Raw genomic sequence first — 72,089 nt, forward strand, 5'->3', positions numbered from 1 at the left:
CGACAAGCTTATAGGTCTACTCATCCTCTTCCTCGTCTGAGGAGATACGCAATTCTACGTCTTAATAAATTGGTACATATCCAAGAGTTGATTGCCGAAACATGTAAGTTACAGCTATTAGTATTATCAATGTGCCCGCGTACCGATCTTCAGCAGATTTAGTTATACATTATGTCAGAATTCTTTAGTCTTAAACAGACTTTCTGATTTCATTTTGATCGCCACGTCACGTTCCTCTGTTCTGTGTCATGTGAAATATGAAATTTTGTATTTTGAATAATCTTTTTGATATGAATTTAGTGTTCTGTATAATAGTAGCATACTTTCTGATGAATTTAATATCTGATCTTTTGATTGAGGTTTTGTAATAGATAGCAAGGGAATAAGAAGAGGTTGAAGTAGGGAAAGTTAAGAAGAGGATGGCAAAGTTTATAAAGAGGGGGAAAAGAGAAGAAGAAGATGAGTAGATGAAAAACAAGTTAAAAAGTTGTGGTTAGTCAGGTTATTTGTATGAACAATAGAGATTATTTATGAAAATGAGATAACAACTGATTTTATTTTCATATGTGTAAAATCTGAAAGTTTTTCAAGTGTTTTAATATGAATTATATCTTTTTGACCGAGAAGAATATAATCGATGTTTTACTGAAAGTTATATCGCCCATGCACTCTGTGTTTTGTTATTCAAGTTCAGCCTTTTGCAGGCACGCCGAAACTTTTTCTCTTTGATAAAACACTCAACTTTGTTACAAATCGCATGTGGATTCATCATTGTTAAGGTTGTTTTTTTTCTTTCCCTCTTTGTAATGATGTGTTTGATTATGGGCCCTCCCTTCATTCATTTCTGATTTCATCTCAATTTTTTTTTTCACTTGCCAGAATGTTTTAGTCTAAATCAGATTTTTTAGATAAGTTTCATTGCCATACTATGTTCCTCTGTTCTGTGTTATGTGAAATAAGATTTTTTTTTTTAGTTTGAATAATTTTATTGATACGAAACCAGTGTTTTATATAATACATTGCAATAGTATATTTTTTATGAATGTATACTGATTATTTTTTTTGGAATAGAGAGTAATGGGTATTTTGATTTTTAATGATGAAAAATAATAATATGTGATTATGATAAGGATAATTTCAGGGAATAAGAAGAGGTTGAAGGAATGAACGTGAAGATGAGGATGGTAAAGTTTATAAGGAGGGGTAAAAGAGAAGATGGAGGAAAAGAAGATGAGTAGATGGAAAGAAAGTTGATTTTTTTTTTAAGTAAGATTATTCATTAAACAAAAGAGATTGTTTATTTAAATAAGAACAGAGATGTGAATAATTGTATTTTTTGTTGTTGTTGACGATAAAGGTCAATTTTATTGTGCAATAGCTAATATTTCTAATGTATGTTTGTATATTTGAATGTATTCATGATGATCCTTGTAAAATGTCCGCAATTCAGCCTCCTGGCTGCAAGAGATGTTATTTAATAAATACCTTTCAATCAATCATTTTTCTTTAGGGAAAGTGAGGAGGAAAAGGCACTAGCTCCGGGCATGAGATTAGCACTGCAGCAGGAGTACTATTCTCCTCACAGTGGGGCAAATAACATAGGTTGGTAAAAGAAAACGTCTACTTCTACTCCTATACTTCAAGCCAATCGGGCTGCACGCCTATAGCGGCTTACACTTTATTAATGTATTGCCTAGAAGAGAAAGTGTGACAAGAGGTTCACTTTTACTCAACCATTATTTCATTCGTAGCACGTGGAATTGCATAACTTGTATACGACTTTGTCTAGCCTACACACATAAAATTACATAACGGTAAAGGAAATACTTTTGACCAATTGTCCCATCTGAACTTCCTATCATAAGCTACCGTTTTTGTGGAATTAATGAGCACTGTTGACCACACGATTGTTACGTATCTTTACATTTGATTTCGAATGGCAACCGCATCTGCCTCTGGGGAGATTTTGTAAACATGTTTAGGCCTACAGGCAGGTTGACGTTATAAACATCCTCTCAGTTGAAGTTGAGATGGGGAAGTGATGAGGTCTAGTCCTTTTATACTGGTATTAGTATTTGCTTAATACTTACACTGGGTAAATAATACTCACATCAGAACTTTTCATTTCCAACTGACACGCAAGACGCGTGCATGTCACACGTACGCATTTATATAGATACTCAAATTCCATCGCAGAATAAATGTTTATCCATATCACCACAATAATACAATAGGACATGATTATCACGCAACAAAACCCTTACAAAGTAAAACTGACAAAAAGAAATATTTTTGTCCTTCGATACAAATGTAAAACATTATGGTATTCATGGCTGCATAAATTAAAAGAAATGATCAGTCAGATAAATTACTGTACGGTTTGAGACTGGGGCACAAAAGTTCGACTTTTAACCCTGTCTGCATACCAGTGGCTTTGGACAGCGTGTAATACTATGGCATTCTCTGTGCCAATCAGCACTCGAAGCACATAAGGGTTACTCAAACCAGTAGATGGAACTACAATGTAATTATTGCAAGTTGTGAGGCAATGACATGTGGAAAATTATTTGCATATTCATATTATTATTGACTACAATAATTAAGAACAATTTGGTGAAAACTTGGCGAGTCCTTCTACATAATTTCAAATGCTTTATTCGATTATTTTAATGAAATTTTGTTGTGCTCTTGGAACTCTCCTTTTAAGATGAACTGGTTCTAACTGGTCTGTATAATGTATAGTCTTTTAGCCAAAAAAAAAAGAGGACCCGTCCTCCATGCCCCCCCCCCCCCCCCCAATGACACACATGCAACACTTCAGTGAAAGCGTGCAATATATCTTCTATTTTTACGTTGAATTTGCCGGAAAAAAATTCAAATGAACTTGTTCAACAACATTACTATCTATTACAATTACCAGTACAGACAGACAGACACACACACCCGTTATTTCACTCAACATAATGTATAATCATTACACATGTGGCTACTATAGAAAATGAAGAGTAGTTAAATCACTGTTTATGTTTCACTTAAATTGCATAACCCATTCATATACAGGGGCGGATCCAGGAATTCCGTAAAGAGGGGGCGCGTTTACAAAATTAAAGGGGGGCGCACGCACCCCTCCCCCATTTGTTTTCTTTTTACATGTATTTCTTTTGTTTCAACAAAAAAATAAGGGGGGGGGGGGGCGTGCGCCGGTTGCGGTCCTCCCTGGATCCGCCACGGATATATGTATTGACAATAAAAAGTTTGACTCAATTTCATCTACTCCCCTCCAGACAGAAACTCGACAATAGTTTGGATGTTTGTTCGTTGTTGTTGGTTTTTTTTTGTATGTTCGTTTGTTTCTTGTTTGGTTGGTTGGTTGGCTGGTTTTATTGCTGATTTTCAAATGACACATAACACAAGAATACATGCATTTTCAGCATAACATTACTCGATACATATAAGGTTATATAGCATGTAGCTGTATTACAACGTTATTCAAAAGGAGATCGTAAAGACAACAGTGATCATAATTAGCTGCATAATGATTGGATATTCATTCAGAATATATTTCATTTCAATAGCCAGGATTTATGAGAAAAAATAAATGGGAGGTTTAGGGTAATGGACCTTCAAATGATAGCAATTGTGAGAAAAGAACAGAAAAGCATGCAGAAGATTGCGATCACAGGCAACCTGCTTGACATGGATCAAGGCCTCAGAGAAAAAAAAAATCGAAATGAAGTTTTACTACGTAATATCTAATTTTTCAGGGACGTATCTACAGAATAAAGTGGTATCTACAGAATAAAGTGTTATAATCGACTACAAGGTTTTGTTTTTTGTTTTTTTTTGTAAAAGAGAGCGGGGAAAGGCAAGAAGAATTGGTTCTGTTTTTATCTAAATTTGATCATAATTTATTCTTTTAAAGGGGCAAGTGTAGAAAGTTCATATAAAGGATAAACAAGCATTACTATTGAAGGCCTGTACTGTAGTGAGGTGTGCTGAGTGTCTTGTGAAGAGATGGCATCAGCCGAATAGCCTTTTTATGCAGTCCCTGAGACTAAGTCACAAAGGTTCTAGAAATTTGTAATTTATCCAATATTTAATACTATATATGACTGTGCATCACAAAACAAACAAAAGATCTCAACCCTTGATTTTACGCGAGGACTCAACAAAGGTAAAATGGGTTAACCATGTCAATTTTGAGTTTTCCATATTTTCAGAAAGAGCTATTCTTCTTCTATACATTATTCTAGAGTTTGAGATGATACATTGAATGGGAAAGTGAGTTTTCAGCAGTTTCGTTTCAACTCTTTTTTTTTTGTATAGTATAGTGTGATCAGGTTTTTCTTAGAGGCCCCTTTTCATTTCTTAAAAATCCTTTGCACAGTCTTCACTTTCAACTCTAATAACTTTTGAAAGGGAGATGCTACTGCTTTGAAAGCTGGCATAACATGGACAAAATGTGTTAGTATAGAGCATGTTCAATTTCAGCTTAATTTGATATCTTAATTGTTGCTACAGTGGTTTACATCATGCTCGTTGTCCCATTCATGGCACAGGTAGCATAGCTTTAAAGTAAAGATTAAGCGCGTGAATAGACCCTGTACTTCAGAGCCTCTTTTTCTCAGTTCAAACTTTTCTAAAGTGTGGGCTTTCTTTCCAATATTTATATAGGTTAGGAGAATTTAGTTGAATTGCATTATAGAGTGTGCTCTTTAAGAATACGCCCTTACCTAATAATCCATGTCTGGCGACTTTTTGTTGGTTTTGTGGTGCAGGGTCACATAAAGTTTTCATATACGCAATGATAATGCCGAAAGCAATAACATCATATCAGTTGAAAAATATGTTTGTATACATTTCTCTTTCGATTGACATGGACTTAAAGAATAGTGCAGTGTAACTTGCTATCATCACTTTGATTTACAATGTATCAGCGCCGACAGTTTGCAGCCACGTAATTGAGGTACAATGTAATTGCTATAATACCAAATTACAGGATATTACAGGCTTGTGATTTTCTCTATTATGAGAAATTTACATTCCCCAGTCTTGTTGTCATTTTTTAACCCAGATACTTCAATAAGAAAACCACTGTTTCGATCTGGGCTGATTGGTTTCTCAATGTCTTTCTGATTGACCGCTGAGTATCGGCGACCAACTCTTTCGAACAAGATGAATCGGTCCCTGGCAAAGACTCTCTGGTACGCAATGGCAAGGCCACAGACGGTCGCGGAGGTAAGGAAGACTCCCACGTTCCCGTAATACGCCATTTGGTAGGAGCCAGTCTTGTCAACACTTTCACCTGAAAGATTCAGCAAGTGGACAAAGTAAGCACTAAATTCACCATAAAATAGCTTGAACAGAAATTTAGAAGTGGAATTCACGCACTTTGCAGAAATCAGTGCACATTTATGTATTGTATAACTGTCCGCCTTGACTATATGCCTTTCATGCATTTCACCATCATACCAGTATCATTTTCAAGTGTGCTTGAATAACCTTTGTATTGTATTGTCTAGTGTGCTCTTGGACCATTTCAGGTGTAGGCTTTTGTCAAGGCCCTCTCGCTGCATTTGGTACGTGGAAAATATGTATCACAAATACCACCTTGGTCTGTAAAAGGTAGTCACCGCTTACCGAATACTGCCCCTAGTGTTCCACCCACGCCGAGGGATACCGCCAACAATGTCCAGACATGGAGGCGGTACTCGTCCCTGAAGATCTGCTCACCAAGAGAATGAGACAGGGAGTTGATTGAAGCTAGTACGATCATCCCTTGCACTGTTGGACAGATACAGATTTTTATAGAGTCAGAGTATACAAATATTAATTTATGTTTATGAGTGCAATTGACAGAATATTTCATGAGGTGAAAGATGAAAATGATCAATTTTTCATTCAATGAAATTCTTAATCATTCATGTCAGTCTGTTCATCTGTATATGTGCATGTGTGGGTATGTATGTGGAAGGAGGTTAGTACCTCCTCGGTATAGTTCATATTGTATCTTAATCTGTCTGCCCGTCCGTCTGTTTGTGATTGTTGTTGCATGCTTCTGGGCTTCATTGTGGTCTCCTCTGCCAAATCTTTTTCAATGATTTTGAGATTGGCCAAGTTCAATTCAATTTCAATTTTATCTTCGTATTTCTCGATGGAAAGTACATAGAATACAATAGAATACATTAATACCGAATGCTCAGATCGGATACATAAAAAATAGTACATTTATGAGGAAAAGAATTACACGTATATGATTTTTTTTTAAAACCATGATTATCGTATATTGTTTTTACGCAGTTCCAACTGTTCCACGATTAGTATAGTATATATTATATCACGGATTTACGTATCGCAGCAATCTTTCAATTGACTTGCATACATAATACAACATTAATTATATTTTCGCTCAATAAATCAGCAACAGGTGCTGGAAATGAAATGTTGTAACTAATTTTAGCAGAGCGTTGTCTTTAAGAAAGTTTCGGAAAGGAACTGAAACATGTTGATCCTTTGAAGCAAAAACAGCCCCTTTGTTTTTAGGTATTATACGATTTCCTTACGTTTAACCTTAGATAGGTATACATCTCTCCATCTATGAGGTTCCCACAATCATATAAGCCACTTTGTTTGCTCATTGTATCGTTAAAAAAGAGAAAATTTAGTCACTGACTTTATCCGTTCGCTAATAAATTATGGCTCGACTACCAAGCATAATCTTGGAAACAAACAGGCTGAATATCACTGTGCGCAAGTCCGGCCCTGTTTATTACTAATCCTACCCGTGTAGACAGTGGTAGATCCAGGCGCGCGTCCCCTTCCATTTTTTGTTAAAACAAAAGAAAACAAATAAAAAGAAATAATGGGGGGGGGGTGCTCCCCCTTTGATTTTGTAAAGGCGCCACACTTTTACAGAATTCTTGGATCCACCCCTGTTAAAGCTTGTAATGTTCTATAGCATGTATACAGTATTTATACCAAAACTGGCCAATTATTATCTAATCTTCACCTGCTGCCTGAAAGAAAATGTACGACTTCGAAGGCGCGATCTGTGCCATCACGAACATGAGAATGGCGCCAACACAGTTTGCCGCCATGAGAATGAAGATCTTGGGGATCGGCAGACGATCGGTGATCACGCCCAGTGCGATCTTCCCGACAATCTCTGTTGAACCCATAGTTACCATGACCATAGCTGCCGTCTTCTTCGAGAATCCCGACGAAATTGTCATGTTGACCTATGACGTCAACAGTGATGTACTCATGAAAATATTCACATGAAAAATTCAATGCAGGTTAAAGGGATTGTATAGTGTTGGTTGAGGTGAGGATTCAGCGTTTAACTTTTTGTGAGACACTTTGAAACCACTCTGTGAAATCTTAAATAGCATACAGTACTAAGAGGAATTCAAAGATTATTTGATGAAAATTGGTTTTGAAATGGCTGAAAACAAAGTAAAGCAAATAAATCTGCATGAGAGGTGGAACCCACCTTTTGTTAGGATCGCTTTATTTTGGCTATCTCAGCTATTTCAAAACCAACTTTCATCTAATAAACTTTGAATTCCTCTTAGAATCATTATGCTCTTTCAGGTTTCACGAGAAGTTTCTAATCATCGCAACAAAAAAAAAAAACAATCATCATCGAAAAACGTTGGAAACCTGGAGCAACACCTCAACCGAAACTGTACCATCCCTTTCAAGTTGATGAGGCCAGCTAAAGTAAGATAAAACAAAATGAGTGCCAATATCATCAAAATCACACAAAAATATTCAAAAACAATATATCTTTAGCGCCCTGGTTTAGTTGCATGAAGGTGGTTTCTTGACAAACTCAAAGGATTAAAACAAGAGCGAAATAGAGAAGCACCTCGCACCTGTATAGACTTATACATATGAAGTGATTTTTCCGTTTATTTATTAATTTGCACACGTATTCCTGAAATAAAAAAAAAAACAAACGACATCGTGATGGTTACTTTTACTTGTAAGAAAAGGCGATGATTTTTCGATTGTACAAGTTTCAAAATTTGGCATAATCAATCTTAAACATAATGTTCCCATGCAGTTTCAAAATTGAATTGACCAATGATTCATTCTGAAATGTCCTTCGAATATGACTGTTGTAAGTAGTCTGATGCTTCTCCACGTCGTCGGGTTCACTTAAAGTGTGGTTTGTTTGTTTTTTTTCCTGGGGTGGGGCGTTTTTTTTAAATGAATAAATTCGGTCAATCAAACATTAAAAACAAACGAATTACCCAAGGATAAAGTGCATTATAGTGTGATATTTAGAGGGAATTTAAATAAAGTTAACAATAACATTAAATGAACTTTACCTTGTATCTTACGCGGAGTTTCAGTCTACCAATACGGTGGCAAAATAATGTTCTGTTTATAGATTGAATCAGAAAACTAACTTCTTTTTTTTTGGTCGAACTCGTCACATTCACTCACACTCCCTTCAAACATATTGAAAATACTGTACCGTGCTGAAGTAGGCAAATGACATAGCAACAGCCGCGGTTACGAAGCCCAGCTGTATCAGCCACGTTTCCGGCATTCTCAGGATCCCGAGACCATGGAACCATGTGCGGGGTTTCCCAGTCTGTCCATCAGCGAAACCCTTCAAAGAGTCAGCCGACGAGTTCAAATGTCCTCTAGCTTTGTGAAGTCCTTCTGCAGTACGATCAAAATGGCGGGGTTCTCCATCAACAGCTGCAAGAATAGAACCACTGCCCTGGAGTTCAGGTTTATGACTCTGTTTGGAGCTGCACTTTTGATACAATATTTGTTTGACAGAGTTCTTGGCAGATACGTCATTTTCGTGAAACGTCCTTGAACTAATAGAGTTTTCAGGTTTGCCGCTAGAAATACATTGAACACTACTGAGAATTGTCGCCGCCCTCGGGTTAGTTCTCTGTGGAATCACATTGTCACAGTTGCTGTCCTCCTGTAGTTCTCGTTCAAATTTTAAGCCCTTGCGGGCAGAATCATCTTTAGGTCCATCTGCTACAGGACATGGTTCAGCCGAGGCAGGAGTGAACATGGGTACACAGAAACATCCAGTCACGGCAATAATTCCTGACATGACCCTCATCATTGTGCGCCAGCCGAAACAATTGATGAGAGTGTAAACGACTGGGTTGAAGACCAAGACACCTGAAAAAAAAAATCCACAGATAATGAATTTCTTCAAACGCTATATACATGCATAACAAAAGCAAGACTTCAATAGCGATAATTGTTACTAAACTCCACAGCCAAAGTATCAGTTAAGAGGTTTTCGACACCACGTTATCTCTATTGTTATGTCTCTCTTCTCCAGAGTAAAAAAATCATTCGTACATTGTTTATATAAATATATATGTATATATTATATATATATATATATATGATCTATTTCTATCCCATTGTTCCACACACCACAGAAACTGCAAAAAGCACGATGGCATGCATGAAAATGATTACGCCCACAAACAGCGCAAACGTTAACTATGACCTCAAAACAAAGTCTTCTCTATTGATGGTCAGGACACAAATTTAGAATTTTCAACAGCCTTTAAAAAACATATTCCTTTAGTTAAATGTACATCTAAGTAGGCCTACAACATTAACATAAAGTACGACGACTCAGATAACAGATCAGGCATTTTGTTTCAAAATTATAATATTATTGTAAAATACTTCTGTTTCAACGAGTGCTATTAACACTTAAATGTACTATATAAGCAGGATGCAACGGAGGTACAAGTAGTACATACAGATAATGTGTTAATTAATGTTGCCATCCAACTAGCCACCACGTTTGATCTTAGCTTTTGAGATTGGGAAAAATCTTGTTAAAATCATCCTACCTTTATATGAATTTTGTAGAGATCGTTGAATTCTTGAGAAGTACATTTTAAACTTCATCTTTTTTCGTCGGGTATGAGGGAAGAATGATTAGAAATTGTTTAAACGCTAAAAAGAAAAAAGACGTGCTATAATAGGATTGACAATACATTGCAAAGTTTTGTTTAGACACCACATTATCGAAATCATGGGAAAGCCTTTAGAGTGGTTCCGGGGAAGAAACTTGGGTAGATTATTTGTGTTACTTAAGAGCTCATTCTTTTCCGTTGTTTTGGGAGGAAATGAGGTACAGAAAATCTTTGATGTATACCACCTTTACTGAACCCTAATCATGCACACGCTGGAATATGAAACTCTGTCTTCTATTCTTTCAAACATCTAACACAAAACAAACAAATCAATTCATAGATATCAACTCCATCACTTTAACGCATTTCCTTTGCCGTTACAAACCCAAACTCACTATTCTATTATTTTTTTTTGCATCTGTTGTTCCTATAGATGCGTATTTTTTATGTAATTCTCTTGATGAAAATTCTAAATGTGTACCAAGTATTATGTCAATAAAGTCTAGACTGAACAGGACACCAAAAACATCATAAACCTTAAAACTTTTTGTCATCTAATCCTTGCTATTTTTTTCTTTACTTTGACTACATAATGCGTCTATCCCGTAGCCGAAGCCATTGAATACGTATCCTCCCAGGCCAGTAATTTTCATTCTGTGCGACGTTTTCCTTCTTTTCCTCATCAGTTTCCTCTAAAGACCGTGACGATGTTTTTAAACTCTATCATAACCCCACTCTTTGCTGAAAGCTGGCGACATTGTAAAGGGCTTTGTTAGGATATTAGTTGTTTGTTTGTTTGTTTTTGCTGTCGGTGCCTTTTATGTCTTTTCAGCGCATTTCTCTGAAGCCAACATTATCTTGTACCTCATTATTATTGCCTAGAGTATAATACCTACTAGCACCGCTTTTTAGCTTCCCCTCCATTTTTAACATCATTTAAGTTATAAATTTCATGCATATATCCTTTACAATATTATAATCATGTTGTTGTATACTTGTATACTACTTTCTTATCATAGCTAGAATATAATTATGTGTTTCATTAATTTTGTTGGATGCATTTTGTACACTCATGTTTAAAATTGAATGAACAAACTTAATGAATGAATGAAGAAATAGAGGAATACTTCGGTCAGTGTGAATTTTACCTGATGTTGCACCATATTATATTGTGCTGGTACCATGATGGAAGATACACATTTCTCTACTGTTGGGGAAAGAGGATATCATGCGCAAGTCTACTTTTAATCGACATGTTTACCGAATTCCTTATGAATTGATTAAATACCTGGGAAGAAGACTAGTCCACAGCCGCTTAGATAGACTAACTACCAGACTTCACAACCATTATTATGCCCGGCTAAACGATGATTTAAAAAAATGAAACCTACAAATACCACGTATAATACTTAGGTTTACGGTTTTTACTGACTACATTTATTAAACCTTACCGATATTAAAACCAGCTGACACAAATGCAATTGCCAATGAGCGATGTTTATTCGGAAAGTAGGTGACTGTGCAGTTGACCACACAGCATAAAATGAAGCTACATCCGAGTCCGTAGAGACAGCCGTAGGAAAAGATCATCACGGAGATACTTGGAGCAAACGAAGTCGTAATCGAGGCTACGACGCAGAGGGTAACGCCAAGGAAGACGGCCAGACGGTATCCTATTTTCGTGGTCAGCGGTGAGGTGATTAGACACGCCACCATTGATATCCCAAACGAGGATGTCCCAACATAGCCTGAAAAGATATCACAAGGTACGCTTTTGATTTGCCACATAGACATAGTGCAATACGTACAAACATGCTAAAAGAATTCATTCTTCAAGCTTTATACATGTGTATAGCTTACGTGATGATATAAATACCGGATACCGACATTATGATGTCACGCAAATAGACATTCTACCAATTTCTCTTTCTTTTAGTAAGTTCTGAAGCTTTCGGACCTATAGGCCTTCATCGGGATTTCAAAAAAGACACAAAATGACAGAGTGTGCCATATTACCTGCAATTATGTAGTAATGATATAACTTATATAACAATATGTGTACAGGTTGGCACACTATTTCTTGCATCGTTTCTCTCTCTCTCTCTCTCTCTCTCTCTCTATATATATATATATATATATATATATAATGTATTATGATATTTATTCTTATACGCTCTGAGCAGTAGGACAGACACAGAAAAACGACATGAAAATGATGATAGCTGTATTTGACATCGGTTGCTCAGTCTGTATACGGGGAAGTATATGCCTTGTTAATGCGAACGCAAGCTAATTACTGCACAAAATCCAAGACCATATTCCTCTAAATGCAGCGCATTGAAAGAAAGAAAAAGAGGTAAATCAGGATTGTTTGATAGGCCGATATAGATTACACATATAGTACTAAAGTTCGTATCTATAGTCCAAAGAATATTACCAAGAAAGAAAAACCAAAACAAAACAACGAATCTTCTGAATAATATTTCTAGTTATTCCAGTCAATGCAGACATGAAACTTTCTTTAGCTACAACCGTCAGCGGCAAAACAATTAATCACAATCACATAATAAAGTCTTCTTCGAACCTCCTAGGTGTCACGTTCACGACATTGTTTCGGAGAGAAATCATATAATGCTGACGAGCAAGGAAGTTAATATAGCTGGTATACCATCGCTGCGGGTTATCATAGAAACGACAAATACAAGCTCGCAGATCAGCGGATTTGATCGCAACGCATAAGATTTATGTAGCGTTCGTTACCCGTTTCGGTGACTCCGCTCCCGAATTCTTCAATGAGGGCAACCATCAGCAGGCCAAAGGAGTACATGAAGCCGAAGGTGACGGCGGCGAGCATGGATGCGGCGACGACAAGTACCCAACGCCACTTGGCCTTGAAAGCGGTCCTCCACGTGGTCAAACAGCCCATGGTTTCCGGTTTAATACCAGATACCGCACTGGTTGTTTTCCATACGATGCCTCTTAACGCTGACGCACCCCTACACTCGTCTGTTCGTTATCACTTGGTCCTGTATAGTTCACGTAAGAATGAGATGACGAAAAATTCATTAGATGTAGTGTTGAAACCTTTCAGGGGGGGGGGGGGAAGGAATAAAAAAAAAAAAGTCGGAAAAGAATCCAGTGAAAACAAAACAAAACAAAACAAAACAAAGGGAGGAACTTTCAGTTATCTAACATGGCATTACGCTGACATCTTTGAAACTCTTTGAATCAAAGAAAAACGTACTAATATGACAGCATTCGCCATCTGGTTGGGTTACACCACAGTGAGAAATGTAAGTTACACTGCTGAATTTTATACAATAGAATATGACTGGCTTACGATTCGAGTTATCACACATTCCGTTTTCACACGACAAGAATGTTTAATTTGAATCACGATTCTGAAGTGATGCGTCATTACATCCATGTTTCGAATTAAAAAGATGATACTAACTTTTTACAAGATAGGCCTGCTTAGAAACAACTTTATGAAATGGTAAAGAGCATATGATTCTAAGACAATTCAAACCTTATTTGATGATAATTGGTTTAGATATGGCTGAAGAATCCAAAAACAACCCTAACAAAAATGGTGTGTCCAACCTTTTCAAGGATGCTTTGTTTTGAATAAATTATGTCAGTCATTTCAAAACCAATTTCCATCAACGTTTAAATTCCTTTTAACATTATTATGGTCTTTCACATTTCATATGTTTCTCAAAAATCTGAAGAAAAAAAATCATAAAAAAACATGCAATCCTGTAGCCCCATCTCAACCATAACTGTACCATCCTTTTAAGCACTCTCGGTATTTGTGTTAAGGAAGTTAATTGAAAGAACCACATGCGTATCTGGGGATATCCAAGCATTTTAAAAAGCACAATCAAAATGTGAAAACTGGCTACAAATTGATACCGCGGGCCACCACTAGTTTTGAAATGCACAAAGTCGGAAGTGCACTCACTAATGTACATTTACCCAGTCCATTTCTGATTTTATATAAGTATCTTATATTGATTACATTATATAGAATGGGGTCCTGGGGTCAACTGTAGAAGAGTGGAGACGGTGCCATTTGTACAAAGCGATTAAGAGATAATTAAAACTTTGGTGGCAGATTTGTCCATGAGTTTTCAAGAAGGAAATTAAAAAGTGAAAATTGGACCCCAATTTGTCTCCCTCTCCCCGCCTCCACCCTCCATTAACAAACCTTACATCAACTGTAAATTGTGCAGTAACTATATTCTACACTCTTAGTACTAACTTCCCTCTATCACTTTTGGTTCTAACGGAATGAAGATTTCGGAATGACGATTGGGGGGGGGGGAGGCGGGGACCATGGACACCATGGGGGATATGGTGCCCAAAGGCACGACAACACGCGACTGGCCGCGATGCACGACGCATGACTCATGACGGACTCCGGGATGACTGCAAACGCACTTACCTCTGTAGCTAGCTAAGATGAGTTTTTTTTGTTTTTTTTAAGCCTTCTCGTCAATGTCATGCAAACGTTTTCGAGTTCACATCGCATGTTCGTGCCACGCGGTGGAGAGTACATAAAGCACACGTCAACAAAAAAAGCCAATAAAATGGTTAAGTAACAGAACAAAAATTGCCCATAAAGTAAGGCACTGGTGTAACCAGCAGTGGCCTCTGCTGAACTTTGTGCAGAGCCGTGTGTGCAAAGATCGAGCAGGAGGGTGAAAACAATGCTACCTGTGGCCTAGATTATTCACCTAAATAATATTTCATATATGTACACAGTATAAAAGCAAACAATAACTTGTCCAGGGGTCCCACACGCACACAGACACTGACACAAACGCATACACGCACATACACACGTGAATAATAGGGGAGATGCAGGACATGGCTAAACTATCCTTTGACTGCATGGCTCTACTCTCTTGGCATTTAGATAACCACTTTCGTGATTTTCTATTCCATTTCAGAGCACAATGCCACAAAACCACGAACGAAAAACATATCCGATGTGTTGGCTCAGTGAGTAGAGCGGCTGCCCTCACAATCGGGAGGTCGTGGGTTCAAACCCTGGCCGCGTCATACCAAAAGACGTTAAAAGATGGGAGTTGCTGCTACCTTGTTTGCCGTTCAATAGTTGAAAAGGTTAGAGCAACGTTGATCTGGCGCTGCTCAGTGGCTGCCGGGCCCACGATCAATTGGGCAAAATGAATTTCCATTCTTGAACAATAAAATTCGGAGTTTATATCCAAAACAATTATTATTATCAAGGGAGCTTAACGGATGTTCCCCATGCGTTTTGGAGAAAAATAAAACAAATGAAAATAAAATAACAGACATTATCTTTATTGAAACTCTCATTGAAGGCTATAGCTTGCTTAGTCAGAGTAGTGGCACTTGTGAATGTAAAAATATCTAATTTTATTTTGCTTACCATTTACATCAAATGTCTATGAAAAGAGTAGAGAAACTGACTTTAATGGAAGTTAATTTTCCCCTACAAACACAAACACAGTTGCAAGATTTTAACATTCGTTTCGACTGTCGAAATGTTCATGAAGAGGTTGTATAAATTACTTACACTTTGCCATTCGCATAGTCATATTGACCATTCAAAAACTGTTCCCGAAAAATTAGCGAAACTTCAAAATTGCATAACTTCCTTTTTTTTTCATCCGATTTCAATCAAAATTAATGTCGTAATATTGAACTCGTGATATTTTACTTATTCTTAGCAGATTTACTATTGTTTGGACAGGACATCCCCTTTAATGGATTATCTCAATGGACAAGAAGATCTAACAGAAATTAATGTCACTAAATCTTTGGGAAAAAATATATATCATGTATATATATTTATTTTTCAGTTGACTATAAAAAAATACCAAGGAATATTTTCCTGGATATTATCCCAATCATTCTCTCTCTCTTGTATCCGATTCCATGTTCGTTAGAAAAACAAAATCATTGTCCATTCCTATCTTACACGGCAATCAAATGTACCTTATTTTCCTTTGACATGTCTCAAGTTTGCCAAATTTATATTCTCCTTTTCTGGCCTTAAATGTGACCCGTAACAGGGTCGGGGAATTTCGGAAAGCGTCGAGGAATCTTCCGAACTGCCGGGTTGTAGGCTCCGGCTAGGTTGTCGACGCTTTCTGAAATACCCCGACCCTGTTACGGGTCAACTACCAATATTACCGCCAAAGATCAGTCGGCCTGATGAAGCGTCCGTGAGAGGACGTGAAACGTCGCTACTCCAAATAACAATAATGTAAGTCCAGTTGATTAGATTTACCGATAATCATAGTTCATGTGATACTTTACCTGGATGACTGAGAACATTCACAGACATATGAAAGACTTTCCTCTTTTTAAATTCCACTTGCCTACTTTGTTACTTTTAATAGCTGTCAATTGTTTAGTTATTGCTTATGAGCAGACTGCAAGCTACAAGATCTGTTTGCTAGCAGTCCTCTCCATTACCAACAATTTTGATTCGATAATATCATAAAAGTCACAGCATACATTATAATTAGTTTAGTTTACTGGTTTTTCCTTCCTTATAATCTAGTGCCCATTTTATCTAATCATAATATTATTATCTATTCAAATGTATGGTGTTGATGAAGATGGAATCCGGCTAACTGTAAAGTACCAGATTATATATTCAATATTCAAATGACCTACTAAAGGAAAAACATATTTAAAACTGTCTAAAAGTGAGCAAAGGTGAAGAATGAAGTAGAATTAAAAGATTCAAACTCTTTTCACGAAATAGTGTCTATCAGGTCTATACCTAAACATATAAAACATCCAAGCAGAAATAGGGGGAAAATAATTATATCAGGTTAGTTTTAAAAGTTTTACACTGGCTCGCAAATGAACATTCATTCTTGTGTTTTTCTTTATTGAAATCAAAACGTGAAATGATATGATATCTGCTTTTAAATTATTGTAAAATTCAAGAATGATAAGGCAGTTCTAATCATAAAAAAGGAGCAATATATTTGCTTAGTTTTAAAATAAAATGTTCCTCTTAACAAACCACTGAAGTTTATTACATACTTTCCCGCAATGATGAAAAGACTCGGTGATAAAAGTTTATGTATCTCATAGGTAACAACTTTAGTCATCGTATAAAGAAAAAGGTCTAATCAGTGCTAGAATTCAGTCATGATGTCAAATCAGGCAACCGAATCATGAAATTTATTCATAATCTGACAATTGCCGCTTTAAGCTAGAATCTCACCAACCTTATTGTGCTTCTGATACGACGCTGGTCCGGTACTCATCACATCGCAGCCCGTTTGTGATTTAACTGTGGTAATGACTGCGATGAACCCTCACCAAGAGTAGTCTTGAAAACACAAGTGCATGCAAGAAAGAAGTATATCGTGCAGCGGTATCTAGCCAGTGCAAGCTACGGCAGGTTTTAGATAACCATCATGAATGTCTATAGACGTTACGAGATACTAAATGCGTCCATCGAGAATGTCATAAAGTGCAAGCAAGATATACACACACGCACATCCGCACACACGCACGCACACACGCACATACACAACACGTTATTTAAACCACTTGCCAATAATAGTATACAGGCCCCTTGGACATCGCGATGTCATCGGTAAGTATGCTGCGTTTACACCATGTTCCCGGCGGCCATGGCAGTCACGTTTCAGGCCACCGTGGACAAAACGGGATGGACGTGAGACAGGGCGTCGTGTCAGATTTTTAAAATGTGTAAAAAAAAAAATGCCACGACAGTAAGACTGTGTCGGTGCTAATGAGAAACCTCGTATGCCGTAATAAAACGAGATGTATACGCAACAAATTACGACGGCAAGTATTATAGCCGCCCTGTATTACACGAAACTCGAAGGGAGGCGGTACGAAGCAGGACGCGATGGAAAATATTGAGAACAGTTTGTTAGCCATACCGGTCATGTTGAATAGAGCGAGCGAGGACTAGACCGAACAAGACTACCAATGGAAAGGGGATAACAGGAGAATGTCTCATCTATGGCGCATTGCGTTTCGAGCACACGCGGGGCTGCCGTGGCCGTTGGGATCATGGTGTAAACGCAACATTTCCAATACCAGAAAATGATCCCTGAGATGGTCAACCTTTCTATAATCTTCTTTTCTTAGGCACTATATACAACATTTGCTATGATAAGATAAAATTTCTCTCTGTCGTATGCACAAAACACAAACACACAACTTGAAAAGTATAATTCTCAAAGAGAACGGGATTTTCGTATACTTGATGCATACCTATAGCATGGTGTAAACGCATCATTTCCAATACCAGACAATGAGATGGTCTACCTTTCTGTAATCTTCTTTTCTTAGGCCCTGTATACAACATTTGATATCATAAGATAAAATTTCTCTCTGTCGCATGCACAAAACACACACAAACACGCAACTTGAAAAGTATAATTCTCAAAGAGAACGGGATTTTTTTAGACTTGATGCATAATACCTAAACAGTTACATAAATGTAGGGTATCGCCAGTTCGCAGAATGCTTCCGAGCCTCTGGTGAGCCCGCAGAATACGATAATTTGCGATTTAGCGGCTGGTGTATCGAGTCTGACTTGTTTCCGCAGATCATCTTAGCTGATAAAGTTTCGCGAGCGCCGCGGTACATACCATTACAAGTATCATTATTCAAATTGCAGTCATGCCAAGCCGGTGACACGTACCTCGATCTTTGTAAAATGGTAACATGAATCCCAATCAAAATGATCGACTGAGAGCATTCACGTGATCAGTCTCTCATTCAGCCTAACATGCCCGGCCAGCATAAGATTTTTACTCCTAAGCAGTAACGACCGGTACTATCTCCAAAACCACTCAGAAACATCATTGCTCAAAGGCATTTTTTCTTCTTTCAGTTGCCCTATAAAATCTAAAAACACACAATAAAAAACAAACAAACAAACGAAGTCCGCCATAACGCGGCGAGGTAATTATCGTCCATATATGAAGACTTCGGTTTCAAAAGGTACTATTACATTCATAATTTCAAGTTCTGAGAAAAACGTGATTTTGTAATTATCATATTTAGGAAGCTCAGACTGGAATGATATTTCCCCCTATTATATTGCTAGATATAGATGATACAACACTAAAACCATTCTCTAAGAAAATCCAGGTCCATTCATTTATTTTCTATGAATTAAAAATTGTTTATATTTTTTGTGGATGTAGTACCTTTTGCAACCGAAAGTGGATGTAGTACCTTTTGAAACTGAAATTTCACATGCCATAGATATATTTAGTGTGATGTTATGACATGTTTCTCGGATTTATTTTTTTTCAGCAATGGTGTTGATGTGGATGGGATACGAGGTCAAGGGGGCCTAGGTAATTGACAATGCCCTGCCCTATTTAGCATCAAGAATAACAAACCAACGTGCATCGCTTATAATGCCCCACTTCTCCCTTGCTGACTAATTATATTGAATGAATGACTGTCATTGTTCATAAGCATGGGGTGGGGGGATCCATTATGCGTGAACGGTTATAGATGGGGAGGGGTCACAATATCTCACCAGGTGATTTCTCTCTTCCCTTTTCTCCTTTTGTTTTTCTCTCACGAGCTTTATCTCATGATTTCTTATCTTTTTCCTCTATGTTTTACATTTTTGGCTATTTTTCTCCGAGTCTGTGAATTCTCCCTTCACGTGTCTAAAGAATACTGTATTCATTATCTTTTCTTCAATTTTTTTTCAATGGAACTTCTAAAGGAAAAGGTGAAAAAGCAGCATCTGAATGTGCTGTATTTTCTAAACACTGTAATTAAATTCATTACATGAATTTCATTCTTGTATGTTCTTTATCAGGTAAGAGAAATCTGATAATCTAATAGCTACATGTATTAACTAGAAAAGAATTCTGAGAGCGCAGACCTCCGCCAAGCATGCAGCTCATTTCCACCACTGATCTTGTTCTTCTATTATTTCCACCCATACTGCATTGTGTGCAGAGTCGCCCGGATCCCAATAAATAGAAGCCTTTGTTACGTCATAAGCTCTCAACTGCACGGCGCGCCTCGCCCTAATATACAAATGATGCACAGGAAAGAGTGCGTTAACGCCACGAAATATTCCTGTGCATCATTTGTTTTATAAAATGGGTCGAAAACCGCTAACAGCATTTTCATCACGTACCTTTGTGGGTCAATACCAGTCAGCTACATGTAGCACTCGCTCAAGAGTCAAGATGTCCGAAGATGTTCGTCCCAAACATTTACGCACGTCGCACTCGGAAATCCCGCACATATAATTACTGTACGTACAAGAGTATACGTACGCCACACATGTTATGCACACAAGAAAGGCCGGCCGGCAGCCCGAACTAGAAGTTGTTTGCAGGATTTACAGCGCGTATAGTAGCGCGCGACGCACTTGTAACAACCGATTGAGTGCGCACTGCTAGTGTAAACATTGTGCCGTCAGGCCGTGCATGTTAGTGAGAAATTAATGCACGCACACGTGACTCATTTCAGCGCTTCCAATTGGCTACATTCTTGAACCCATTTATAACAGAAATTATAAAATGGGTTCAAGAATGTAGCCAATAGGAAGCGCTGAAATGAGTGACGTGTGCTTTGGTTACTCAGTCCCATTGCACTGCGTGTTAAATCCTATTGCCGATCGTCTGTGCGCGCGGCGGCTCCTTGTGGCCTTTGAATTGCATGCATACGCGCTGTCAATCCTGTAAACAACTTCTAGTTCGGGCTGCTGCCGGCCGCCGGCCTTTCTTCCCTTGTGCATAACATGTGTGGCGTACGTATACTCTTATACGTACAGTACAGTAGACCAAGCGTTGTGGGACCGGACGCGTACATGGCGTCACTTTGAAGGGCAAATCCAACGATTTAGCAGGTTAATTCTCACGCCGTTTTCAAAGTATGTTGTCTAGTAGGCCTATATGAGGAGTCTATCCAAGTCTTTAAGGTGAAGGGTGCATATTCTATGTAAAATAAGTAAGTTTTCATGCGGGAACTTAAGTGTACGGAAACCCAACCCCCCATCATACTTATATGTGCGGGATTTCCGAGTGCGACGTGCGTAAATGTTTGGGACGAACATCTTCGGACGTCTTGACCCACAAAGGTACGTGAAAAACGCTGAAAAATGCTGTTAGTTTCGAATTTTCGACCCATTTTATAAAACAAATGATGCACAGGATTATTTTGTGGCGTTACCCTCGAGTGCACTATACGCCTACACTAACGCACTCTATCCTGTGCATCATTTGTATACTAGTGCACGCACTTTAGTGCGCGCATGCAAACCTCAAAATGCGCGCAGCCTGAACTCGCAAGTTCATTGACCCTACCTGCTACTAATATCAAAAATCCTTCATAAATTCCCAAAAAATTCTCGGATCACTACCAAAAGTTAATGGTTTGGTACTTGTGTCATTCTCAACATTTCCTGCAATTTTCATCCCAATCCGTTCACCACTTTTTGAATTATTTTGCGCACGGACAAACGAACGAACGAACAAACCAACAGTATTAAACGAAAACATAACCTCCCCGCTTGGCGGAGGTAAAGATCAAGACCGTCGATGAGTAATATGACCACTTATAATAAACGCACATTTGGTATTTACGATTGTGACATTGTATAAGTAAAAGGTGTCATTTACAAGAATGAATATAATTCTAGTGTTCAAGGCTGTATGTCACTATTTACTTTCAAGCCCTGGTACAGTCTTGACATCATGCACGTATAGAATAGCACAGCATATCCACAGGTAAATCACTGTCGGTAGGGATGTCAGAATTGCATGCCATTGTATACATTTAACAAAGTAACTTTGCTTTCAGACTAGTTGTCAAACACTTATCAGCTGTGAAGTTATCTATGTAAGAAATGGACTATACCTACAAAGTGTCTGTCCTTCATTCTAGGGACAATTTATGGCTCAAACTAAACACCCTATTAGCAGTAACGCACGGTACCGGTAACTAACAGTAAATGCAGTACGTGGAACTACATGAGAGTCGCGTAATTTCTCCAGTTTCCCCGCCGTTTCTCCTTTGAATTACTCGAGTGTCGACTGCTTTTAATTCACGATTCTTCTTCTGGGATGGTTTGTTTTATCAATGAGTTCTCCTTCATTTTCCTACATTGCTTGATCGCAATGTGATGAGTTTTTCAAGATATTGGTCAGATTTGCGTGGTGGTTTTAACAGAAAGCCAAAAAGCCAAAAGCCAACTTCTATCACAGATTAAAGTCAGTAGACAACGTAGACAATGGTAGAGGGTCAAGCCAATGCTGCTCTCTGATTGGTCAACTTCCCGATGATGTCATTGGAGTGGATGTAGGCTAGTACCTTTAGTAACCCAACTAAATGGATGTACACGTAGTACCTTTTGAAACCGAACTGATTTTTAAATGTAATTTTTAAACACTTTCTGGTTAAAAATTCAGCTTTTCGTTAGTAAAGGTATAAAGAGGTTATCAAGACCAAAAAGTGGATTTTGATGGAAAATGGATGTAGTACCTTTTGCAACTGAGCTCTTCATATGTGGTTTCGCAGTCGGAAGCTGGTGCACACGGCCTAAAACAAAATAATGATAACAAAAAATATTGTTAAACACACTTCATGCATAAAATTAAGTTGCATTATTTTATGAAGTGACAACCATCCATGTAACCGTTATTCATAATTATATACATGTATTAAAAAAGTAAATTACTAAGTCGAGTAGAGTGGTAGGAGGCTGCTACAGTTTCAACTTAAGCCTATACAAGCTGGAGGACTAGGCTTTTGTGAAATCAGACAGCTGTGCAGCTTGTCATTACAATTTCTATACAGATGTGAATGATCCACGTCGGAAAGTAACAGATCATTCAAAATAAAAAAAGAAAAAGGTTGAGGTTTATTCTTTTGTATAGGAGGAAAGGTGTTGAAAGCTTTAAAAACACAAAAAGCAACAATGTACATAAATACTGCAAAAATCGATAAGTGCCATAGTAACCATAAGACTTCGGTTTAAAAGGAGCATAGGCGTTTCAAAAAGAATTTACACTGCCTCTTCGTAGTGACAACATTTCAAAGGAATATAAAGAAGGCAGATTTTGTATTCAAGAGGTGAAACATTTTTTAAACACATTGGCACACCTTGCTTTCACGTCACAACTTGAGACTTTTTGGCCCGAATTCACGAAGGTGGTACAATTTTTGTTTGTTTAAACCATGGACAAAGACCGTAGTTTTGTATGGGACGAAAAGTGTCGCATGGCCTGTTTCGTTACGAAATCAGTAATTTCGTGACGAAACTAGAAATGTCGCTACAGCGACTGGTTATACCCCCGCCAAACAACATTTCATAAGCTTTGGTCAAAACAACATTTCATAAGCTTTGGTCAAAAAACTGAGGAAGTAGTTAAATCCGCAAGATCTTTCCTTGATCTTCTGCCATTAATATGCCGTTGCCATGGCAACGTACTTTCGGGTACTGTCGAAAAATGCGTCTTGCACATCTACAACCAAAGGCACACATCTGTACCAAGTTTCATGGAAATTGGGTAAAAACTGAGGAAGTAGTTTGCAACACAAAATTTTCCATCATTTTGGCTCAAAATATGTGAGCTGTTACCATGGCAACATACTTTTTGTCACTGTCAAGAAATGTGTCATGCTGACCTATATCCTAAGACAAACATTCAATATGAATTCCATGAGAATTGGAAGAACACTGATGAAGCAGTTTTGCCATGAAGCATTTTGCCCTATATTTTACCAATAACATGCCGTTACCATGGCAACGCACTTTTTTCCACTGCGGAAATATGTGTCTTGCACATTAACATATTCAGATGAACATCTGTACCTAATTTCATAAAAATTGATCAAAAACTGTGGGAGGAGGATTTGTACCCATTTTTGCCCATAATATGCCGTTACCATGGCAACGTACTTTTGGGTACTGTCAAAAAATACGTCTTGCACATCTACAACCCAAGGCACACATCTGTGCCAAGTTTTCTGGGAATCGGTTGAAAACTGAGGAAGTAGTTCGCGACGCAAGATTTGCAACGGACCGACCGCCCGACCGCCCGACCGCCCGACCGCCCGACCGACCGCCCGACCGCCCGACCGTCCGCTGATTCCTACATACCCCCTTCAAACTTCGTTTGGCGGGGGTATAATGACTGATTTCGTAATGAAATGGGCCATGCGACACTTGGCGCCCCATACATAACTAGTACGGTCTTTGTCTATGCTTTAAACCATGGACAAAAATTGTACCACCTTCGTGAATTCGGGCCATAGAATTTAGTCAACCTATATGGTGCATCTCTCTATGATGTGTTTGTTGTGTAATGTGTTGTAAATCATGAATTATTCTTAATCATTTGACTATACCGAAGTAAATGAAAGAAATATATCAGAAAGATATAGGTATGGGAAGGGAAGAGGAGACTTCAAAGTCTTATAATTCGTTTCTGACTTACTTCTGAACTAAGATCTACACAGCTTTAATACTACTACAATTACTATTATTTATAGTGCGCTTTTCCCACAAGGCCCAAAGCGCTTACAATCAATTCAAAACATGTACGACAGTATGTATAGTTGGATAAATGTTATATATACAGCTACGAACTAGTTGCTACTGAAAAGATGTGTTTTCAAGGCTTTTTTGAACACACTGACTGATGGAGACTGTCTAACGGTAAGTGGTAAATTGTTCCAGTGCTTTGAAGCAGACACAGTAAATGTCCTATCACCGGCTAAGATGCGAGTAACAGAGTATGTGAGACGAAGCGGATCACTAGATGACCTCAAATTTCTAGTAGGTGTATATAAAGTCAAACAGGCGTCTAAATATTTCGGAGCTTGATCGTTAAGGATTTTATAAACAAACAAAACTAATTTGAAAATTATCCGTTGCTTCAAAGAAAGCCAGTGCAACGACTTCAGAAGTGGCTGAGATGGGTAGTCCCTAGAAACCTGAAACACTAATCGGGCTGCCAAATTTTGAAGTCGCTGCACACGATCCAGTTGAGTTGAAGGAATGGAAGAGAGAAGCCAGTTACAATAATCTATACGGGATAGAACTAAAGAACGCACTGCGTTATGACATGCAGATTGATCAATAAATCTCCTAATCCTAGCAATATTTCTTAAATAAAACGTAACAGTACTACAAATTTGAGAAATATGTTGAGACATTGACATTCAACGATAAAAAATAACACCAAGATTTCTTATTGTTTCTGAGGGGCTAATTAGTGTGCAACCAACATTGAGCTGAATGTTTGAAAGACCGCGCAGATTGGGGGCTGAAGCTGCTACAAAAAACTCAGTCTTCGAATCATTCAGTTTCAACTTATTTGCTACCATCCATTTCTTAATATCTCAAATACACATTTGAAGTTTAGTGATGGCATTAAAAGAAGCTCCTGGAGTCTTCGGGTCATAAGAAATATATAACTGTATATCATCAGCATAAAGATGGTAATTAACATCATAATGTTGGGCTATCTCGCCAACTGGAAGAGTATAAATTGAGTATCCTATGGGTCCTACTATTGATCCCTGGGGAAATCCAAACTCTAACACAGTGGGGTTTGACAAATTACCGGCAATGTCAACTTGAGAAGACCATCCCAAAAGGTATGACTGAAACCAACACAAAACTGTTGACCTAACACCTGTTCGTTTATATAAACGGGAAAGAAAAATTTGATGATCAATCGTGTCAAATGCGGCTGACAGATCTAAAAGAACAGCAAAAACAACCTTGTTTGAATCAATGGCAAACATATTATCATTTTTCACTTTTACTAAAGCTGACTCAGTACTGTGCCGAGACCTGTAAGCAGTTTGAAAAGAATCAAAAAGATTGTTAGACTCAATGACTGTGATGAACTAACTGTTTACAAACTGCTTTCTCATTAAGTTTACCTAGAAATGTTAAATTTGACACTGGTCTATAATTCTTAAGTTCGTTTTGGTCCAGGCTGGGTTTCTTCAAAAGTGGTTTTACTATTGCCGACTGTGCTCCTTTGGGAAAAACACCTGTGGAAAGAGATTGATTGACTACGTTTGTAAGCATTGGTAATACATGATTGAGGTTCTCTTTCAGGAGCCATGTTGGAATGGGATCAAGTTGACAAGATTTAGTAGCAGATGACATAATGATTCTGGATAAATCTGATTGTGTAAGCAACTGAAAATTCTCAAAAAGAGGAATATTTACGTTTACAGTATCACAAAACTGGTTTACAGTGATTCTGTTGCACGCATCTACTTCATCTCTAATTTTTCATGAGATGGTTGACTGGCAAGTCTGCTTCTTTTCACACACACAAAAAAAAAGTTGTATTATAAACTCGATTATAATTTGATAATTAACACGCAAATTACAGATTTTCCCATTTGTTCATTTTTTACAAGCTGACTGCCTAAACTTTTCATTAAAAATCCCTGTGATTACTCACAAGCATGCAAAATTTGTTTGCATTTTACACGTGAACAAACCTACTACCAAGTATTTATTTATCTAAGAAGGACGTCTGTTTTTGCTGCACCATGCCATCAAAATGGTGATTCTTGTTTAGAGGAAGAAACAAAATCTGACTAATATAAAAGTAGTACGTACATAGGAATAATGTTATAATTATGCAGAACAAACACACACAAAAAAAATCAGTGTATCATTGACAGAAGGAACACCGGAATACTGATATTAACGATGCTTAGATTTTGTTGCTAACATTCCTGCAGTGCAACAATATACTGGCCCAGAGTCGTCTAAAAATATTTGCTCACAATTCCAGAGAAATTGCAAGGTCGAGCATATTATTTTTAAAGGACAATGATTTAATTGTACTATCAGTGATTGATCTACAGTGAATGTGATGACAGGTACGCCAACTTAAACAGGCTTAAATAAAATGTATTCGAATCTCATTCTTTTTTTTCATAAGATATCTGATGTGCACGCGCTGAAGTTTCGAAGTACAGACAGCCTCTACTCAGAGTTAGGTCATTGATAGTGAGTTGACATTAACCTCAAGGTAGTTAACTATCTTTCCCATCAAAATCAGGAAATTGATATAGATGAACTGAATGTGTACTTTTATATGGTTGATCATGGAATGTGTCCGGTTGGTGTTCGAACGTTCGGACGTTAAAAAAAAACGAACAAGGAAAACGTGCATTTCCTCACATCCTCGTTAAATGACAGAGTACTTTACTGACAACTAATTGTACTTTCAGTCACCAACGGTGAAACCAAATTGGGGTGGGCTAGGAGAGGGGAGAGGGCAAAGGGAAAAATCATGTTTTCTGTCTTTAAATTTGCAAGCTTAACCCATTCTTCCCTTTAAAAAAAATCACTTGGTTTGCGAAACAAGAATTACATATCAAGAGTACAAAATTTTATTGTTTTATTTTCGTTTTCTTCAAAGAAGACATTAAGGAAATATTGTCCAAAGACTTGATTATTATGTAGTCGGATTAGATACAGTTGCTAAGAGTAACAATGTCACTGGTTACTAAGTAATGTCAAGACAACAGAATTCATAGCATCAGGAGTAAAGGGAACAATCTACATTAGGTAGGAATAGATATGTCAGAACTGTTTAACACCTGGATTACTCAGGGGTATAAACTTAACTATACCTCTCTAAACTTTTACGGTTCGGTTTTTTTTTCATAGATTTATTTCTGTAATGATTGTTTCGACAAGGCAAATACAAATGTAATATAAAGATTGATCCTCCTGCTGGAACCATTAACTGATCGACTAAAGCATAATTGTTTCACCTGACGTTCATTTTTATTTAACTAGTGTAGAAATGGAGAAAAGTAATCTGAGTTCACCTTGAGACGCCCTCGGGAGCGAAGCGACCAAGTAAGGAGCGATGTGGAAGCTTAAGCATTTTTAAGCTGTGAATCAAGTGGTCTGTTAGTAAGTATAATAATGATTGTGTTTCTGATGATTAATTGTAAAAAAAAAAAGTGTTTGAAGTGGTAGAAAATGTTTTTTTTTTCGCGACGTGTGAAAAAAGAACAGTTTGTCAGGGGTGTGAGCATGAGGTTAGGGACAGGAGATATTTATTTCCTGAACATTTGCTGAAAGCGATTTTGCTTGCGGTGCCAGCCTTGAGTCATGCATGTTTATCAAAAACGAATGGTGAGAGGAAGCATAAGGATTATTAGGGGCTTCACTTTGAAGCACAGTCTTCAAAAAATGGATGACACACTGTCGTGGCTGAAGTCATTATCGCCCAACGTTTTGAAGGCATGGACTGTGTTACATTATGATTCAAGGAAACTGGTTGGTCCATCTTCTCTTTGAGACATCTTCATATTTTCCATCTCGGTCGCCCCAACTTAACCCCTTCCACACTGAATTCTGCAATCCCCTTAGGCTTAATACACAGAACACCAGATCCCCGCATTGAACGGGTTAAGACATGACCAAGAAGACGTCTGTTTTTGTTTTTGTTTTTTTTTTGTTTTTGTTTTTTTTGTTTGTTTGTTTGGTTTTTTTTTTTTTTTGGGGGGGGGGACCAACTGCAGAACATCTCTCAATAATACCAATTGAGTATACGAATATAAGAACGACTCAAGTCCATGGAAGACCATTTCGAGTAAACTTTAAAAAAATTCATATTTTTTTATTTGTCCAATAATAATTCTATTTAACTGTGATGGGAAGGCAACATTTTATACAAATTAGAACATGTATTATTATGACAATTAACATTTTCATTAATTGTGGAGAGGCCATTTTGTGTGATGGACTTGGGTCGTTCTTTGATTCATATACATGATATTCTGCTATAGAGATGAGAGAAGGACGAGAGAGGGCGCTATAATATGAATGTAAGAATGACCCAAGTCCTTCATTCTTACATTCATATAAGATTTAATTTATTTATTTCTGGCACTTCCGGGGGTAATTAGGATTTATCATTTATACACAAGATGAGTCCATGCATAAGCTACAATGTCCCATGTCAAACTGAATTTGGCCAAAAATTGGACTTGGGTCGTTCTTATATTCAGGTCTTCAATTGTGTTTTTGGTATGTCCTCCACTGATGGAGCAAATACAACAGGCGATGCAGTAAATAGATCAAACATTCATCAGGTGAATGAAGATGTAAGTGTCTGAGGAATAACATTCGGATAAGTCGACGTCGAGTGAAAATATCAGTCGAATTTCGGCTGTGTCGAAGTAAAACAGCATGAATTTGCTATTGAAAATAGGATATGACCTGAATTGCACTAGATTTCATTTATAGATGTAGTGTGTTTCGTTAATCCAAGCTTTTATTATTTTAACCAGATATAAATGTAATAGGGAGTTAATCCAAATTCTACATATTCGCATAACTGTTGAACAGATCGTACGATTTCGATAAAAATTTCTACTGATATATTTGATCATTATTGCAGCAATCACTGAATCTGATTGTAATAAGTATATTTATAGTAAGACCCCTCTTTGAATGTTATTTTGTCACTGATGATGTGGAATAATAGTGGTTTCACCTTTGGCATGTAGTTCTTTTTGTTTGTTATCTTGTTGGTTTTCTGCTCCGATTCCTCACATGCACGCAAGCATGCACGCAATCACACGCAGACATATGATACGTTCACACTCTTGCACCTACACACACACTCTCTCTCTCTCTCTCAAGCAAACATAAAGGCTACTGATGTACAGCACGCTTCCCACGGTGTCAGCAGGAAGTTCATTTACCCAATGTCAAGGTGTACTTCTGTGGTCTACAAATTGACTACAGCCGTTCATGGCGAAAGGTTCCAAGCTGTCTGTTGCGTACAATAATATTATGTGATTAGACTTACATCTCCTTGATAACTTTGGAACAAATGCCATCGAAGTTTTCCTGATTCTACAACACACATTAAGTATGCACCAACAAAGTAAAATGGCACCCTTCTTACCCGCTCATTAATAATGCGATTGACGAATCCACATTTTTTTTCCCACTGCGTCACGTATTGAAAGTGATTTCAAGAAAATCTAGACTTTGCTTATTTCGTTCAGAAAGCACCGGGAATCCATGGCAAATGCCAGTGACAAATCAAAGGAATGCGTACTTTTTGTTTTTAAAGAAAATGATATTTTGGGGAATTCTCTTTATATCTATTTCGATACAATGACTTCACAAAATGTTACATAGTCGTCTCATTCGTCAATGGCAGCACCGACATTTTAAAGATCCGTGTATTTTCAGAGCATTGTCCGATTTCCCTTAAATCGGACGAATTATTGCATTTACTCAATCCATACGTATATTATTTTGGTTCCATTCATTGAATAAACTTTCAATAATTCAATGTCTATAATTTTGTATCATTGTTTGCATTTGTATTCAGTGGTTAAATGACACTTCACTTGCGTGTATAAACGGATTATCCTATTTTGAAATTATTTTGTATTATATGTCTATGAAAAAATAATAGAAATGAAATGAAACTTATTAACCTTACATATTTCGAAAGAACTGATACTGCCGTTTCTATTGAAAAGTGCAACACTGAGATTTGAAAGAGTTTTAGGTCAAGGAAACTCTGGACTCTGGACGTTTTTTAAAGTCTTGCATTTTCAGAAAGGGCAAAATTTATCCTTCCTGGTGATGTAATTGGAATGGATGGGTAAAAGTGACTTTTTAGGACAGACTCAAGAAGTCGAATATAACACTGTTCGACATTCATGTCATTTTTCTCCTGTTTTCAATTTCACTTTTATTTTTCCACTTCTAGAAGCGAAAATCAATGTTCACATCAAAATATAAACAACAGTTCTCCAAAGTAGATAATTACGTGATACGTGTACGTGAATTTTTATTTTATTTGTATCTCGAGGCATAAAGGAAGAAGAAATGGTTATCGAAAAGCAACTCGCTTGACTTGACAATGGCAATGAGGTATGTTACACTTTTCGCTTACATAAGTTGAAGGATGAACTTCCGAGTACATTATTGTATTTCCAATACCATTTGACCGAGGAGGACAACACAAGGGAATAAAACAAGACAGAAACAAATCTAAAGGTCAAAGAGGTGATACCTGAAAAGGTAAACTTTCAGAAATGAGAAGTAAAAGTGAAGTGTTGGAGTTATAACACAAGAAAAAAATCACTATACCTAATAATTTGTATTAAAGACATGATAATTCCACAATGAATTAATAACTATTGAGGTATGAAATTGATCCTTGAGTAAAATCTGTAGTTCGAGTAAATCATTGCGAGATATATTTTTTTACATTGTTTGAATCAAATCTAAAAAAATTGTTGAGAAGAACTTCGTCTAAGATCGTTAGACAATGAATCCCACACATCAGGTCTATTATCTTTTTTTTTTTTTTTTTTTTTCGTCATGTAAGTTTAAATTTTCCACTCTACCCACACGCATACACACACACATCCACCAATGTGATTGAGGAAATATAAATACCACTCAACGGAGTTACATTGGTCTCTCCAAAGAATTTGCCTTTGAAAAAACTTACTTTTAACGTATTACTTTTCGGTAAGATGTCAATTTATGAAAAAAAACCCACCTACTTTGCCATCACACATGATTGCATGCTTTTAAATCTAACAAATGAAAATTGATCAATGGCAGCAATACTTTGTGCAGTAAACCTACATAAGGATTCCGTGTTTGACATTAATCATTCACGGACGTATCAACCTTGCTTGTTTTACCCTTTTCTGAGCTTAAGAGGTGTTTCTTTTTCAGTCATCAGGTTAACCTGATTACTTGTCACACGACGACTTATAAAATCTTTAGATTTATGTATTTTTTAGAAGGATTCCTTCCAATTTTTTTCTTGCCAGGTCAGTTCAATTCTTTCAAAGCTCAGTAACGCGCTTAGTACTTTCGTGCACATTATCATAAGTATCCATATGGCTCAAGCATGACAATGTGCAATGTAGTATTTGCAGCCTTCATCTTCCTGAACAGGACTCTCTTTTTTTTATCTGGTTGTCCCCATATAATCGAATCTGACCACAGAGCAAAGCTCCGAAACATAATCATCACTCACTCTGAGACCATACACTGACTTTAACTTAACCTTTTTCAGTAAATGTATAGTAAAAAAAAAAAAAAAAAAAAAAAAAACCACAACAACAAACAAACAAATGAACTCGGCAGTGAAACAACAATAATACGTTAGGAATAATTTGTGAGTTGTGAGGTGATGACATCATTAACCTGGTAATTCAGATTTAAAGGGATGGCACAGGTTTGGTTGAGATGGGGCAACAGATTTCCAACGGTTTTTTGTTTTTTTATTTTTTTGTTTTTTTTATGTTTTGAGATAATGAGAAATAAGAAAAAAGGTGACATTATAAGAGGCATTTAAAGGTTACGTGATGAAAATTGGCTGTGAAATGGATGAGATATCCAAAGAGGATCGCTGCGTTCTACTTTGTTTTTGGATATCTCAGCAATTTCAAAACCAATATTCATTGAATAAATTCAGAATTCCTCTAATTAGAATATTATACTCTCTTCCACATTACATAAAATGGTTTCTAAGTATCTCACAAAAAGATGAATCCTCATCTCAACCAATACTATACCATCGCTTTAAACCATGGGATTAATCTGTGAAATTTTCACACCCCCCCCCCCCCCCAAAAAAAAATGCAAATCATTAAACAACTTTTATTACATGTGTCATGTTTCTCTTCGACTGATATAAGCTGAGAATGAAATAACGTAAGTTAGTCCGATCAGTAAGTCTTTGCGTTATATTTCATTCTTCATACTTGATTCCTCATCAGCACTAACTTATCATGGCCACGTAAAATGAAGTTCAATGAACTTGTCGTATCAAATCTAAATATTAGATATTAACATGCTACACGCTGGTAATTCTCTCTATTATGAGACATTTCCATTCACCAGTCGCGCTGCCACTTTTTAACCCAGACACATCAACATGAAAACGATCAGGATTAACAGATTTATCAACGGTTTTCTGAGCGATCGCTGAATATCGGCGACCAACTCGTTCGAACAAGATGAATCGATCCGTGGCAAAGACTCTCTGGTACACAAGAGCAAGGCCAAAGAAAGCCGTGGAGGCAAGGAAGACTCCCACATTCCCGTAATACGCCATTTGGTAGGTGCCAGTCTTGTCAATACTCTCACCTGAAAGATTTCGCACATGAACAAAGGTTAGAAAAATCAAATACATGTACCATGAATGAGTAGAGTATTGCATTTCAATTGCACTTTGCAAACATAATTATCTATATACAGTACCTATTATAGACGCCCACCTTGTTGGGGTGTGAGTGTCTTTCCAATTATCCACCCTTTGCATTATAATTGATATCAATTAGCCAGTTCGTAATTCGTTCATGTAGACATTGGTACAAATGGCCATTCTTTGTTCTCAGTTAGTTAAGCACTTCGCTCGTTTTTAAGGCATGCATAATGCATAAGTTTGCCCGATGCAACAATTGTTTTATGGAATTTGTATTCAAACAAAGAATGAACTTGCGCTTATACCAGGTAATAAGAATAGTACGTGTAGTTGACATTTTAGCAGGCGTCCATTTTATTATTTTGTATTGAATGCAATAACAACCTTTTCTTCTTCTTCTTCTTCTTCTTCTTCTTTATATTGCCAAATACCAAGCTTGCTATCAGGTTGATGCACTAGCAAGCACCATTTAGACACGGATCACAAGAACAATTATAATATAGCAGATGCTTGGCTCAGTGAATTAACAAACCAAGCTACCTGTTGGTATAAACGACCCTGTTCTTCTCATGTGCGAAGTGGAATTGCGAACTGCTCTATACTACTATTATTTTGCAGGCAAGAATTATGATTATAAATATTTGTATATATAGTTTACTTTTCTTTCGGACCATCTCAGGTGGCAATGCGTGTACAACGCCACCTTCATTAGGGCGGAAGGGTCATATGGCGAGGTTTTATTCGTCAAATAAGGCTCCTTGTCGCCTGCTTTCATTTTGTGCTATATATAGAAACCACTCTATGAAATGGTAAAGAGCAATCAAAAGTTTATTTGATAAGAGAGATATCTAAGAACAAAGTAAAACAAAGCGATACTAATAAAAGTCGTGGCCTGTCACTTTTATTAAGATCGCTTTTTTTGACATCTCGGCCATTTTAAGACCAAATTTCACCAAATAAACGTTAAATACTTTTTGAAATTACATATTCCTTAACATTTTATACGAGGTTTTTCATTATCACACACACACACACACACACACACACACACACACACACACATAAATATTGGTGGAAAAATGAGCAAAGAAAATGGGATTCCATCGGGATTCGAACCCGAGACCTACTACCCCGGCACTCTACCGACTGAGCTATTGAAAGCCTAAGGTCAGTGTTCGTCCCAAAAAACCCTAAGTTCTCAAACCTGACGTTAGGTGTTGACCAAAATTATACGATCCCTTTAGCAAAGTAGCCTCCTTTTCAGCTTTCCAATTACAACTTGAATATTGGTTTCTTTGATCTACAAGGTGAAGGTAATCGTCGTTTACCGAAAACAGCTCCTAGTGTTCCACCAACGCCGAAGGATATCGTCATCCCTGCCCAGAAATGGAGGCGGTACTCGTCCCTGAAGATCTGCTCACCAAGAGAATGTGATAGGGAGTCGACAGAAGCTAGTACGAATAAACCCTGCACTGTTACAAAGATAAATAGATACATAGATAGGTGTATAAAGGATAGATTAGAAAGGAAAGATTATTAGGTAGATTAAAAGAAAGAGGGAGTCAGAGATCGAGGGAAAGAGACAAAGTGGGAATAATAATTATTCTTTAGATCTCAGTCCGTTCTTCTCTATGTGTTTGTAGTTGCATTTGTCTGTCTGTGGGGTTGTATTATGTGTGTTTCGTGCCTCTTTTGGGGTCTTGTGAATCAGATTTCATAAAGTCAGACTACTGATGATAGTTCATGATTTTTTTTTTATACATTTACGTATCGCATAGTTGTTGTTTGTTCCTTTTTTTTTTGCACGCATATACGTATATAATTACATGTGATCCTGCACCACAAAACCAACAAAAAGTCGCAAGACATAGAATTTTAGTTAGGGACAGATTCTGAAAGAGTAGACTTGAAGCTTTGAAATGACGTATAAATCAATTCAAATGGACTCACCTAACCAGTCTAACCATTGCACATACTCTAGAAAAGTGTATACTGAAAATAGGGGCTCTCAAGTAAAAGGTATATTCCATCGCTTAATCCTCAAATTCCTCGCTCTTTGTATTGAATGGGACAAGACACACAATGTAAAACTCCATAAAAACAATGGATGGATTGTAAGATTATGCTGATAAACTCTATCAACACATTCTACCCATGACTAACTCCAACTTTCAAAGCAATGGGATCATCTTTCAAATGTCATTAGAGCTGAAAGTGAATAGTGTGAAACCAAGGAAACCTCTTTTGTGAAACAAGGGTTTTGAAGAAATTAATAGGGGAATGTAAAGTCTCCCTTATCACACCACTCTGCAAAAAAGAAAAAAAGGGGAAAAAAGCGTTTAAGGACACTGCTTATATCACAATTTCCCATTCACTTTAAGTTCGCAAGCTTTCGAATAATGTAGAATTGGTCTTTAAGAAAATGTAAAAAAAAAATACAAATTCACCAGGTTGACCCATTTTCCCTTTTTTTTTTAAATCAGGGTATGTGACTTTTTGTTGGGTTTGTGATGCACGGTAACATATCATTCTGTATACAGATCATATTTTCATTCCATGATGTAATACCAGTCAAGAAAACTAATGTGCAAACAGCATCAGCAAAAGTTTACTTGTTTATCATGCTTAATGGAGTTTCAGATACAACGCAAACAAATTTGACTTAACTTGATATCAGGCACAGAATCAAACTTTCTGTTGTACTGTATTACTGTACGAATTGCATTACTTACACACCTCAATAACAACTGCAGTGTCTATATCTGTTCGTCTCTATGGATTTAAATAATATACTTCCAAACTCAAATTTATAGTTTGTGATAGCCACAAACATGTGAGAGACTGGAAATACTGACCAATCTTATTATTTGCTACGGTCTAAAAATTGAAATTGCAATTTCAACGTTCCAAATGTTTCACTTGTCGAACCTTTTTGCAAATATTGGATATAACGCTCAAATTATCACATTTAACGATCAAGATATTGCATATCATTTACAGTATACGATTTTATCTTTTAGCTTAAAATAATGACATGTTACTTCCAACATTTTGAGCGATGAAAATACCTTCGCAAAGGTTCGAGGAGTGACAACTTTTAAAATGTAAAATTACCATCTAATTGCTTAGAGTATACAAGGGTGATCGATATACTCGAATAGCGCTCAGTGTCATGCATAATTTTGAAAACAATGAACCTGACACATGTAATTTTGCAAATAGAATTACCTATTTCAATCAGGTGGATTAAAATCCTTTTCAGAGTGCATGCTGTTAATCTTCTTTCCACAACCTTGAATATGTATTTTTCAATTAAATGTCCAGGCCAAAGTGACAGTCTCTATTCAAAAGCAATACAACATTCGTTGATTCTCGGTATCGCCAATATGCAGAAAACTTCTGCGCATTTTCAAGAGCTTTGTCACAGATGCACTGTGGGATTCATCGAGAGCATTGTCGCTTCCGGTTGTCTTGCGGATTTCTCAGCTCCCATGCGATTCAATGCAACTTTCGTCTGCTTTCCTTTCGTTGCTGTTTTTTCCCCCAGTCAGAATGAAGCTTTAACAACTAAACTTTATTAAATTCCTTAATTTTACTTATCTGCGGTCACTATAGTGCCATGGTTCGCTATACTGTGAAGCTTCAATGTGGTGGTCATAATTCATGATCGAAAGCGAAGAAATCTTCAACAAAAGATACTCCCAGATCGTCACCTGAATGCCTTCGCAGCTAAAAGTGGGTGCACTTTGTCCCCTTAGCTATCCCACAATGCATCTAAAACGCTCTTCGCCCCACGGCACCTTGGTATTGGCGATACCGAGAATTCAGTGTTTTCTGCACCTGCTGCCAGAAAGAAAATGTACGGCTTTGATGGCGCGATGAGAGCCATCACGAACATGAGCAGGGCGCCGACGCAGTTTGCCGCCATGATGATAAAGAGTTTTGGAATCGGCAGACGATCGGTGATGACGCCCAGTGCGATCTTCCCGACCACCTCCGCCAAGCCCATGGTCACCACACTGCAAAAACAATGGTGTTAAATCCAACACCATGGGTGTTGATTTTAACACTTTCCCGGTATCTATATCGGAAAACACCGGTTGGTGTTATTTAACACCAAATTCTGGAATTAAACAATTCAATTCTGTTTTTGGTGTTAAAGAAGAGTCCAACACCAATCTTTGGTGTTGCAATTTAATTCTGTTTTTGGTGTTAAAAAAAATCCAACACCAATGTTTGGTGTTGCAATTTAATTATCTTTGGTGTTGCAATTCAATTCTATTTTTGGTGTTGAAAAGAAAAAAAAAAGAAAGATTCCAACACCAATCTTTGGTGTTGCAATTCAATTCTATTTTCGGTGATAAAATTTAACACCATTATTTTAACAACAGTGATATGCAGAATTCAACCCCAAATTGTTGTTAAAACAAAAACCAACGATTTAGCACCAACAATTCAATCCAACTCACTCTATCAATGCATTAGAATCAAACACAGAAATTCATTACACATTACACATAGAGAAGGGAAAAGGAACAAACCAAATTATCTTGACAAACAAAACTTGGTTCTTGTTTATTCAAGAAACTGGAAAAAGGAATTATCATGATGAACAATACACAACTTACACCTAAAGAATACAACTTGTATTCTACATCTGGATCAAGAGAAGAAAATGTTAAAATGTACAAAGTTTTGCCCAATTTGGGAGCCACCCTGTATACTAAAGTAGTTAAAGGCAAAAAATATGCATGTGGGTATTTCTATTTATATGGGTACCAAAGTATGACCTCAAATTGGTTAATACGTAATGAAACTAAGCTGTTTTGTACTGTGTTATACCTAAGATAAAAGCCAATAATCATTACACTCACAAACACTCGCATATTTCTTTGGTAACATGTTCATTCACAATTAGCCCCTAAATGTTTCATGTGTAACATGAACATGACATCACATGATATCACACAATTACTCCTGGTACCCATATGAAAAGAAATACCCATGTAGGTACTTGGTTGTCTTGAGTCTCTTTCTCATTTTTTTTTTCCTCAACCAAGTTAACAAAAAGCTATTTGTACATCAAAACATGCATTTTCCTTTCTCTTTTTCCTCCAGGAAATAAGCAACAACAAATCAATCTGTGCATTTCCAAATCCTTGGCTTTCATGCACATGCATCATAAATTTGCTTTTCCCGAAAGAAAAAAAGATGGAAAATATTACATATATTACATTACAAAAATATTATAAAATTTTTCAGTGCACACTTGGTCAGATGTTCAAAAGGAAAAATGTACCAAAAATTAGCATTCTTTAAGATTAAATTAATGATCGGCGGCCAAGATCTGGGGGGGGGGGGGGGGGCTACAGATAAATATAGCCCGGGCTACATAGGGTTAACAAGAGTCCACAATATCTTATTGATTGAAGTTATTTTTGAACATTTTGTTACCATTTACCAAAACCATACATAACATCGGCTCTACAGGTCTAAATTACTTGAAAAGAACATGCCTTGGTGCCACGTACTTCCTCGAGTCTGTGTTTGACAAATTTGTCATTAAATCTAGTGGTTTGTAGTCAACAAGTTCCTTTTGATTCTTGACAACATGACCACGTGGAAAACTTATTTCTACTGTAAAGGCATGATAGTGTGAATAATAATGCAATGTATCTAGCAAGAGAAGTACAAAAAAAAATGTCATTGTTGTGTACAATGATATGCTCTATTTGACCAAACAGTGGAAGCTCATCGACATCATGGCAGACCAAAAGAGACAACTGATAATGTGTACCATACACTTTAACCCAATTGGCATCAAAGACTTCAGAAGAGAGTTCCTCTACTTGGAGTTTCTCTTGCACAGTCTGTCTAATATTTTCATCTAAATCTGACAATAAAAGTGAAGTACCTGGCCCAACCTCGAGACACTCCAAAGGATGGTTTGACTGAAGATGGAACGTTAGTGCTGTCTGATGTTTCTTTGCAAGTGATTTACATATGTTTTTGTAATTACGTACAGATTCTGCAACACGGCCAAAATAGTGATGTTTCGCTTCGTACCGCATACACCATACATGTACGAGTGGCCCAACTTCTCTCAAACATGTAGCATAATGCACCATGAAATGATGCTTTGGCAACCACCTATTGGCAGGAAATGTTTTTTGAAAGTGTGTGTGATGTTCTTCAGTGAGAACAGACAACTGGGCTATCAAGCCTGCTGTTAATTGGGGAGCAAAAATAATATCCATACAATCTAGTAATCTTAGCAGCAGTTCCCAGTAGACGTTTCCTTCTTCAATGTCATGAGCTATGATGAATGGAAGATTTCTTATCAAGCACCAAGCCTACATTGCCTTTTGACCCACATCATTGCCAGCTGTTCTCAGTTTAATGTAGGATGGTTTGTTCTTGTTATCTGTACGGTTTAAGCAATGGCTGGCAACTCTCTGATTCAGTTCATCATGGGTCAAGAGTGGTGGTTGCCTTTCATAGATGAAATATTCTAGTACAAGTTTCAGCTCATACTGAACTATGCCTTCCAACAGATCATGCATTATATCAAGTGAAAAATTTGTCAAGATATGAAAGTAAATACAATCATTCAATACAGTTTTTTGTTTAACTTCAAACACATGTGACAGTGTAGTTTGAGCTTCAGCTTCTTGTAAATGTTGCTCATAAGTCTGCCTGGTGCGCATTTCCATTAACACCTCTTTTAATGTGTTCTGCGCCTCTTCCTTGCTTGTCACACACAATCGACAGTAATAATTAGCAGAAAAGCTCTGTACAAAACCAAACAGGGCATTTGCACCTAGATTATCAGCACTAATTTGAGTAATGGTTCCCCTCTTCACAATGCCATTAGGAAGAGTAATGCCAACTGTTGACAGAATGTTAATGTCTTTCACAATATGCTTGAGAATAGCATTAAATCCATATTTTTTGGCATCTTCAGCATACCACAGAGCTACAAGATTGATATTGGAAAGAATAGAATTATACTTTGGTGGCAGATTTTTCAAAATGAAATAAAAGGCACCTAACTTGTGAATTTTTGTTTTTGAACCGATGGGGTTTACAGTTTCAAAGTCATCATAAAAACAGTGAATTTGTAGGGCATTTTCATCTTCATGGAAAAGAGGGATTTTCTCAAATTGTGCACCATCACAGTAATCTCTCATTACACCATCAGTGCTCCTATGGTCATGAGTAGCAAAATGCAATATATCTTCATTGCTCAAAAGTTGCTTTAAAGATTCTAAAATGGGTATATAAACAAAGGTATCTTCAATAGCAATCTGTTCATACTGCTTACTTCTTTTATTTAGACGACTTTCATACCGGATGCCTAACTTTATTTCTTGTGGTTCAACAAGTCCAAGTGTTGCACAATATTTCATCCGCTTATATTCTGAGTTCAAATTTTCAAATGGCTTTTCAAGCATAGCAAAATGCGTCTATGATTCACCAGCTTTCTCATTTTCAGTAAACTGTTCTTGATTATCTGGCAAACCAGATTTAAGGTGAGTCTGCAAATGCCCTCGAAATCCACGAAAAGAATAAAATGTTCTTGCACAAGCTCCCTGTCCACAGATTAACACCTCTTTTCCTCCTTCACTTAGTCCATGACTTAATCTTAAATGTTGCAACCAACTTTGGTATTGCAAAATTTCTCTTGCATTTGAAGCAAATCATGGTGTGAATAATTTGGATCTTAGTTCGGGCACTCTCGGTGATTCGCGGGAAACTCCAACATCAATCTCGAAAACAGCTGTCTGGGTGAAGGTCCAGAACTGATGAAGAGACTGGCAGTAATGCAAGCCAAAGACAAAGTGCGTCTTGAAGAGTTCATCTACTGCTCCTTCCACCGTACAGGCACCACATGGAATGGCCTTGTGATCGACAATGAGCAAGTAACTGCTGATACAGGCCTTAGAATTTCCAATTCCAAGAAGGAACGGTTGGCTCTGGGTCTGTTTGGTGCCATCCAGAAAATCTTGAATGCTCCCTCCACTCTGTGTTTGAAACAAATTACATGTACTAGTAAACGATGAAACTAGCAGTTACCCTTTTCCCACTTGTTAATTCTATCAAAACTCTATCTTTATCATCACTGTTACCATCATCATACATACATACATATATAGTGGGGGGATCTGGATGTTTTGTGGAAAATGTCTGCAATGTGCAAAGTAGCACAACGTTTTCTGACTTTTTTCTCAATTTAAGAGGCCTGATTAGACTAAAGGCCACCGCATTCGATATGACTTTCTGTCACACAACTCAGCGACTTAAGATCTGAAATAAAACAGAATATACGCACTGTTTATTTCAATATGATAGTCGGCAAGTTGTGCGACCAAAGATTTGTATGATATGCAGTGGCCTTCAGGCTGCATGTTGCAGACTATCAAGGCTTGGCTGCAAGTGATGCTCCATCATAACTCTTGAGCAAATAGGAAAAGTGCATAAATCACAGGGCTTGTGCATGATGGTGACATCCATGTGCAGCGTAGTCTCCCCTATAACTTGTATCTCGCTCAATTCACTTTATGGTTAATGAACTGAACAGAGATATACACTGTAGCTACATTCTTCAACCAGGACTTTGCACAGAAAATTTTATAAACGTATAGAGGTAGGCTGTAGAGGCCTGGTAAAAAATGCAAGTATTTTCAAAGCAGGTTTTAAGTATCTGATTGAGAAGAGTCTTTCTAATATGGTTGAGTCATTTCAACTCACACAAAAGGAGACACTGTGAAAATAAGGATTTTAAAATTTCCTTCACAATTATTTTCTTGCTGCAAATTTGTAATCAATTTCCAATATCGAGGCAAAAAGTACTGACCTTTTGTTTATTGATATAACTCTACATTTAGGGCTGTGAAAATGTCACGCTGAAACATAATTATTCCTAGTAGGATTGAAGTATGGCAACCCTGTTTGCAGTAGGTCCATCTCGTTCTAGCGCATTGTCACTCCTAATAATCTTAGGATAGGTTCAGTTTTTGAACAGGCCCAAAGTTCTTGAGCACCCTCTTAGTCCAAGCCAGTCTAAGCACATTCATGAAATTCTTAGATAGACCATTGCTACATCTACTCCCTGTGTACACACATTTAGTCAGTTTTGGCAACATTTTCTAGAATGCAGTGAGAACATGCAAGGTGTGACGAGGGTACTAATAACATTATTTATTTATAGTCCACTTTTATACTGAAAAGCTACATACCTTCTGAAACTGAATAATCCTTGAGATTGCTGAGGAAATGGATACTTTTGCTGAGGCAGCTTTAGACCTCCCTTGGCTTGCAGGAGGCAACAGGCACAAGAGGAGGAGGATGGCAGATGTACCAGAATTCCATCCTGTATTTCAAAATGCAAAATAATAAAATCAAGCAGGCTTTCTAGTAGATCATGGTGAAAAAGTAGGAGAAAAAAAATAGGAGCTAAATTTCAGTAAAAGTAGGAGAAAAGTAGGACATGCACTTTTTTGTGAGTTTTCGATCAATACTCACCTTGTAATGAAGAGTCAAACTCACTGTGAACGCCTGAAATGATTAATCACTGAGTTACTACAGTTGCATGTAAAATCATTTACCCCCCCCCCCCCCCCCATTTGGACACTCTGGCAAAACAATTAGTAACAATACACATGCAGATTATTCCTAAATCTTACAAGTGCATGGTGAGCAGATACTTTATTACAATCACATGTATCAGATTAGTAGTCATTGATTGTCTATAATTAAAAACCTTGATCATTCATGCATGAAGAGATGGTCCAGTGAGTAATTTGTGGTCATTTTCGGAACTTGCTGTGATCACTGAAATGTAACTTGTAATGCTCTGAATGATCACAGCTTAATTGTTCCCTTTTTGTAAAAGATTAAAATATTTTTTTCCTTTAATAAATATACAATTCTTGTACTTCCATGGGTTCTGTTCATTTTGACATGAATTAAACTTTGAGTTATCAATCTCATTGGTAATTTCTGTACAAACTCATTGAAGGCAACTTTTACTCAACATTCATTTAAAGGGGAGTTTCAGTAGTTGTCTAGAGGGCGCTATAGCAATATAATTATTTTGAGATTTGAATGGGAAAACTCTTAGGAAAACTGACACAGAATAATCCAAGGAGGGGGCACAACAGGAGTTGTCATAAACAACTTTCATTCTTTACTTATATAGGTATCTACACACAAAACAACTTGACTGATCTTCTTGTGGATCTGGAGAAGAAGATGTTTGAAATTTTGAGAATTTTGCACCCTGGGGGCCCTCCCCCTGGGCCCCCATGGGGCTACAGTTATCATTTGAACAACTCTACCCAACAGAATGATTCTCTGCAAGTTTGACTAAAAGCCGACCATTCGTTCTGCAGAAGAAGATGAAAATATAAAAGTTTACAGATGACGCACACCGCACAACGGACAAGGGACGGCAGACAAAAACGGATGGCAACAGCTCACTTGAACCTTCGGCTAAGGTGAGCTAAAAATGATGCACATGGCCTCGCATCATTTGATCTTTTGACCCCTAGATGACCTTTCACCTCATCATCCTCATCAACTCACATCTGGTAATACCCAAGGATTATTTGTTCCAAGTTTGAACAAAATTGATGCAGAAATAGAGAAATGAGAGCAAGTTCAACAAAAGCCTTTAACATTTTTCTAACACAGCAACAGGAAAAGTGATTACTATGTCAATCTCTGCCAGAACTTTGTTCAGGTGAGACAAAAAGGAGGGGGGGGGGCACTGAGTGAGGGAGTGAAGGGACAAAGCAGGGGGAGTGTGTGGGAAGGGGTTCTGCCATCAGAATAGCAGAAATCAAGCCAAGTGTATAATAATATGGACGACGTCCAAAGCAGTCATCCAATGTCGAGTAATTGAAAACCGTGCCAATATGGACAGTATTCAAAATGTTGTCTACAAATAATCAAGGGCAAAGGTCAAAGGTCAAGGTCAAAGCTTGAGGTCACAGATCATTGCCACGTCCATAGGTATACATATACCAAGTTTGAAGTTGTTTCTCCAAACCTTTCTTGAGATATTACGAGAAAGAGCCATTTTCATGTTTAATCAAGGTCAAAGGTCAAGGTCAAAGCTTGAGGTAACAGATCATTGCCATGTCCATAGGTATACATATACCAAGTTTGAAGTTGTTTCTCCAAACCTTTCTTGAGATATTACGAGAAAGAGCTATTTTCATGTTTAATCAAGGTCGAAGGTCAAGGTCAAAGGTTGAGGTCAAAGATCATTGTCACCTCCATAGGTATACATATACCAAGTTTGAAGTTGTTTGCCCAAACCGTTCTTGAGATATTGCGAGAAAGATCTATTTTCATTTGTTTTATATAACCCATGTGACATTGAATTACCTTTGATCTTTGCTTTTAAGCTCAACCTCAACACAAAAATGAGCTTAATATCAGGAAAGTCCTAAAGGATACCGATACCAAATATGAACTTGTTTGGTTAACTCGGAGCCAAGATATAGATCGATGAAAAAGTGGATACCAAATTGTTGACAGACAGATGGAGAGACAGACGGACAAATATGACGGCATAAGGTCTTTCCTTTGGACGACTTAAAAATGTTAAAAGTTAAAGTTAGATGGGTAAAATGCAGGGGAAGGTTTGGAAGGGACTGCCCCATCTAAGGGTAGGGAAAATTTAGCAATTGGCATCTTAGAAATAAACTTTTTCTGATGCACATTTAAGTGAGTACAATATACTTTCAGAGTATTGGAAATTGTTTTTTGTAAAAAAAAAAATCCTATGGAGTGGAATAACTAGATGAGGGGATGATCCGGGAGGGAGTCCCCTCTCAGGGTGGGGAAAATTGTGTATGGCTACTCGAAAATAAGCTTCCTGGCCCACATTTGTGTTGTGTTTATGTGGGAGTGTGATTATGCTCCATGAAAAATTGACCATCACTAGAATGTTTAATGATAAAGTTGGTTTAATTTTAACTTCTGATGACACTTCAGACTCTTTATGAAATTAGAGGGTGCATTCCAGGGAATGTGCAAAAATACCTTCTTTGTTCTGGTCAGAACTGTCAAAAGATGACAGGAGCTCCATGACTGTCAAATTTCCATTCTGCTTCAGAAGTTGTCGAGCAAGTGCCACTGAATGATTGGAGTAAACATTTACAATAGAAGCAATTCCTTCCCAAGTGACTGCTACAATTTTCGAATTCTTGTACACAGCAAAAATGGTATCAGATACATAGATCAGAAAACGTTGCACAAAAATTTGTCCCAGCAATAAGAATGAATTCCTGCCATAAATTATTATTATTATTATTATTCTTATTTTGGTTAATCATACTTCATGTACAATGATTTGTGTATTCCTTTATTAACAAAATTCATGAAATGACTTATTGATTATTCCCCTGTGTTTCCCATTCTCATCATAAATAGCGAGACGGTAATATCCGGCAAAGACCAGTATTTACCCCACAGTATTTATCAGCTGGGGCCAACCATGGGAAAAACAGCACTCGTGTCATATGCTACTGTTGTAAACTTTGACAGAGTTGTCCGCCCAGATTTGAAATACGTAATCATACATTTATAGCATAAGAATGCTAGGCACAACAAATAATTAAAAAGGCGTACTATACTAGAAACACTGCAATTACTAGATCTTCTTGAATTAGGAGTAAATTTACACCAGCCAGGGACTTGGTGATACCAGGGAGATGGCCACCTCCCTGGTAATACCCAACACCGATGAACAATGATAAGTTTCCAGACTTTTGTAGATTCTTGTTTATGTAATCCTTTGGACAGTATCATTCAACTCAAACATCACACCAAAATGTTTTTTAAATCAAACATTCACAATATTGAGGTGTCTTCAAGACACATGTAGGTCCAGGAAACTGTGAGCCGTACATTCATGAATAAATACCATCCTTGAATGGGTAGGACATATAGATAGAAATTTCCAACAAATTTCAAGATGATCGCATTGAAAACATTTCTGCAAAAATGCAAGTTTGCAATGCTGAAGACTAGCTTCCTTTGTCTTTAATTTGCAATGAATTGTTCATTTTAACACAGTGGCTGTATCCAGTAGCACCTTTTGCAAATACAGAGAATGTTCAAAGGAACATTCCTATAATTGTTCGCATACTGCTTACTTCTCCAGAAATGTAATGCTCTTATTAAAAACTTACTGGACCATTCTTCATCTTCTTTCAGGACATGAGGCTAACATCAGGCTGGCTGGTCACAATATCTCCCAATACATCATCGTCGATACTAAAGCCTTCATGTTCATCCACTAAAACAAGATCTTCGCCATCTCTGATGCTGAATTTTCTTCTGACTGTAAGGGGGGGGGGGGCGTGGGGAGAGAAAAACTATTAAAATTTACAAATGTAATAAAAATGACTTAAGTATACTTTGCAGTTTGTATGGTTTCATGACAGGATAATAGCTACAGTTGTAGTAGCATTATAACTTTTATACCGCTAGTGTGTTTGAACATTCTGGCAATTTTCAGTGTTTTTGGGAAAGACATTGACAATTTTTTAAGTATATGATGTTAATACAATGACACATATCTCATTTATCACATACTTTATCCCCCCCCCCCCCATTAATGCCAGTGGAATGACTGGTTTTGATAAATTTTTTTGACATCTTCTCCAGTAAAAATGTAGAAAAGCTTAGGCCTAAAGGAGTCGTTCGCTGGTGCTCTAACCCTATTGACCTAGAGACTAGCTCTTGGACTAGCCTATTCTGGTCTAGAGGTAGGCCTTACTGCCACCCCAGGTGAAAGAATTACATAGCCATGCAATTTTTTGAACCCGGCTGTGACAGTATTAAGGCCTACCTCGATAGACCAGGATAGGCTAGACCAAGTGAGCGGCCCCCTTAGGGCTTAAGCTGTCCCTACATTTTTACTGAAGATGTCCATAAAATTTATCAAATCCTATCATTCAAAACATTCAAACCAAGAACTTTTTTTGTAATAACAAGGTGGTTCTCGAACCATGGCCGGCACAAGTCTCGCCTGATTTTGCAATCAATAAAACAAGTAACCTTTTGACCCCAAGATGACCATTGACAATATCCTTATCAACTCAAATCTGATATTAACCCAACTAGGATCAATCGTTCCAAGTTAGAACAAAATTGATGCAGAAATAAAAAAATGAGAGCAAGTTCAACAAAAACTTTAACATTTTTGTAACAGACTAACAGACCTATCATTTGACCTTTGACCCCCTAGATGACATTTGACCTCATTAACTCACACCTGGTATTACCAAGGCCGGCCAAGCCCAAGGATCACTTGTTCCAAGATAGAACAAAATTGATGTAGAAAGAAAGAATTAAATGAGAGCAAGTTCAACAAAAACTTTCACATTTTTGTAACAGACCAACACTACAGACTAATATTAAAGTAACAAACAGACCAACAGACTAACACTAGTAACAGACTAGCTGCACAGACTAGCTACAGACTACACTATACAGTAGCTACACACATACTATTGCAAAAGCGACAGCGTTGCACCCACTACAAGCGGAGCACATCGGGAGAGCACACCGATTATCCAAGAAGATAATGTAATTTCTGTAGACCTGGGGGGCGTTTCATCAACGAGTTCGTCGAAGGTTTTCACCGACAAATTTGCTATCAGCCAATCAGACGCAAGGATTTACACTGACAACTGTTAAAAGCTAATGAAATCCTTGGTCTGATTGGCTGATAGCAAATTTGTCGGTGAAATCTCCGACGAACTCGTTGATGAAACGCCCCCCTGGACTAGACTACAGAGTCTAGATCTAACGTAAAGTATAGACACCTACCACAAATAGAGAAATAGTTATCATCTAAAAACTACAGTAACACTAGACTCTATGGCTATAGATCTATATGCATTGTATCACATAACATACCAGTAGATAAGGTTTCAATTGTAGTTTTGTACATTTGCACATGATATGAACTCCTCTTGCCAAACAAAATTCGCTTATAAAGAAGTAGGTTTCTATTTTGCGTGGTCCCCAGGCTCAAGGCTTCAAGTTCAAGAAGGCTTGGTCCAAGCCCAAGGCTCGTTGTAGCAGTTAGACTCTAAATTTAATGGGATGATTTAGTTTCTAACGTTAGGACCTACTAGATTCTAAGTCTAGAAAACTACCTGTAGTCTGTAGACTAGGATAGTAGGAGAAGTACTTTTGGGTGCAACGCTGTCGCACGCACTCTAGCTGCAGCTCCACATGCTCCACATGCATTAGCAGTATTGTACAGTCGACTCATGACAAACACCTGAAAAACAGGTACCGTACACTTACTCAGTTCAAAGAATCCTACGATGTCTTCTGGATTTAGTGGCAGCAACTTTCTGATTCGGCGATCTCCAGAACAAATCTTTACACTTATCGGCATGATTGTGCTGTTTAACTGCTGATAATGAGGATATTATTGAGTCGAATTTTCATTACCCGCGGCCCGAAGGCGAAGAAAACCTCATCGATAAAAAATGGCCTTGATAATGCATACTATACACATAACATATGCATGCACCGCGCACACACACAGCTAGCTAGCTAGCCATAAATGCCGGCCAGCAGCGCGATCCGAGAGCGCAGAGCGAGGTCACATGACAACTTTCGTCCAATGATTTTGCTCGAATTCTCTGACTTATGCGCATGTGCAATTTCAACACCAATTAATGACACCAAAACTCTAACATCAACCTGTAATTGAATATTTCGACACCAGTTGGTGTGATTCTTTCTGAACGGGACCTAAAATCAACACCAAGAGTGTTAATATTTTTCGATTCTGTGCTGGTGTTAGATATTTAACACCCTAGTTTTTGCAGTGTAGGATTAGATTCAGGATTAGGAGTAGGTTTAGAGTCACGGGAAGGGACTGGGGTAATTGCCCATGGGGTAATTGGCCTAGACCACTCTCTTTCAAGGAGGATTTGCTGGAGGACAGCAATCTATATCTAAGCAACATGGTCCAAGGATGATCGGGTTGAGACTAGTGAAAGCACCATTTTGTACGCTATCGGAGTCCATTCCGGCGGCATTTTGACACACGCGGGACATCCGTGCTGAATTCTGAATACATTCAAAATGTATTCTAATTTTTCGTCTGCATTCTGTTTGATTTCGTAAATATTCAAAAGTATATTTGTGACCCTGCACCACAAAACACACAAAAAGTCGCCAGACGTGGATTTTTAGTTAAAGACAGATTCTAAAAGAGCAGACTCTAAGCTTTAAGGTGATGTATATTTCAATTCAAATGGATTCTTCTAACCTATATAAATATTGGAAAGAAAACACACTTTTATGTTTTTGTGGGAGGATGAAGTTGGATGCTTACGGACTCAGGAGAAGAATAATGGAGGCATGACTGCTTGGCTTTGGAGTCAAAATGCAAGTGTTTTTTTATTTACTCTTCTCCAGTGTATTCAACACATTTACACTTGATACATCACTGTACATCATGTTTACAAAACATGTCCCGGTGTCTTTCCGATGTTGTTTAACATTTACATCGCTGACGTGGTGTGATGAGGTAAAGATAAATGACAGGGGGAGCGAAAAGGAAGTGGGAACAAAAAGTGGCTATCGGCTTATTAGAAGATCATGATGAGAGAAAGAAACCAGAGAACGATAGGAACTTTTTTTAATGTTTTTATTGAACAATAGATAACATAATATTATATGTACAAAAATGGGTATGAACACACTTGAAGCAACAGAACAAAGCACTGAAAAATAAGACATAAGAAAGTAATAAAAGAGAGAAACTAGAGAGGGGCCGTCAAAGGCGGCAGACCCACGCCTTGTACAAAGTTGGGGTAAACATAATGTGCATTCGGTCATCTACCAGAATTCGGTCACTTAATTGCCAGTGTGCTTAAAGGGAACATAAACCCCAAGAGCAATGTGGGTTGAGTGAAAGCAGTAACATAAGTAAAACACATCAGTGAAAGTTTGAGGAAAATCGAGCAATCGATGCAAAAGTTATGAACTTTTAAAGTTTTGTTGTTGGAACTGCTGGGTAAGGAGACTACTAGAGGTTATGACGTATGAGTGGACTACAATATAAAGAAAATATGAGGGGAATTTAATAAAAATTCATTTTTCATGAAAATTACACATTCCATCAACTTGATACTGACATATGTTAGGGGTAGCAATTATTCTCCCTGCTTTCTGGAAACGGTTTGTCAAGTACTCTTTCATTTTGCTAGAAAAGTAAATTTTTGTGGAATTCCTTTTATATTTTCTTTTGTTGCCCACTCATACGTCATAGCCTCTAGTAGTCTCCTCATCCAGCGGTTCCAACACCAAAATGTTAAAAATTCATAACTCCTGCATCGATCGTCCGATTTTCCTCAAACTTTCACTGATGTGTTCTACTAATGTTAATGCTTTTACTCAATCCACATTGCTCTTTGGGTTTGCGTTCCCTTTAATCACCAGCCAGCGAGTTCTACCAAAGATCGTACACTGAAGTGTACGATCTTTGGGTCTACAGTCACATCACACGCAAATCACATCATTTCACATGTTTCACATACGGTAACACTCATTCACAACAGGAAAGTCCTTTAGTCTCCTCCAAAAATCCATCGAAAATCCCAAATACCACCGTCAAAAGTGCAGAATCAGAACTTTTCCAAGCGCGCGCGAATTAAGTCCAGTTTTAAGAGTATTGTCTACGCGACGGGTCGCCGAAAAAGCGCTAAAATTCGAGAAATACGCCGTTTTCTTGCGGGATATTTTGCTCATAGCAAGCCGAGAGTGTGATGATATCAAAGGTCGTATGAGTGTACGATCTTTGATGGTATCCACAAAAGCGCAAAAGAAAAACAAAATTTACGTACTCCCTAGGCAATTACCCCTAATAGTGCCCTATGATTAGTGTCTACGGAAATTATTCAATGCAAGGGTTGAATGCAAATGTCTACTGCACCCAGTATTCGGTCACCAACGAGCGCCGCAACGTCCCCGATGCAATTTTGCACCAACAGTGTAGAGCGCGATGCATTTTCAGCGGCCTTGCACACGCATTGACATTGAGCGCGCATATAGTGCGTGCAGTGTGACTGACCGAGCAAATGCTCCTCAAACGAAAAAAACAATCAATGTTAATTTGAAAAATCATCAAAATACGGGCCAGTTTGTGACGACGGAGAACGAACTTTCATAAATCTAGAAGGACATAGTCCCTCAAATAGGCCTAAACGTAAATTTCGGAATTCTTACGAACATTTGAGCAGCGAAGTCGGATCGTTTGGGAGTTTATGTGTTCGTATGGTAGCGGAAAATCGCAAAGTGAGAAACGGGAAATTTTCGGAGTGGTCACTATACCATGGGGTCAAAACTTCAAGGTCACACAGAATTTGCAAGGGTCAACCGATTATCACCAAAATCTAATCGATTCTTTCCTGCCATTATCCAAACATCCCCTGAACATTTCGTGCAAATCCGTTTACCCGTTCTCTTGTTATCTTGTACACAAACAAACAAACAAACAAACAAACAAACATACGGAACCCTTTACATAACCCCCTGCCGATTTTCATCGGCGTGGGTAAAAAAGAAAAAAGAAACAACTAGAGAGGGGCCGTCAAAGGCGGCAGACCCACGCCTTGTACAAAGTCGGGGTAAACATACTGTGCATTCGGTCATCTACCAGAATTCGGTCACTTAATTGCCAGTGTCCTTTATCACCAGCCATTGCGTTCTACCAAAGATCGTACACTGAAGTGTACGATCTTTGGGTCTACAGTCACATCACACGCAAATCACATCATTTCACATACGGACTACGGTAACACTCATTCACCACAGGAAAGTCCTTTAGTCTCATCCAAAAATCCATCGAAAATCCCAAATTCCACCGTCAAAAGTGCAGATTCGGAACTTTTCCAAGCGCGCGCGAATTAAGTCCAGTTTTAAGTCTACGCGACGGGTCGCCGAAAAAGCGCTAAAAATCGAGAAATACGCCGTTTCTTGCGGGATATTTTGCTTATAGCAAGCCGAGAGTGTGATGATATCAAAGGTCGTATGAGTGTACGATCTTTGATGGTATCCACAAAAGCGCAAAAAAAGAAAAACAAAATTTACGTACCCCCTAGGCAATTACCCCTATGATTAGTGTCTACGGGAATTATTCAATGCAAAGGTTGAATGCAAATGTCCACTGCACCACTATTCGGTCACCAACGAGCGCCGCGACGTCCCCGATGCTATTTTGCACCAACAGGGTAGAGCGCGATGCATTTTCAGCGGCCTTGCACACGCATTGACATTGAGCGCGCATATCGTGCAGTGTGACTGCGACCGAGCAAATGCTCCTCCAACGAAAAAAACAATCAATTTCAATTTGAAAAATCATCAAAATACGGGCCAGTTTGTGACGACGGAGAACGAACTTTCATAAATCCAGAAGGACATAGTCCCTCAAATAGGCCTAAACGTAAATTTCGGAATTCTTACGAACATTTGAGCAGCGAAGTCGGATCGTTTCGGAGTTTATGTTTTCGTATGGTAGCGGAAAATCGCAAAGTGAGAAACGGGAAATTTTCGGAGTGGTCACTATACCATGGGGTCAAAACTTCAAGGTCACACAGAATTTGCAAGGGTCAACCGATTATCACCAAAATCTAATCGATTCTTTCCTGTCATTGTCCAGACATCCCCTGAACATTTCGTGCAAATCCGTTTACCCGTTCTCTTGTTATCTTGTACACAAACAAACAAACAAACAAACAAACAAACAAACAAACAAACAAACATACGGAACCCTTTACATAACCCCCTGCCGATTTTCATCGGCGTGGGTAAAAATGCAGTCACAGTTAAATAAAAATATATGCTGACCCGTGGGTATCCACTATGATGTATCGCATTAATTTCAGCGAACTACCAGTATTCGGGCCTCCCCCAGGATGACCCGCAACCCGACCACCGACAATAACCGACTGATTTACTGCTTGGACCGGGACGGCCGGGGCAGATTCCATTGTCTTGCGTTACGTATTTTAGAAGGTTATGTAATTATCCTGTAAATATATTACTTCATTTCAAACTGCCACTTACCAGGAAGATCGGCCCTTATCTGGCAAAAGGGTGTATCTGCAAAATTTCGGATTTTTTTTTTCATTTTTAGGTTTTTGAGGTCAAAATTTTCATCTGGCCAACTCTCATTGGTGCTCGAGCTTTAGTTTTCGAGATACCAGAGGTTACCAAAATCAATTTTCATCATTTTACTGGTATTTAATCTGGCAAAAGGGTGTATCTGCACATACATCCTTAAAAAAAATGGTGTTAATCTGGCAAAAGGATTTATCTGCTACATACATCCTTTAGCCAGATTAAATGATGGGGAAAATTATTTTCATTTGATCAGGCAGAAAGGTCTATCTACACATACATAATTTGCCAGATTAAATGATGGAGAAAATGTGTTAATTTAATCAGGCAAAAGGGTCTATCTGCACATACACCCTATTGCCAGATTGAACGAATGAGGGAATGTGTTCATTTCATCAGGCAGAAGGGTCTATCTGTAGATACACCATTTTGCCAGATTGCATAATGGGGGGGGGGGGGAAGTGTGTTCATTAAATCAGGCAGAAGGGTCTATCTGCAAATACACCATTTTGCCAGATTAAATGATGGGGGTAATGTGTTCATTAAATGCTTCCCTATTGAAATTTATACACTACATTACATACACGCGCATGTAACTCAGCTGCAGCTGCGGTGCTGCAGCTAGCCAGGCTGTTGTCTCTTATTCCCAGGATTTACCTTTGTCCCATGCGAGTAACGTAAAAACCACTTTGCACGCATCTAGATCTAGTCTAGTTAGATCTAAATATGTGATCGGATTTAGGACCCGATCGGAATTAGTACCTTGTCCTTGGTATAACTGTGAAAAAGTGATGCCATGGCTCCACCAAAAAAACAACAACAAACAAACAAACAAACAAAACAAACTTCATAGGATTAGGAAGCCGAGGAATGCAGCTTGTTCGTCTGGCCCTGAAGGAACAAAAAAGTGAGTAGAAACCTAGGTCTTGACTTACATGTCTAATGCTGGAGAGACTTAGACATTACATCTAACTTTATATAAGTTATAACTATTTCTGTAACTTTTTACCTTTTCATTGACTGCAACTCTAAGTCTAGAGTTTAATATGTCTAAGTCTAACTTTCTAATGAAAACTTTAAAAGTTTAAAGCTTCTTATAAAATAAACACAACAAAAAAGTAAGTCCCCAGAGACTCCAACCCCAAGCACCTTCCTGATGTGGAGATTCTCCCGCCCGATTCTGGCCCTAGCAAACGGGAGACTCCAAGTTGATGTGTGTGAAGCGCGAAGTTCCTATAGGGTTCTAGGTGTTCTCTGGTGCTATCTAAGGGTTATTTTGTCAAAATACAATAGCAATAAGTAAGAAATCCTTTCCACCGGGAGAAACAGAGTAAGGGTGGGAGAAATCAAATCTCAAGCGGGAGAACGGGAGATTTTGCAAAAATGGGCTTTCGGCGGGAGATCTCCCGTCGAAAACTGGAGAGTTGGAGTCTCTGAGTCCCCCTTTTAAAAATTAGCATAACTTTTTAATGGAGGGGTGTCCAGTAACGAAATTTGGCAGAAATTGTTCCTCAACTATCTGGCTAACTCGTGTATGAAAACCAATGTTCCAATGTGTTATGTCTGAGTGCGTACTCATAAAAGGGAAAAATGTCACTTTTCAAAAGTCAAAAGGGTCTTTTTCTGACATCTTCTATACAAAGAATTTAATGAATTTTGTTTCTCGTGTACATTCAACGAGAGTATTTGCTTTAATGCCAATCTTTAGACCCCCAGCCACATATCCGACATTTTTTATGGTTGAAGGGGCATAGATTTAAGGGGTACATCAATTTGTTTGACCCCTTTTCTGGCTTTGATCGTTATTTGAGGAAACGCTGTGAAGTGCAAATTTCCTTCGAAAATGAATTTCTTGAAAATGACCGTGAAAAATATCCAGATCCATGGGATAACGTCTGATCATTGAAAACATAACAAAAAAGAGCACTTGAAACATGCATTTGTAACTGAATTTGCCAATTTTCTGCTCGATTTTTACCGTAAAACAGGACTTTTGAAAAGTGACATTTGCCCCTTTAATGTGTGCTCATTCATGCATAACTCAGTGGATCATATTGCTTTTGTTTGTTTTTTTCACAGAAGTGAGCCTATTAATTGAGGAACATTACTGCCGAATTGCATGGCTGGAGACCCCCTTTTCAAAAAGTGTGTCACTTAAAAGGGGGACTTACTTTTTTGTTGTGTTTAGCTTAGAGTCTAGGTCTAAATAAACTCGACTGTCGTACTCGTAGGTACCGGTAACTTAGAGTTAGACTTAGATCTAGTTAGACTAATTTAGAGTTGTCTCAACTGCTTGCATGTAAGTTGCAGTCTCGTGATGTCTAGCTTAGAACTGACACTTTAACGTTAGCCACTTTTATATATAAGTATAGACTCTAGATCTATAGACTCTAGATCTATAGATCTAGCCTTGGTAGTAGGTCTTGAGTAAGTTAGAGTCTCTATTTTTTTTTTCTATAGGATCTAGATCTATTCTAACTCTACCGATCTAAAGTTAAATTGAGAATGCCTTTTAAGTTTTGTTAGACTTAGAAAGACAATGTTGAATTGAATCGTGTAACATGCGGGTTCAACTCTAACACTACAGTAACAGAGCCAGAAGTCTTTGTTTCTAAAACTAGGCCAAGGTCTCTAGAGTTTAAAAACAGTCTAAATAAAACTGGATGTCTAACTAAAAGTTAGATCTAGATCTAGACCTAGACTCATACTCAGAGATGATCTAGATCTAAATTCTAGATTTTGTCTAAACTAGACAAGTCCAGATTCTAGACTAAACGTGTTGGTTGTGGAATGAATTAATTCCAAATGAAGACTTTAACGTCTAACTTTGATATTTAATCTAGAGTATATAGTCTGGACTCCAGAGTCTAGCCTAGGCCTCAACCTGTCACTGTTAGTGTTCTACACCTTCAAAGTGGACTAGAATCTATCACCGTCGGGATTCCCTGTGATTCAAATTTAAAGAGCGTCTAGACTCTAGACAGATAGATCTAAGTAAGAGACTCATGCAGTCTCTAATAAAAAAGTAGGGGTCTAGAGGATCTTATAATATCAAAAGTCTAAAATAATGATCAAGTATTGAACGACTTCTTAATCTTGTCTTAAATCTTCTAATTTAAATGAAGGGAATTTAAGATTACCAAAGACTTAGTCTCGACCTAGATCTAACTTCTCAGATTTAATTTCAAATGATCTAGATTAGACCCTAGAGATCTAAATCAGAAAATGTCAATAACCTCCACCTAACCTTTTTTTTTTAACGCAACTGAAAACAGTTTAACTTAGTAACTCATCTTTACTGTAGATGTTCAATACTATTCTAAAGTGCAGTTCTTCAAAGTTCAATTTTATTTTTAGTGCTGGGCTAGACGGATGGGATACGTCTTTTCTCATTGGGCTTCTTATCTCGTAGATTACAAACTTGTGGTTGTACCAATGTTAAATAAGAAGCCCAAAGGAGAAGATAGGCCTACAGATCCCATCGGTCTAGTGTTAGGCCGGCCAAGACAAGAACAAGAAGGCCTATCTGTTTGTGTTAGACCTGCTTTTTGTTTGCTGTAGAGTCTACATCTTTCAGCAGTCTTATTTTGTATAAATTAAAACATGAACTTCATGTTAAAATCGATTCTAAATCCAAGAACATTACTAGGCTATGTCTGCTAATATATCAAAGTGTTGTAGATCTAGCTCTTTTTAAAACAGATATTTACTATAGTACAAGAAGTTTAGAAGAATAGATGTACAATGTAGCCTATATAACTGAGTTATAATTTAAGTAGTCTTTATCTAAATCCAGTAGAGTCTACAGGTCTAGTCTCTGCTTTAGGTCTAGAGCTATCTAGATAGATCTAAACATCCTTACATTAATTGGGCTTGATATGCACATATTTATTGAACTTAAAGGAATTATTTGATTATGATTTCTAGCATTATGGACTTATTTGTTTTAAATCATGTAGAAACAATTCTAAAAAAAAAAAAATTAGTTCTACAACTAAATAGCTGGGCTTATACAGTATTATGTACATCTATATAGTAATGAATGGCACTGCACTGAGATTCATTCCGTGCTACCTCATTTACAGAATCCTGCCTTGACAACACTCCTAGAAAGGACTCAAAGGAATCATACCTGCGTTTCTGTAGAGCACGAACAGCAAAATGGGTCTTGCAAAATTCTTAAAGTAAGTTTACAATCACAGCTACGAATAACTTTTATTTGGACATTTTTGATAGTTGGATTGGTGATATACAAACAAACCTACATGAATTTGTTAAATGGAGAAATATTGTCAGTGATAATTGTCGTAAAATGATAATTTGCTGCAAGTGAGAAAAGCATGCATTTTTTTTTCAAGGCGAACGGTATTGTTAGATAAGACGAAAGAGCATGTTTGTAATACGCAATCTGTGGTAAGGATTGATGTCTACCCCTTCAATTTCTTCGCTTGCTTTTGCCTTCTCAATGTTTTTCTGGGCAAGTTTGTCACTAAAGCAGTTTTATTTGAGTTCATTGATGATGAATACACATGGAAGTACAATTATTCTCATAGCTCCTTGTCACCCCCCTCCTAAAACAGACACACTTAACGCTAAGATTCCTAAATTTTTTTAAAGTGTTGAAAAAAAAACCCAACTTATCAAAGTCATTGGTAACCATTGTGTTCAGTTCTAAAAACTGAGCTGCATGTCCTTACATGCTTTTAGAATATCTGTTGGGATGTAAAAATAAACTTACGAATAAAGAATGCTCCAAGGTTGTCATTTACTGCTTCAAAAGAAAAAAGGAAAACCCTGAAAACCTAAAATATCACACCACAGACTAATATGCTGAAATGATTGTCTTAAGCGATAATAATTACAATTTTCATATGTGTCTCTATGAATGTTGTTACTTGAATTGTTTTTGCATTCTTGGTTTTAATTTGTTTAATCCGTCTGAACTTAATTATAGACCTGTCAGGTAGCTCAGTTTTAGAAATTTTAAAGTCGACCACAATATTAACCAGGGGTTTTAATTTTTGATTTTGTTTCCTTTTCTGTTGTTATCTTTTTTGTGGTTATTACGAGATGTTGTTTCCCCATCTTCACTTGATGGTAAACACTTCAAGCAAATTGGAACGTCTGTGCGTGATGAAGCGGAAAAAAGCCCCTTAAAAGGTAATTTACAAGATAATATTGTTATTATTACTATTACCATTATTATTGTTATTAGTAGTAGTAGTAGTAGCAGTAGTAGTAGTAATAATGATAATAGTAGTAGTGGTATTCAGACGGATTATTAATCTGGCTTCAACTGAGGCAGTATAATTTTGCTCTTTCATTCCAACTCATCCATTCAATCTGATGAGTCTACATCTTTAAAAGAGGCAATGCCCCACAGTGAACAATTTAACTACATTATAGTCCCTTGATGGACAAGAAATGCAAGAAGAAATCCAAACAGAAGGCATTCTTGTTTTTTCCCCGATTTTCTCGTCCACATCCTCGTTCTTTCTTTACATTCCTCTAACTTCCTGATTCCTGTATTGCAAATGGTCTGAACCTTAAATGTTCTTCTCCATTTCAAAAGTCAAATCAGCTGATGAAAACGTCCCATCTTGCTCTAAGGAGGTACCCCATGCTGGACAGAAACTCACCCAAGAGTCATCTGAAGAACAAGATAATCAGCATGACAAAATCAAAATACCAGGTATGCTCAATTTGTTCTACTATATTCTCCTCTCTGTTTTTCCTAGTTCTTCCATTACCTTCACATCCATTCCCTTTCCTCTTTCTTGCATACAAATTATCCCATGTCCGTAAATGTCGGCAAGTACGAGCATTTGTGAGAGAAGTAGGTTTGTTCTTCCTCCGCCCTTTTTTTCGCTTTTCTTTTATTTCTTTTCATTTTCTTAAAGGTAGTAGCACACAGCTGCAAGGGGCTACCAATCTGCACAAAAGTTTCTATGCAGATAGCTTTAGGCCTCATAAGAACACTGGTAATTTTTTAGATCCCAGTACATTCCCGTTTAGGATTGATAAGCAAAAACGTAACACAGAATTTCTTTTTATTTTCTTTATTTTGTAAAGGCGTCTTCCCAACGCTTTAAGACTAACACCATCCATTTCTCACTGTATCTTTGCAATATTGCTGTAAAATTGATAACATGATAGTTTTACATCATGATCTGTCATTTTACCTTTTATATATCTATGTAATGTCTTCCTGTTTCCTGTATATCAAACAGTCTGAATCACTTGTCTGTTAAATGTTTCACTCTTTTTTTCTTTAAATTAAAAAAAGCTGGTGTTAGCTACCCAACCGACTTCTCATATTATTATTTAATGTATTTCATATGGTCTGAATAACTGTACCCTTACACAGGGCTGCACACTAACCCATTTTTTCTGCCGGTCCAACCTGTCTCTGTCGGACCGGTAAATGTCCCGTTTTACCATTTTTTGCCGGTCCGAACAGAAAATTTACCGGTCAACAACAACAACCTAAAAAAACATTAAATGACTTGCAAACGTATTTTCTTATGGACGTACCCCCCCCCCCCCCCACCCATGTACATTTTACAGATTCATATATTTTTTTAAACTTACATTATTTATTGCACAAAAAAATAAAAAAAGATTGGAAAAAATAGAATGTTTGTTTGTGAATTACAGTGTAAAATGATATTGAACAAAATCAGATTGTATCAAATGCGTTTGTGACTTTTTCTAAACATCGGCACACGAACTTGCTGCGTATCCTGCTCTTGGTGGTCAGTTGGATTGTGACGATTTAATGAATTATTTTAGCTGTGATATTTTCTGATGCACGCGCTACAAGGGGTTCTTTATTTTTCTCCCGATAATCTATTCGCATTTGTGCATGCGTTCTTGAAAGGTACACGACATGCAGGGCCGAATTCACGATCCTTTTTGCGCCCATTTCCACCTCAAATATTAGCGGGATTGTGACGATTTCATAAATTACTTCGGCTGTAATATTTTCTGATGCAAGCACCAAAAGAGGTTGAAAATGTGTCCTTTATTTTTTCCCGACAAACTCTTCGAATTTCGTAAGTGCGTTCTGAAAAAGATGCACCACATGGCCGAATTCATGATACTTTTTTCGCCTATTTCTACCTCAAATATCAGCGGGATTGTGACGATTTCATAAATTACTTTGGCTGTAATCTTTTATGATGCACGCGCCAAAAGGGTTTGAAAATGTGTCCTTTATTTTTTCCCAATAAACTCTTCGAATTTCGTAAGTGCGTTCTTAGAGATGTTCCACACAGCCGAATTCATGATACTTTTTGCGCCTATTTCTACCTCAAATATCAGCGGAATTGTGGCGATTTCACGTATTACTTCGGATGTAACTTTTTGTGATGCACGCACCGGCAAGAATGGTTGAAAATGCGTTCTTTATTTTTCTCCCCATAATCTCTTCGCATTCCGTACATGCGTTCTACGACACGGCCGAATTCACGATCATTTTTGCGCCTATTTCTACCTCAAATATCAGCGGGATTGCGATGATTTCATGAATAACTTCGGCAGTAATCTTTTATGATAAACGCGCCAAAATGGGTTGAAAATGTGTCCTTTATTTTTCCCGGATAAACTCTTCGCATTTCGTAATCAAAAAGAGCTTTTTTGTTCAAAATATCAACGATTTTTTGTAGATACTTTGTTTTGCCAAAACACCCAAACTTCGGACCACGTGCGTGGTTTGGCAAAACAACGCAAGTTGTTCTGCGCACCACGGCATTAGCACGGCAGAACAACGTATCTTACCTCGCACTGAGCAGTAACGAGGCAGAACAACGTATCTGCAGCGTGCAGCGTGCAGCCTCTCTGCGCATCATTCTGCGCAGGGAATGTGATTTGGCAAAACAACGTATCTGCATTTTGGTACTCGGCTGTAGCAAGGCAGAACAACGTATCTGCAACGTGCAGCGTGAAGCCTCTCTGCGCATCATCCTGCGCAGGGAATGTGATTTGGCAAAACAACGTATCTGCGTTTTGGTACTCGGCAGTTAATCTGCTGCACTGCGCTCTGCATGTGCGGCATGCATAAGACCGGGCGCGGCGGCGGTTCAGTTCAGTCCGAGGCAACGCATCTTCGTTGTGTGACATGGTGCGTTCTAAACAGATATACGACAGGGCCAAAAATCATGATTCTTTTTGCGCCTATTGTTTCCTCAAACTTCAACGGGATTGCGATGATTTCATGAATTATTATTCGGCCGTAATCTTTATGATGCACGGGCCAAAAGGGGTTGAAAATGTGTCCTTATCTTTCTCCCAATAATCTCTTCGCATTCCGTACATGCGTATACGACACGGCCGAATTCACGATCCTTTTATCGCCTATTTCTACATTAAATATCAGACGAATTGTGGCAATTTCATGAATTACTTCAGATGTAATCTTTTGTGATGCACGCACCAGCTAGAATGGTTGAAAATGCGTTCTTTATTTTTCTCCCCATAATCTCTTCGCATTCCGTACATGCGTTCTTGAAAGGTACACTCTATACACAGGCGCGTCACCAGCTTTTTTTCAAGGGGGGTGCGTTTTGACACTAAATGTTTACCGGATTTTTTGGACAGACATTTGGAATATAGGAAGCTCTCAATCCCTAGACTTTTACTGTTTTTTTTTTTTTAGGGAAACCAAGCGGGAAAAGGGCACCGGCGTAGCTAGGATTTCATCTTGGTGGGGGTTAGTATGCGAGGGAGCGAGCAAGGGTGGGGGGAGGGTGTGGAAGTGCCGGAGGGGGTTGTACCCCCTATAAATGGATCATGGAATGACGGTGTGAAACGACAAATTACTGGCAGCGATATCAGGAGAATGGCATAACGACTACATGCGAGCGAGGGGAGCGAGCGAGCTTGAAAATTTTGACATTTTACAGTCCAAAAACTGCCGTTTGTAGCCATTTTTTTGCTTTGTAAGTTAGGGGGGGGGGGCGCACCGGGCGCAACTGCTGGCAATTACGGGAGCAACATCAGGTGAATGATGGCATAGCAATAATAAATGCGAGCTTGAAAATTTTGACATTTTACAGTCGAAAAACTGCCATTTGGAGCCATATTTTTTCGCTTTGGAAATAAAGGGGGGGGGGGGGGGACGGCGCACCGGGCGCAACTGCCGGCAATTACTGGCAGCAACATCAGGAGAATTGCGTAACAATTAATTACGAGCGAGCCAGCGAGCGAGCTTGAAAATTTTGACATTTTACAGTAAAAAAACAAACAAACGAAGAGAGCGAGCTTGAAAATTTTGACATTTTATACAGTCCCAAAACTGCTATTTGGAGCCATATTTTTTCGCTTTGGAAATAAAGGAGAGGTGGGGCGCAACTGCCGGTAATTACTGGCAGCAACATCAGGAGAATTGCATAACAATTACATGCGAGCGAGCGAGCGAGCTTGAAAATTTTGACATTTTACAGTCCCCAAACTGCCATTTGTAGCCATATTTTTTGCTTTGGAAATTAAGGGGGGGGGCGCACCGGGCGCAACTGCTGGCAATTACTGGCAGCAACATCAGGTGAATGGCATAACAATAATAAATGCGAGCTTGAAAATTTTGACATTTTACAGTCCAAAAACTGCCATTTGGAGCCATATTTTTTCGCTTTGGAAATAAAGGAGGGGGGGGGGGCGGCGCACCGGGCGCAACTGCGGGCAATTACTGGCAGCAACATCAGGAGAATTGCGTAACAATTAATTACGAGCGAGCCAGCGAGCGAGCTTGAAAATTTTGACATTTTACAGTAAAAAAACAAACAAACAAACTGCCGTTTGCAGCTATATTTCTTCGCTTTAGAATTTAAGGGGGCGCATCGGGCGCAACTGCTGGCAAATATGGCAGCAATATCAGGAGAGCATAATGATTACATTCGAGCGAGCGGAACGAGTGAGCTTGAAAATTTTACAGTCCAAAAACTGCCGCTCTTAGCCATATTTTTTCGCTTTGAAAATTAAGGGGGGAGGGGCACCGGGCGGAACTGCTGGCAATTGCTGGCAGCAACATCAGAAGAATGGCATAAAGATTAAATGCGAGCGAACGGAGCGAGCGAGCTTGAAAAATTTTGAAATTTTACAGTCCCCAAACTGCCGTTTGTAGATATATTTTTTCGCTTTGTAAATTAAGGGGGGGGGGGCGCACCAGGCGCAACTGCCGGCAATTACTGGCAGCAACTTCAGGAGAATGGCATTACGACTATAAATGCAAGCGAGAGGAGCGAGCGAGCTTGAAAATGTTGACATTTTCCTGTCCAAAAACTGCCGTTTGCAGCTATTTTATTTTATTTTTTCGTTTTGGAAATTAAAGGGGGGGGGGGACGCCCGGTGCGTCCCTCCCCCTGGATCCGCCACTGGTAGTCAAGGGTGTGGGTTTATGTTCATGACTGGGGGAGGTATGACCAGCGAGGTGGCGTCGAAGTGACCAAGCGGGGAAAGGATGTCCAAAATCTGCACTTTAGAGCATCCCCTAAACTAATTGTGCGTGTTTGTTTGTGTGTGTGTATCATATACATGGAAAAGTTAGGAATTAGCCCAGGTCAAGTCTTTTTATTGGCAATGCAAGACATTTTTACATAGACTAGTATGTAAAGCAACACTGCAAAATCAATGATCTAGCTTTGATACAAAGGTGTACATTCTACATCACATTGCGCAACATTGTAGCGACTCTTCGTTCGGATGTACTGAGTACATACTATATGCGCACATCCTGCTTATATGCAGAATGCCAACCAGGAATCACAATCTTTTGTCGGGTCCGGGTTTTTTGAACAATGTTTCACACTATACAATGTATACCTATTTAATTATGGTTAAAAGAAATCATAGAAAAATATCTTATTTCTGGATCACCCTTTCATTCAAAAGCAGTTTACTAACACTATTTCAGTAAATCTTTTTTTTTTAACCAGCGGATTGGGAGGGGGCGCACCCCCCCCCCCCCCCCTCTGTAGTTACGCCACTGCTTTTGGGTGATATAATTGGACAGATTTCTTGAATTCTAACAAAAAAGCAAGAAAATCTTTTCATCGCGGGAATTATGATTATGTGGGGTGGGGCAAATGGTGCGCTTGCCTTCCAATATTTTTATGGGGGCAACATTTTTGCTTTCTTTCAAAAGCAAGAAAATCTTCTCATTTCGGGAATTATTAATTATGGGGGGGGGGGCAAAACTAAAATATGCTTGCCCCTCCATTTTTTTTTTTTTTTTTATGAGGCTAAGGCTTGCTCTTGGGCTGGCAATATGGATTGGTCAGGGGGGCGTTTCATCAATGAGTTCGTCGGAGGTTTTCACCGACAAATTTGCTATCAGCCAATCAGACGCAAGGATTTCAGTATAGCTTTTATCAGTTGTCAGTGTAAATCACCGACAAAAAGGTTTCATGAAACGGTTCCCTGAAGTAACGTACATAAACCCTACATACTTAGCACACGTATACATGCAAACGTGTATAAGTGTTCCGTATCGTACGGATGTACAGTACGGTCGATAACACTGTAGAATACTAATAGATATGTATAAAATCAGTGCTGCCAGAACCAGGGGTGCGAATTGTTTTTGCCGAAGATTTGTGTGTGTGTGTGTGTGTGTGTGTGTGTGTCCCTGGTGCAAAATATTAAAAAAGAATAGAAAAGAATAATTGTTTAGCGTCCGGCGTTGAGGTCGGTCGCAGACTGATTTTTTTTTTTTTTTTTTTTTTTTTTTAAGGATCTGAAGGGGGGTGCGTTCGCACCCAACGCACCCCCCCCCCCCCCCTGGTGACGCCCATGATACATTAGGGGGGTTAGAGTATGTTACAGGGTGGGTCGTGGCTCAAAAAAAAAAGGGGGGGGGGGGGCTAGGCCTAACCAGTTTCCCAAGGTCAGTTTCTGCAATAATTGTCAGTCATTTAGATGCGCCATTTTCTAAGAAAAACCATACCAAGATTAAGAATGATCGTCAGTTTTGGTCGAGTAGTTCTTGTTTTATGATACAAATCATGCTGTGGAAGGAAGCCCCACCGCCGTGCTTATCTACCGATGAACGCCACGGTGGGGCTGAATTCACGAGTAGGCCTAGGCCTATAAACAGGCGAGTCGCCGTAACAGACACGCAGTGGTGGGGCTATCGTGAAATAGGCCCCACCGCAGTGGGCATGCACCCGTGCGTTTAGCAAGCAAGGGTAGGTCCTAGGGTTAGGATTTAGGGTTAGGTAGGGTTGTATTTATGTTTAAATTGGCCGTTAAATTAGTCGAGGGACATATTAGGAAGGCGCCTTTTTTTTCGTACTACAGCGAGGCAGGAAACCAATGGGGCTCATTAATATTCATGAGTAGCACTCTTTGCACATGCGCACTACCTTTAGCAAAAGTCCCGTTGCTCATGAACATACATGATTGGTGCTCGAGCATCGGAATAGCATGGCTGTATGAACTGGGAGGCTATATGTATGCCTAACAAAACAAGATTTATGCACTGACATAGCAACGCACCTGGCTCATTACATAACGCAATGAATCACCTTATGTTCCTCTTTGTAAGCCTCCTTATTATGGCCGACATGAGTTACAAATACAGTGTTTTGAGACTGAAATGCATATAATCATGAAACATACACGCACAAAGACATTCGTCATACAAGTAGCTAGTCAGCTCCCTCTCTCTCTCTCCCTCTCTCTCTCTCCCTCCCTCTTTCCGCGCCAACCCTCCAACCTCTGATCCCCCTTCTTTCTCCCCATCTCTCACTCTGAACTCTGACTCTCCAAGCATGGTCCTATAATAAAATGAATGCATGTATTGGTCTAAGGAATAGACCTGTTTACTAATTTCATGCATAGGCCCTACCTCTTGAACAAAAGTTTCTCTTGAAGACTCAAAAGCTTGCCCGAAGATTGCCTGACATAGCAACAAGTAATGCATACAAAATGGATTCCATCCATAGAGATGCCATAATGCATAGCATGTGCACTAAATAGTTGGTAACTAAGGATTCTGGAGAGAAATAGCCTTAGATATAAAAGCCTTACCCCTGACACCACTGATGACATAACCATACAAACCAATAAAGACACCGTGCAACATCTGCAGTGCAGGTTCAATCTGCAATTTAATGTAAACATATAATCATTTGTTTAAATGTATCCAATGTTATAACTCTTCTTTCATCATGAACTGATTATGATTCTTGAATTTGTCTTTTTTTATTGGGTAGGGTTATAAAACCATAAACGCCAATTACATTCTAACAGGAGCAGTATAGGGTAGTACGACTCCCTAACAGCTGATTACTTATCCATTGTATCCATTGGCAACTGCGGGGTAACTGCAACAAGGCGAATGGAAATTAGACATGAGACAAGAACTATACTTATATTATTACTTTTTTTATTCAAAATAAAATGATTCCTTGGACTAAAAAACCCCAAATATCTTAGATTATGCTTTCCAAAATATATAATGAATATATGAAGTATTTTTAATCGTGATTTAATAGATAATTAGAATCATTACACAAATATAAATACTAGACAGGTTGTATAATAAAGGCTAATTTCGCCCAAAGAATCTGCAGCCCACCGTATTTGTTTGGTGCATTCCTAACGCTACGCTCTCATATCCACATAGTGCATGCACATGTTCGCATATAGAGTACACACACTGTTGAATGAGTAGCTAGTTCACCGGTCTCATTCCTGATCTCGTGCGAGGAAAACCTTCAAAGTGTAGAATTTCCTCTCAAAACTAAGCCAAACATGATTTTGGAACATATAATACAATGTCAAGACCTTTTCAGTGGATTTTGATTTCGCTATTTGTTTGTTTTAGCTCTTGAATGTACGACTTCTTACGTCCGATTCGTTTGAACCATGCCTCGTGCTGCGTGGTCTTTCAGCCACATGTTTCCCCACATATTATAATTATGTCATACACACACGCCATCGCGATCGAAGCTTGAGCGATGGCGATAACACGTGCGGAGCAGACATGCGGATTTCAGCACAGGTAAATGAGTAGTTGAACGTATCACGATTGTAAAGCAGATCTTTTTCTATGTCTCTGCAAATTAGGTTATCTAAGCATAGATAGATTTTAATACATCATAAAATAGATTAGCCATACCAAGAACTTGCTTACATTAGAGTTATTTGACAACGTTGCAAAATAGTAACCCCGTCATTGAGTGGAATGTCCCAGAGCTATCTCGGGGGCTCGAGGACGTTATGGACACGCCGATTTGCAAAAGGGGAAAATATGATTACAAACGGGTTGAAATGAAGAGGATTTATGAACAAAATACACATAAGCGTAATATTTTTTTATGATTCATTCACAGTTTATTATTTTTATCCATAAAACTCACATAAACGAGAGCTGTATTGAGGTAACCAAGTGCACATTTGCATGGGTGTGCACGCATCAACCCTCCTGTCTAGTGGGAATGACACAGGCAGTTTTTCAATGACGTCTGAATGCCCTTCGCGTAAACTAGCCTAATTTGCGTACGTAAGTCGCTTGTACGCATGCGCATCTACTTTCAAGCCATACTTATCAGAATATTAATGAGCCCCATTGGTTTCCTGCCTCGCTGTAGTACGGGAAAAAAAAAGGCGCGAACCCCCTTTTCGCCGCATTCACGAGTATTATACTGTGGAAGGAAGCCCCAGCGCCGTGCTTATCTACCGATGAACGCCACACGGTGGGGCTGAATTCACGAGTATAAACAGGCGAGTCGCCGTAGTATTAGTACAGACACGCAGAGGTGGGGCCTATTTCACGAGTTTGCCTACAAATCTATGTCATGGTCTTACAGTTAAAATAATGGACATTAAAACGTACCACAGTTGTAATATGTATTATTGGCAGTATTAAATCCAATACAATTCATTGAATATTCTTTTGTCCAAAGGCGGCTTAGCCAATGACAATAGTGCAGCGCAGCGCTAGCTATGCGCTCGCTAGCTCGCTCCCCCTCCAGCGCTAGCCGCCGGCGCCGCGCCGGTGCTATCGCTGCGCTGCGCTAGCCTTGCTAGCTCGCTGGCTATGGCTACTAGGCTGGTCGGACAATCGATATCGACGACTCCGTTCTTTGACGTCATCACAATTTAGAAGTGATAGTGCGCCGCATGCGGCGAAAGTATAGAAAGTTTTCCAAAACCGAGGAAATTGCATCCGTTATGTTAACAAATATAGAACAAAATTCAGAACAGTGAAAAACCCCGCATGGCCACAGAATTACTTAGAATTTAACATTTAATATTATTACATCATTAAGAAAAAAATGTCCGAACCATTTTATTAGGTCTTTAAGGCCTGAATAGTGAAGGGATCGAAGAAGAAACCGGAAATTTCATATCATAAGAATTGGTCTGCATTTAATATTAGGCCCCTATTAATATTATATTTTTGAAGACGTGTCTAACATTGATTAATAACACTGTCACCAGCTGTGTGGATAGTATTCAGAAGTGATACAAATTTTTCCGTTTTGTGTCAAATCGACAGGGAAGATCTGGGTTTTTTTGTTTTCAGTCTAGAAAATCTAGGTTGTTTTGTCCAACAGAATTATGGGCCTAGCCTAAGCCTAATGTTTTTTTTAGGCCGTAACATGAACTTATATAGCGTTAGCATTTACACTACAGAGAACCAGCTGTACGTTACCTGTGTCATTGTTACGTTTACATGTCCTAATGTTACTATCTAACGTTACTATAGGTCTACAACAAAAACTTGTAAAATACTAGGGGTTAGGGGTTATAACTGCGACCAGCCCGAACGCGAAGCACTGTGTACAACTAACAGGGAGTGCCCTGGAGTTAGGACCGGTAGTACTATCTGGAGAGTCCGACAGTGGTTAGACTAACTAGATGATAGATCTAGTAGTAGTAGTAGGGCCTAGTACGTAGATCCAGGTCTACACAGAATATGAATTGGAAACCATGGTTCAGATCTTGGTTCAGACTTGAAAGCTATCTTCAACAATTCTAAGTGCATACAGCACTGTAATCGCAATGCATGTGTCACAATAAGATAGAGAATGATGTTTACCTAGATTCATTGGCATGGAACCTCTAGAATTCTACTGCTACTCTACCAGATGTCTATAGATCTAGCAGTGCATCCAGTGGTATAGTGATCCTGAGTAGCACCTACTGACCTACAGTAGACACTACTTAACCAGTGTATACCAAAAGTATAACCAGACTAGACCCTTAGCCTTGGTATTCTTAAACATATTATCATTAACATAAGTAGACCTATCATTCATCAGTAAGGAAGTTAATAGGTCTTCTAAATAGTGCTATCTATCTAGGCAGTTAGTAGATTCTATAGGTCCATACTCCGATGCTAGTACCGCTTACACAACTTCTTTTAGCAATTTGATTGATGATGATGACATGACAACAGTTGATGATCAGAGTCAGACTGTGGCTGCATCTCATGCTGTAACTGTGATCAACCCGAATGTGAAGCCACAGTACAGCTGGTCCTACCAGATCTTAGGTAGATGTAGACCTTGCAACATGGATGCCTATCGACAAGATCTAGAACCTCAAGAAGTCATAATACCCCAAACTATAGGCTTACACATGTTGAATTGAGACAACTCAAATACTAGTAGTATGTCTTTCAATCATCCCCCCAAAAAATAATAATATAAGGTACTTTATATATTTAAACTGCAAAAACATGTGAACTGATTTCAAATTTCATGCAGATTCTAGATATTGTGTGTAAAATCTTGTATAATCAAACAACAGTTTGAAAACACACTTTCTATTTTGTATTCACATTTTTAATAATAATGTTAGATATGGACCATCAGTCAGACTGCTACAATCAGACTTCTGCATCTCATAAAGCCCAGAGTCAGTTGCTGAACTTCACTGAACACAGAACCAAACTGCTGAACTTCCATCTTCTCCACAGCTAGACTGCTACTGAACTTCGTCGAGACTTATCTGCCAGCATGGTCAACTTCAACAGAATGCAAGTATTTTAGCTTATAATACTATTTTAGCAGACAACATATCTGTATATTTTCAAATACTACAATTCCAACATTATTTACATTAGGGCATCAAATTGTCTCTAGATTTTTAGTTGAATAGTGTTAGACAGGAAATATTGAAAACAATGTTTGCTGTAATGTCCATCTTGGTAATTGAAAACAACAAATTCTTATCCAGTGAATAGTGACCCTTCTAGAAACAACTGTTTTTTGCATTTTTTTATTTCACTATCTGTAGAATATTACATACTGATCCAATTGAAAAGAGATAATTCATGGAAGGGGGGGGGGGGGTACCTGCATGTCTACATGTATCAAGCTCCTGAAACAAACTTTAGCAGTCACGTTATCTTAACTAGTATCAAAACAACCTCATGCTCTTACAATGTTTGACAAGAATATTCGACATAGCTCATCATTAAACTGTGAAAAGTCCTATTTACAGCTTATGGATCAGTAGATACTAGTGAATTCAGTCTTTCAAAATCAATGGTAGGGCTTTTCAATTTGATTGCTATAGCTTGTTATAGCAAAGGCAAAGCACCCGTTTCTAACATACTTTCTAATGTCCCATGTCCTGCACTATTGTTTTGTTTGTAAGATATTAACTGTTCTTGTATATCAAATAAACTCCAAACAGCCAAGGACCAGACAACATGTGAACTTCATCCACTTCAGAGTTAAGGACTGGGGGCAAGATGCAAATGGAAAAGTCAAGTGACGGTGTCATGGATATTCCACCATCTTCATTTGGTATGTTAAATAATTATTTTTAGCTATTGAAGCAAGTTGAGAAATCATGTTATCTTGATCATCTACAATTGGCAGCAAAATTATTCAACCCCTCTCTTGCATGTTGGACACTCTGGCATAATGAATTACGTTATAACTGAGATTATTTCTAAATCATACAGGTGGTGATCAGATAATCTGCTACAAGTAAATAACAGATCAGTAGCCTTTGATTTGCATATAGTTACAAACTTTGATCATTCATGTATAAAGAGATATTCAATTCAATTCAATTTATTTCCACAAATCTGATAAAAGGGGTAATTACATCGTACATGACAGCACACAAAGGACATCATAAAGGCAAAATAAAAAATATACAAAACATAGGCGTTATACCAAGAAGAGTGGAGGAATCATCATAGGCTTAAACCAGCCTTTCAAGGTCAATCCCCAAGAAATATACACCAACAAGACAAAACACACATCATAAAAAACTTAGACAGAAGACATTACAAAGTACAAAACCTACAAGAGACAAAACAACAAGGCAAGTGAGCATAATGTTAATCCTTATACATAATAATTTGATTAAAAATCATACAAAGGCAGAAAAATTATTGACTCAATAAATGTATTTTATATCTTTTCTTAAATAAATTCAAACTATTGATACACTTTAAGTCATTTGGCAAGGCATTCCATAAAGAAGGACCAGCATAACATACTGTTCGTCTGGAGTGATTGTATCTATAATTTGGGATATACAAATTATAAAATTGCCGAGTATTATATGTATTTCTAACCTGAGTAAAAGTAAAATAATTTCCGAGAAACTTAGGCAAGATGTTATTAAGATAAGAATACATAAAAATACAAACAGCAAATGTATTAATATCATAAACTGTTAATAACCTAAGCTTTTTAAAAATGGGCTGTGTATGAGTTAAGGGTTGAGATTTTGTAATAATTCTGATTGCACGTTTTTGAAGAACATGAATACGTTTAAGTAGATAATTGGC

General features: G+C 38.1%; 3 protein-coding genes across 3 annotated transcripts; all 3 read right to left on the reverse strand.

The window, feature by feature from the left end:
• Nucleotides 1–4,526: 4,526 nt before the first annotated feature.
• On the reverse strand, nucleotides 4,527–12,870 carry LOC139714692 (uncharacterized). The gene is made up of 6 exons (XM_071626367.1): nucleotides 12,681–12,870; nucleotides 11,372–11,668; nucleotides 8,486–9,159; nucleotides 7,010–7,238; nucleotides 5,641–5,784; nucleotides 4,527–5,305 (listed from the first exon to the last, which is right to left on the reverse strand). Exons 1-6 carry the CDS (start codon nucleotides 12,844–12,846, stop codon nucleotides 5,004–5,006), a joined length of 1,812 nt encoding a protein of 603 aa, XP_071482468.1. The 5' UTR covers nucleotides 12,847–12,870; the 3' UTR covers nucleotides 4,527–5,003.
• A 19,370-nt stretch (nucleotides 12,871–32,240) lies between these two features.
• LOC139714702 (uncharacterized) lies at nucleotides 32,241–37,104 on the reverse strand. Its single transcript, XM_071626377.1, has 3 exons — nucleotides 36,998–37,104; nucleotides 34,486–34,629; nucleotides 32,241–33,099 (listed from the first exon to the last, which is right to left on the reverse strand). Exons 1-3 carry the CDS (start codon nucleotides 37,083–37,085, stop codon nucleotides 32,807–32,809), a joined length of 525 nt encoding a protein of 174 aa, XP_071482478.1. The 5' UTR covers nucleotides 37,086–37,104; the 3' UTR covers nucleotides 32,241–32,806.
• A 3,753-nt stretch (nucleotides 37,105–40,857) lies between these two features.
• On the reverse strand, nucleotides 40,858–45,258 carry LOC139714711 (uncharacterized). Its single transcript, XM_071626387.1, has 3 exons — nucleotides 45,212–45,258; nucleotides 42,397–42,530; nucleotides 40,858–41,181 (listed from the first exon to the last, which is right to left on the reverse strand). Exons 1-3 carry the CDS (start codon nucleotides 45,255–45,257, stop codon nucleotides 40,858–40,860), a joined length of 504 nt encoding a protein of 167 aa, XP_071482488.1. The 5' UTR covers nucleotide 45,258.
• Between the last annotated feature and the right edge of the window lie 26,831 nt (nucleotides 45,259–72,089).

Source organism: Diadema antillarum, unplaced genomic scaffold (genome assembly GCF_040938485.1).
Source record: "Diadema antillarum isolate AM-2024a unplaced genomic scaffold, OU_Dant_1.0 scf00000045, whole genome shotgun sequence".
NCBI classification, from domain to species: domain Eukaryota; kingdom Metazoa; phylum Echinodermata; class Echinoidea; order Diadematoida; family Diadematidae; genus Diadema; species Diadema antillarum.

What these genes read in the sequence shown, in the direction of transcription:
- LOC139714692 (XM_071626367.1), bottom strand. Translation starts at nt 12,846, where the DNA reads ATGGGCTGTTTGACCACGTGGAGGACCGCTTTCAAGGCCAAGTGGCGT. An exon ending in GTCAGCTGGTTTTAATATCG is followed by an intron (nt 9,160 to 11,371) that starts GTAAGGTTTAAT and finishes TTTTTTTTTCAG; the next exon opens with GTGTCTTGGTCTTCAACCCA. An exon ending in CATTTGCCTACTTCAGCACG is followed by an intron (nt 7,239 to 8,485) that starts GTACAGTATTTT and finishes TTGACGTCATAG; the next exon opens with GTCAACATGACAATTTCGTC.
- LOC139714702 (XM_071626377.1), bottom strand. Translation starts at nt 37,085, where the DNA reads ATGGCGGCAAACTGCGTCGGCGCCCTGCTCATGTTCGTGATGGCTCTC. An exon ending in CATTTTCTTTCTGGCAGCAG is followed by an intron (nt 34,630 to 36,997) that starts GTGCAGAAAACA and finishes TCTTTGTAACAG; the next exon opens with TGCAGGGTTTATTCGTACTA. An exon ending in AACACTAGGAGCTGTTTTCG is followed by an intron (nt 33,100 to 34,485) that starts GTAAACGACGAT and finishes GAAATCTTTCAG; the next exon opens with GTGAGAGTATTGACAAGACT.
- LOC139714711 (XM_071626387.1), bottom strand. Translation starts at nt 45,257, where the DNA reads ATGGAGCTCCTGTCATCTTTTGACAGTTCTGACCAGAACAAAGAAG. An exon ending in TTCTGACCAGAACAAAGAAG is followed by an intron (nt 42,531 to 45,211) that starts GTATTTTTGCAC and finishes TTTGAAATACAG; the next exon opens with GATGGAATTCTGGTACATCT. An exon ending in GGATTATTCAGTTTCAGAAG is followed by an intron (nt 41,182 to 42,396) that starts GTATGTAGCTTT and finishes TTTCAAACACAG; the next exon opens with AGTGGAGGGAGCATTCAAGA.